The sequence below is a fragment of the Platichthys flesus genome, chromosome 14, assembly GCF_949316205.1.
Source record: "Platichthys flesus chromosome 14, fPlaFle2.1, whole genome shotgun sequence".
Lineage (NCBI taxonomy): Eukaryota > Metazoa > Chordata > Actinopteri > Pleuronectiformes > Pleuronectidae > Platichthys > Platichthys flesus.
The window spans coordinates 15,771,695-15,843,783 of NC_084958.1; the positions used below are offsets into that span (position 1 = coordinate 15,771,695).

The following is a 72,089-nucleotide window of genomic DNA, read 5'->3' on the forward strand; positions in this document are numbered from 1 at the left end:
TTAAACTGTAAAATATTAAAACACTTCTTTGACATAATGGTTTGGTAACGAAACAGACTCCTAATATGTTGGAACCATATTATCATTATTGTTATTATTATCATTGTTAAAATTATTAAAATGATTATCTTCTCTCGGACGACAGGACACATGAGAGCTGTTCCCCATCAGCAGCATGTTTAGTGATAAAACTGAATTTCCACCAACGTCCTTACAGACTTTAAACCACCCGGATGGTGCAGTGCTCGTTCAGATTAAGCCTTGTATAATGGTTCATCCTCCCTGTTTGTGTGTAATGTTATGTGCAGCTCGTCCGCCTCGACACGAGTTGCCTTGTCCTTGGATGGCACCAACAGCGATGCCCCCGAAAAGCTCAGTCCGCGGAGCGAATCCTGCTCTGCCCAATCCACCATTGTTCAGTGTTTATGTTTGATCGGTCTCTGACTGCAACGTCTCTTCCCTCAGCAGCCACACAGGAAACCGCTCGAGTGTAAACACAGGGATCAGGAGATCCTCTCGTTGCCTCCACTCTGAGCTGCAGAACCTCAATCTAAACAACCCTAAGAGAGACTGGCTTCTCATTTGGAGAATGTTTTATACTCATGATCTGATATCACGTAAAGTGAGTCAGAGCAGGCCTGAGGACCTGCAGCCGTGTTCATCACTCAGTTCGGCTGAAGTCACTGGTGCCACACAACCAGCCGGAGGAAGTACTCAGACATTTCATTAAATTAAAAGCACAAATAAATAGACAAAATATACTCAAGTTAAAGTAAAATCCACAACAAACATTTTTCTACTTTAGTACTTGCCTTTAAATGTACCTAAAGTATTACAAGTATTTGCAGATTGTAGCCTTATTACAACGGTGAACGACAACATTACCTCTGCCAAGGAGGCTGTGTCTTCATCTGCATTTGTTGATTGATGGTGTTTTAGTTAGCAACCGATTTCCATGAAATGTTGTGGAGGGGTGGGACGTGGTCCTGAGGCAGAACTGTGGTGCGGATCTGGATCAGGATCATTTCACGATCTTAATCATTGCAAGGCTCGTTTTTTAACGTTTTCATTGATTTCAGTGACATGTAACTAGATGAATTGTAAAAAAAAATACAGTGGAGTAGAAAGTACAGATATTTTATACTGTATGTCGTGGAGTAAAAGTTAAAACTACCTGAAAATAAATCATCTAAATAAATTATAGTTTCAGCTAAGTCTGTTGATTAAGGAGCACTGTCCCTATAAATAAAAACAAAGAAATATCTTTGAGCATAGCTACAAAGCTAAATGGGATGAGGATGCTCACATTAGAAACTTTCGGCTTATCTCTGAATGCACAAAGTAAAGTTTCAGACCTAAAGGAACAGGTAAAGTATTCCAGGCCTCTCACTCTCTATATGTTCAGTTCAGGATCCAAAACCAGACTGGATTCAGAATATGTGGGAAAACACAATAAGGCGGCATTAATTCTTAAGTGCACCACCGCGATTACATTCTTCAAGGTGTAAAAATGAAAAGGAGACACTGGGAACTCTACATTAATATTGACCTTCCATTAAATGAGACTTAAAGCTTTCTGTCCTGCTTAAATGTTAAGTCCCCTTCAAGCCCTCTGGGGAATGTATTTTTAACAGCAGCGTGGTTTTAACAACCTCAGTTAGAACAACACGCTACAGCAGGGAAACACCTCGGCGTCGGATTAAATGGCCTGGAGAACATCAGTGGCAACAACATCAAGGTGTATTTGCCCAGAGAATATTCATTTGCCGTGTGATAATAAAGATTAGCCACGAGCTGCTCTGTCAATAGAATATGAATGGGGCTCTTGTGTGCTAGGCCGTAGTTTGAATAGTATTTCGGTGAATCTAGTCCGAGTTGTGATTTTGTCTCATGCAACAGGTTGTCTAGACATGGGTTCTTACAGCTGAATTTGGGGGGGATTTGAAAACATGGGTGTACTCATGTTGTGACCATAGAAGGCCATAATATTGTGTTAACCAATTATGAAGTCTACTGCTAAGATTTGTTCTCTGTCTGTTTCGTTCTTTCTAAATAGAAGAGAATTGAAATTAGAGGCATTGCTACTGTGAATGCTGTTTTCATAGTTGTCTAATCATTCTATTTGGATGAAATAATGTTATTTTATGGCATTTATTCAAGGAGCGAGGACAATTGGCAAGTACTTTCAGGTGTATTTCCTCCGATCATCTCAATTAATGTGTTAACTGAGTATTTAAAACAGATTGCCTCGGCACGTTTTCATATTTAATTTCGGATATGATTTTTTAAAAGTTTAGATAAATATTTGTCTTCTCTTTGGTGACATGAAGGAAAAATCATCAAACTTTGCAGAAAGCACAAATACTTCACACTAAATATCCCGATATGGGCTCAATTGCAAGTTTAATTTCAAAAGGAAGATAAAGTGTTTAAATCATATTGCAGATTTACAGTCTGACAACTGAGTAATGTTTTAAATGTCAATTTGTGTAGCCCCCCTCACAAATTAATCTTAACACTTTCCCACTACAGCCTATTTATTTACACAGTCTCCACAATCATAGGATTATAATATTATTTCTGTTTTCATTGGCAAATCTCATTTACAGTTTAACAACAAACAATTGATTGAATATTAAATGTTACATTATCTGGTTCACAATGTCCAGGTCTGCTTATTATAAAGAGAAAAGCTTCCAACAACATAACTCTTTTAATATTAAAGATAATAAAAGCGATTTTTAACAGACATTTTGTGTGAACACATATTCATTCAAACCACAACTTTTGTTTTTTGCTGTTGTCAAGTTGTCAAGCTTTCACCAAAACCATTTTTGATTGCGGCCAGCAGGGGGCGGGTTTGAACACACCATTTAGTGAGAGAGTGTGTGTGTGCGTGTGTATGTTTGTGTGTGTGTGTGTGCGTGTGTTTGTGTGTGTGTGCGCGCGCCATGGCATTTTAGTTTATACAGCGTCAGACCATTGATCGTATCACTGTGTCCTGCTCTTGCACTCTGCACTAGCTTTTTTCTGTCTTTACAACACAGGATCATTATTCAAGTTCTCTTGTGATACTTCTTAACGTCCTGTTCACAGCTACCAAAATCAAATACTGAAATTTATGGAACACACACACACACTAATCAAGTATTTTGTCTCAGTAATTAAACAAAAGTCTGGATCATTAGAAAGAATTAGAGGAAGTCATGAGTTTTGTCAGAGAAACATAACTTGAAGTGACTGTGTGTGCGTGCGTGCGTGCGTGCGTGCGTGTGTGCGTGCGTGTGTGTGGGTGTGTGTGCGTGTGTGTGTGTGTGCGCGTGTGTGTTTGCAGCTCTGAATGTAACGGTGAAGGTCATCAACACCTCCTCATTAGCAGAAGATTTTTCAGCGGATGCTCAGTTCTGGATAATTAACGAGGTGATGAGTAAGAGAGTGTTTTCTTCTGAGACGTATTCTAAGATTAACTGGGAGATTCGCTGTTTTCCTTCACCGTGCCCATGTCTTCGCTGGTGCCTGTGTCCATCTGTCTTTTTTATCGTCTCTTCATAATGTCTGAAGGAGAAATAGGTTGGTGATGCCCTGATCCAAAACCCACAGGAGGTCACGAGAAGGAAATTATGAAATGATGTGGAACTCAAACCCAATTTGAACACCTATGAGATTTTGGACTGACAAAGTCTTTCCACTGCATCTAACCAAGGTTTTACAAATGTCTGCCAACAGGCTCCACTCACCCTATGATGATCTAACAGAAGGTCAATTTTGGCTGACACAGCATGATTCAATAAACATCCAACACAAAATCAAGCAAATGAGCAAAGAAATAGAGTTATTGATTTCAGGATACAAACAGAGATGCTGCTGTCGATGTGTACATGTATCTTTTCAGTGTTGTGGGAAGTGCAAAGTTGCATTGGTCATTTATAACCATGATTAATAAACTGTAAGTTAGACTCAACAAGGGTTCAGTGAATCTTCCCCCTTCATACTTCGTAGTTCACATTGAATTAATTCAAACTTTTTATTTGGAAAGTTAAATACCTTGAAATATGAATCTTTACAGGTCAGGCGTGCTTGCTGGCTCCGACCCGTTTCCTAATATAAAATAATATTATATAATGTAATATAACTGATATAAGTACACTGAGAGCATATTATCTGTATTATGTATATGCCTATGTAAATGTGTAAATAATCCACACCCTCAGATTAAACGGAATCACTGGTTCACAAACACAAAACTAAATCCTTGTCCTCTTTGTCTTCATAAGCAGGGAACTTGATCTAGACTATTTCAGTTTATTAGGTTTAAAGTTACTGATAACTTCATTGACAGTTTCTTGATGGTTCAATAGTTTTTCTTGTTACATTTTTTTGTAAATATCGAGTCTGAAAACTTCATAATGAAACTGTGGAGCCAGATTTGTGTCATGCTTTTCCATCAAAGATGCCAAAGACTATTCAAGCATATTTCGTTTTTTTTTGTGTCTTTGAGCTGAGAAAACAATAGAGAAAATAGTACCACAACTTTGTTTTAATGTTTTTTATGTCTAATTTGTCTGTTTTACATTTTTAATACAGTCTACACCCACTCTCTCTGCTTTCATCCTCGATCCCTGCCATTCTGTTCATTCTCTCTCTACTACTCTTCCTTACATGATAAAATAAACAACAGCTTGCTTAACAGACTGATTGATTGCTGATTATCAATCACCATTTATCAATCATGTGACTAATGTAAGGAGCCCTGAGTGAAACCAGGAAGCACGGATCATATTTATCACATTACCAAATGCACGCTGTGACACCCAGTGTCAGTTTTGCAATGAAGGCTTTGATATGATTGTAACAGGGTTAATTTAGAGTAGAAATCAAAATTACAATATAACGTGGGCCTTATTACCCACTGGGTTCTAGCAAGCCATTTAAATGGAAAGTTAAAACAGTTATTTAACTCTAATCCTTGAGATTTACATTTACACCTGAAGGATTTTTATTATCCAACTTGGTGTCACTTTTTCTAGCAGCATGTGAACCGTGAGCGGGACTCTCATATGAAGGAATGTATTTGGAACTTCAACTCTAGAGGGCCCTGCAATCAGAGGTGAGGACCACGGCTGTGCTGCTGCTATAGCGTGACTGAGCCGAACACAGCTGTCAAGAGGTGTGGACAGGCCTCTCTGCTGCTCTTCAGCTGTGAAAACAGTTGACAAGAACACACACACACACACACACACACACACATGGACACACACACGGGCACACACACACACACACACAAAGGGAAAGATTTATTGATTTACAGCCTATTCCCTGAGAATTCTATCTGCTGATGAGTAAATCCCGGTTAAGTCATACATTATTTTGTTAATAGCATCAGTTCTTTGATGTTGTGAAAGAGAAGTCATTTATTAAATTTGTGCATCTTTAGCCAAGCGTTTGTTATCAGGTATTAGATAATGTTATACAGCATATAGATCCCAATAAAGCACTATTTCTGAGAGCTCTTCCCTTTGATAACATGCAGCTTATCAAATTTGCTTATAAGGCCGGTAAACACATTTATACCATGATACAGTAAATGACTGATAAATTACTCAAAACTGGTGGCAGTACTTCAAATATGCAAAAATCGAACTATGTATAGTATATATGTGGAAATAAAAAGGATAAAATATGAACAAGAAATAAATAGAGTAGATATATCTGCAATGAATACGATAAAATAAAATTTTGGTATGATTGGATGTTGTAAAACAGTTAAAGGCACTTTGTGTGTGTGGTTTTTACCACATACTTTTCGGGTTAGGTTTGTTAATGATACAGGGTTAAACTCCAGTCTTTAAGGGAGTGGGTGACATGTCATAATAACCGGAATTCCTTGTTAAAATTCTGTTGTATGGGTTAGAGAGGCTATGTTGTTCCAAATAGTAAAATTATTCCCTAGTTACTACTCGGTATCAAATAAACAAGCTTAAAGTTTAACCAAGGCCCGGCTTATAAGTCAAGTGTTTGGAACAGATTGGTGAGGCTTCCTGACATCATCATAAAGAGAAAGGGAGCGACAGAAAAATCGCACATCATGTATCATTAACCTGCCATCTTATCTCAGGTGTTCTCAGTAAAACCCGTAGTTTAAACTTTACTTGATGGGCTTTTGTCTTGAAATCCTTATACAGCATCTTGGTCCTCTGGATGCACAATGACAATAAACATATTCTTAATTTATCTTTATATATTTTTTAAGCAGCATAAATCCGTATGAGTTTTGCATATGAGCCGTAGACATGCAGCAGACAGAAGCAACCACTATTAATTAAGGGTCAAGATTCTAAACACCTGACAAAGATATTTACTTTCCTTTTACCTCTGCTTTGGTCTCCACCAACTCCTGAGGCTATTATCTGGCCCTTTGGCAGCTGAAGGCTCACCATGATCACTCGCTGGTTGCTAACGTTTTTTCTGACTGAAGTTTGGTGCTTTCCACGAATTTAATAGCAAATAACATACTGATTAGAGTGTGAGGTCATCAGCAGGCTTTGTTGTGTACACAGAAACGCAATTTCTTTACATGTTAACTTAAAAAATGAAACAATTCTTCATTAAAATGTATAAAGACGACTTAACCTATACTTTTTTGGCTCGGTACTGACATTTATCGAAAATGTTTCCAACCGATCCAGTAAATTTTTACCGCCTTTTAACTTTAAATTTTAGTCGATAACGGTGCTGAAGACAACAACTCCCATGATGCCATGCTGCGTCATGACGTCATCAAACTAGGTGTTTTGTTATTGTTATGATTGAGAAACTCCTGGTGGTCAAAGTCACAATTTTCACAATGAAATGAGGTCTTGGCAGGAACAGTGGAGAAAATGATCCATCTCTCTTTCAGTTCCTTTTTCTTCTGTAGAAGTCAATGAAATCATGGAAACTGTGTCGGTTGATAGACACGGTTCGATCCCTATGTTTGGAAATCTGAGCTATGCGCTGGGACTGGGTCAATAGTCCATGGATTCAGGTTGGCCGTGCATTGGACCAGTCTATCTGGACCTGACGGGACAATCCTGCATCTGGAGAACTCGGCTGATGAGTGTCGAGAAAAACCAGACGCAGGTTTGTTTACATCCTTAAGCCCTCATCGCGTGCCAGACGGGAGTCACCCATGTCAGCACTAACCCTGAAGCAGAGAGTTCCCTTCCATAGAAACACTAGTCATTGCTGTTTACCATGGGCCATGTTTGTGTCTTACTCATCAGTTGGCTTATTAAATAAGCTTTAAAAAAATCCCCTGCAGAATAACACCGAGGCATTTCATGGCTGTTTGTGTTCGGGTGTCTCTCTCTTCTTCTCAGATTGTTTAGATAAGGGCCTCACCCCAACTGACAGCTCTCAAGCAATGTGTCTGTTATTGTGGAATTGCTTCACTGAAAACATGTCTGTATTCAGGTGCTTGACAGGCTTCATTTTCTTAGGTAAAACATCTATACACATAATATGTTAATAAACTATTTCACTTTTCCCTAGCTGCATGAAGATAAAACCAGTATCAATGACAAATAGAGCTATTCATTCTACAAGGGTGCCTTTAGTACCAATATCCTTTGCCAACATCATAAAAAGGAGGTGTTCATAACTTAATGTCTTTACAGTTCGTCTAAGAGTGGTTGCTTAGCATCATGTGTTTAACTCTGTATCTACACAACACAGGTTGAAAATAGTAATAAAACATCGTTCACTCCTCCTGCTCAGCAGTGATTAAAGTTTCTTAAGAGCCGTTATTACATTGACAGCGTTGCTGTACAATTATATGCATCATATTTATGGGAGGAAAAAATGACTTGCTGTATACTCTAAATGTTTTGGCGACAATTCAAAGTCTGGCGTCACCTTTGTGAAAATCTCTAACTATCATTTAATACCAGTTATTGATAGTTATTTTTACTGTAGCACTGAGCCATACCGTGTCTGTGGTATTTTAAAGAATAAACCCAATTTATTATAATTACAGACTCATTTTCATGATTGTGGCCCACATTTCAATCTATGATCACATGCAGCGCCTTTACTACAGTGAAATCCACAAGGGCATTGAACAAGATCAGATCTGAGCCACTTAATTTGGTAAAATAAAAAAAGATTGAGATGGAGCATGCCCCGGAGATCAGCACGTTCCCCTCATGCAGAAGAAAACAGTGTAAATGTCAAACTTAAGCTACTTATCTCAGAATCCATCGTTTTATTTTACCTTAATTTCTTTTATTTTCTTCTGACTAACCTAGAGGTCTCTTTAATAAATGGTTTATCGTCTAACAGCTTACCTTTCTGGCCCCGTTCTTTTTTAAGATATTTTCGACTTGTGTCACTTGACCATTCGTGCAGTCCGTTACGATTTACCCCAAACAACCAATGTACCAACTGTATAACATGATCGCTATGACTAAGACACCAACGATGTTTGTCTCACTATGCTCAGGTGTCTCTGTCCATCAGGAGCTGAGTGAGATCGACTCACCACCCACTCCTTTTTTCTTCAACTCCCATGATCCATTTGTGTCGCCTCAGGTGAATTAGCAATGGCACGATTTTACCATTTATGTTTCCATTCCATTAACTGGCTACACTATAGATTATACACTACTCTGTGTTAATGGTTAGGACATCGAACAAACTCTAAAAATCTAATAAAATAAATAAAATAGATTTCAAATGGCTCTGTTTACTTTAGCTATATAGTTTAACTGACATGTGACCTGAGCATGTTTTTCTAAGCAGCTAAATATATTCACACAGCTATAATGTAATGACAATATCAGGATTAAGCAGCATAGTGTAACTTAAGACAACTGCCACAATAAAGGGAGATGGCTACACCCTGGTATGTTCAGATGTTTGATGCTTATTTTACTAGACGTAATGACACAGTAAATGTTAAGGTGCAACAGAGGTCACAAAGCGCAGGCAGACAATATAACCTGTCGCAATGTGATCGCTAACAACAACTTCCATTCAGCTCTTATTATTTCACTCTCCTTTGTTCAGTTCCTCTCGTCCTGTATCTCAAAACAACACCCATATCTGAATGGTTTGCTTACGAAAGAGAAGCCACAGAGGATTTAGAAAAATGTTTTTCTAAAGCTGACCTTGTGCGTCACGGTGACTCATGCGTTTTTATGGTTTTTCTGAAAGGCCATTCCCTCCTGCAGTCAGGTGATGCTCACCGGGTTGTCTAATTTTAGTCTTTCATCACATATAATCTCACCTACTTTACTTTGGACTCAATTGAACTTAAAAAAATCAAAAAAAAAACACACCTGACTTGTTTATCACAGCCCTTGTATTACAGTCGACATTCTCTGGGCTTTCCCTCACTATAGCACGGGTCACACAGTCTGCACCTGTGCTGTGAGGAATTCCAACTATTCCGAAAGTCTTACACTTTCCAGCTCTCTTGTAACCTGATAGACTGTGCTAATTGTTCCCTCAAGTGTTTGAGAGATCTACATTTCTACTGTTGGGGACATATTTACGGCGGCCCTTGCACGGCAAATAGGAAATGCACTGAAAATTCTTGCAACACAAGCAAGCGTTTCTATGCAGGGGACACATATTGCTGTGGTGTCGTTGAATCGGAAAAAGAAAAGTTAGCATTACATACAGTTTAAAGCATTGGGTTAGCCTTTTTTTTCAAAAAATTGTGTGTATTTCATCAGATTTGGCAGACTGACAATAAGCACATGGCACATTTTAAGGTTACCAGCATTTATCTGCAAAAATATCTGAATCCCAAACAATATAAAATACATAAAATAACCTTTAACTTAATTTCCAAAAATTGAACGAGCGTCTTCATGAATCACAAACAAAATCAAATTGAATTCTCCATTCACATGTGTTGTCTGTGGTCGCATTCACGGGGCAACCGTACATTTGATCTTTTTTTTGCGAATCCTTTTGGGAGTTTGCAGTTCAGCAAGCTGGAAACATAAGTGGAGTGATCATATACCATCACTTCACAACCTGTAAACACAAAGGTGCATCAGACAGAGTCCCAGTCTCATTGTCTCCTAGTGCCATGTGTTGTGGCCGTTTCCTCAACCATTTCTCTGGCCTTTTAACTCACTGTTTGTTGTTTTTGTTGGTGGTGCTTGTTTGATGCTGAACGTGGATCGGATTACAAAGGCTTTGTTATGATCTCTGTCCACAACACAGCGGGCTTGGAATGACGAGAGGTCAATGGACGGGAAACGCTTTCATCGTGCCTGACTCTTTGACTTGGGCCCTCTATTGTGTTTATGGGCAACATTCACGCTGCTCATTCCCAGATCAGGTACCGAGCACTGTGTCACTTTGAGAGACATCTCTACTGTGGGCTGAGTGTAGGCCATCTCCCCCAAGGCCCAACGATCTGCTTACAATACTCCATTTAAATTCTGTTAAAAAAATTAATATCTGTTTAAGACACATGTCAGATTTTTCAAGAAAACGTTGAAGAACCCGGATAAAAAGCCCCCTGATCCTTATTTGCACCAAAATTTAGTTGATTCTTATCTGATGCATTCTGCATCCATCCACCAAGTGTCAAGGTAATCCGGTCAGAGGTTTTTGCATGATCCTGCTAAATATCAGACAAACAATACCTTTAAATGTCAATACCTTGAAAGAAGAAAAACATTCAAGCACTACTGGGCAGAGACTAAACTATTACGATGAACTTGTGCGTCACAAACTTGTGATTTCCTCTCTTCTCTGTCAGGCCTGCTGTCTCTTCTCCTCTAATGTCACGGCCTGGGTTAAAGGTAAGAGACAGACCACAGACCCCCGAAAGGATGGACGTCCTCGCCTTTCAATGAGATCGAAATAGAAGTCACATCTCACCCAAGCCCTCCGTCGACCTCATTCTAACCCACCTTCCCTCCTGAGGCCTGACAAACACTGGGGTGTTGTAAAGAAAACATCCTTTCACCAGTTGTCCTACAGCCAGTTTCCTGAGAAAGGTATATAGCTAGTCTGCTACCGAGAACCTGAACCTCCCCGTTTAGCAACAACAGCTGGTGAGTCATCGTAGCGGGCACCGAAGATTACACAGCGAGAACAGGCTCGGTCTACGGAACAGACCAAACAATATTGTTTCTCTGCTTTTTATAGCGTAAGGTTGCCTCTACAAGACAATTTGCTTTCCCTCAACGCTATTGTTTAGTCTGCCTCGAGGTGACTGTTTGTTTAAATGTGCAGTTGCATTCCAAACCTTTATTTGTGTCCTAATGTCTTCTGATGGCATGGTTACAGCAGAAAGTGGCTACACCATGTTCATCAGCATATTCTCTAAAAATGGCTGGTGATATAGCGATAACTAGAGACCCTCTAGCTAATGTGGTCCATTACAGTACACTCGGAACACACATTCTACTTAATAATAGCTCTTCAAGCTAGCGAGCTAGCTTGCTAACAGTCGGTAGGCAAAGCTGGGGCCCCTGAGAACAGCTGATTTCTTTAAGCCACAACAACGACAATTTTGTGAGAACCTTCCTTAAATTATATTCTTACCGGAGACTGCAACGACCCCATGACAGTAGATTTCTGCCAACAGACATTTGGTTAAGGACAAGATCATCCAAACGTGTGTTTATGATCAGCCTCGGATTGAGATGGGTGATTAGACTTTATTTACTTCTTTGCAAATATTCATGAGTATGCAGAGTATATGATTTGCTTATTATTTTTCATATTAAAGGAGTAGTATGAAGATCAGAATGATGTGATCTGGTTTCACATGTTTCTTTTTGGGGGGCTGTTTGGTTTGGTCCGATGTAGGGGATCCCCCCACGGAACCCTTTTATGCCCGAGGCTCCCAAATACCTTTAATACGCCCATGAACTGCAGCCTCATAACCTCCTTGGAGAAATTAATAAAAATCTTGTTACGTGCTATGGATTGTCTCTACTTTCCTTGTAAGTTTAGCATGATCAAGTTATTGTTATTGGTCACTAATTGCTGTGATTCCATTGATACCAAGTAACGCTCCAAGAACGCTCAAAAATGAACCCTGATAATTGCAGAATTTAATACGCCTGTTGATTCTAACCTTCTGCCAGCACACAGGAGATTGGACAAGGTCACAAGACAATAGACTTCTTGTTTACACTAGTTGGATTCCAGCTGCCCAGATCTTGGGCGCGAGCTCAATTATTTAGCTGTCTCGTATGAACCTCACATGAATCATTCTTTTCATACACTTGGCTGCTTTTCAATCACACATGTTCGTAAGTCAGTGTAAGGAATGTTTATATAGACAACTGATTTATCTTTCTTTATCTGACTTTACAGATTGGATAGATGAGCAATGATTCATGAAACGGGGTGGGGCGCAGTCTCTCACGCACTTTACTGGCATGGGCTGATTGGATGATTGCTTGTCCCTGCAAAAATTCTTTAAGAGTCGTACGTCCCAGACAAACTGTTCCCTGACCTGAGATCTTATTTGAGTGCAGCAGGTGGACAAATGCAGAAAACAGAAAAAGGGGCGATGATGACAGGTATTAATTGAAATGAGGGGAATGATTTATTAGAGGAGAAGGTGCTGATGACTTCCAACAAGGTGCATGCTGCCTTAATCTCCCTCTGATCTCGGAACCTGGGAAGATTACAAGAGGATCAGATTTCAAGCACAGTTTACATTCCCGTCATTGTGCACATATCACACACCGAGACACATACTTGCTCGGCTGAGGAGGGAGCGTGTGCACAGCTCGGAAATAATTTATTTTGGAAACGAATGACAGGCGTACAGCCGCTTTTTTCATTTGGCTCAAGCTATTCTCTCTCTCTCTCTCTCTCTCTCTCTCTCTCTCTCTCTCTCTCTCTCTCTCTTTCTGTCTCTCTCTTTGTGAAGGTACTGCATTAACACATTTCTAAAATATCTTGTGAGCTCATCCTGTCCATCAGATTCAATGACAAATATTCATACTCGAAATGGGGGAGAGGTCTGGATCAGTGACATTCTTTCAAATTGACGTCGGCAATGACGATGCTGTCTACAAAGACAGATTAACTGATCACTCCTCTACTTTTCCTCTTCCTGTTATATTCAGATTTAAATGAGGGCTCTCATCAAAATCATTTTAAGTGTGTGTAAGCGACTCAGGATTTAGACAAAATTGTTCTTTATTGACATTTCTGAGCATATGCATTTTTCTGGGTGTCTCAAATGTAACACAGCGACAGTTAAAGGTTTAAAAGCACCACATTGCACAAACTGTAATTGACATGACAGCTCATTGCAGAACTGACTTGCAAAATATTTAGGTCAACCAGTGCTAAGTGTGAGAATAAAAGACAGAGGAGAACAGCCATAAACTGCACTTGACGTCAACACAAGGCTAAAAGCACACACACGCCCAAGGATTATTGTTTTATATTCAATGACAGTTGAATTTTGTCTATTTATATTTTACTAGTTTATTTACACTTGGGCTTAGAAATGAAGATCATAAAAGGCTCTAAAATCATGACGATAACATGTTATTGTGCCTGTTGTGTGTCCGTCATCTCGTAAAACTCTGCTAATGACACACAGACAAACACACACACACACTTACACACATTACTAATTCAAACCCAACAGGAAATTGAGATGCTCAATCATGTTTATACAAATTATCTGACATATTCTTTATAAAATTGCAGTAGCCGAAAAACTTTGATTTGTTTTAGGAAATATGGTAAATACTCCCAAAGTTAAGGACAATTATATTCTTCTCAAATACAGCTTTGCTTTTTGTTCATATTTAATCAATCACGTTTCCAGTATTTTCACATTTAGTGCTTCATTATGGAGCGATACAAAGAGCACTGCCACGCTGTGAGCACTCATACTCAAAGACAAAGAAGTGATTTGAGCTAAATGCTACCGTCAACACTCTTAACATAAAGTTACATAATGCTCAGCACCTAATGTGTATTGCTGATGGGATAAACATTCATTTTGCCGTGGGCCGACTGACAGCATTGAAAATCCCTTGAATCGCGCTCATAGCAGTAAAATGGTGGCGGTTGCAGCTTCAGTGTGTGAGCTATAGGGCCGGTCGTGGTGCTGTCCGCGAAAAAAGCTTCAGCTAACACTAAACAGAGCTCGGCAAAAACACAGATGTGTAAACTGCAACTGTGAGAAAAGTTAATCTTCTCAGGGTGGCAGGTAGGAGCAGGTCAATTCACCTCCAGGAGAGTTTGAGTCTATCCAAACTGTCATAAAAGATCCATTACGGCTGTCAGCGTGTGTGCAATCACATCTTTATAGAGACAGCAGGAGGAATGTGCACCCGAGCTCACTTCATCCGCACACTCGTCAGAAACGCTGTAAACATTCTTCGTTAACAGACGTCGGGAGTAAACTCGCACCGGGCTTGAGGCCTTGCGCTCAGCTTGGGTCCGGCCCAGAGAGCGGATGCAGAGCAGGTCTGGAAGTGTGTGGCTTGGAAATAAATATCATCAAACTCAGCTGTCAGATTTCATTTGGCTCCGCTGAGAGCCCCGACATCCATAAGAGCTTGGCCACCGTCCACACGAGGCCGTCCTGGCCTTTTTCTCTTTCTTCCTTCATAAACACACACACACGCACACACACACACACACACACATGCATTCTAACATGCTAAAAAAACACCACTCACAGAGAAACAGACACAAACACGTGCACGCACAGATCCGCACACACTCGCAGACCACCTGGGAGATGTGTTTATGGTATCCTGCAGAGACCACGAGAAACAGACGGCGCTTTTATTTCACTTTAAGCACAAAACATCTAAATAGCCTCGTTCATTTGTATCCAGAACCGAGTTTTGACGCGAGGGAAGGGGGATTTCAAAGTTCTGCTCTGATCACAGACAAAAGCCTGCTGCTGTAAACAAGAACAAACACACATCGGGTAGTGGGGGATGGGGTGGATGGTGGTGGGGTTGGGGGGGGGGGGGGGGGGGGGGTACTGGTCTGTAGGTAAATATGTGAGAGTAAATGTTTTTTACTGCTCTTGTGCCTTGTGTTGTTTTACAGAGAAGGGGGTAATTAAATTAGGAAGAGACACCCTAGTAACAAAAGCAACAAATACATAATGTGGCAATTGAACATTAAAAACGCTGCAAGATAATAATGATTATGTTTATCCTGGATCCACGGTGCATTCAATCTTCTTGACAAGATGGTATTTGCCCTCTGATTGACTCCCATCTGAATCGGTGTTACTAAGGTGTGTGCTGGTAAACCTGTGTTGGCTTCGTGCAAAGCCGACGTTTTACAGGCACTCACCTAAAGGGAGTTCCTCCTCCCATTTGCACGCAGGTGCCCTTTGTTGTCTAAAGTGTGAGCCTTTTTTTTTTCTTTTCTTTTCTCTCATTTGAAAATAACCCAAACAGGTCCTGGAGACGCAGTAACGGTGATATTATCTAAGCGTACTTCACCTGAAGGGGATCCCATCACACACGAACACGAACGAGGCCTAGAGGCCCGGAGGCAGGCAGAACAAGTTGAGCACGGTTGGGACAGGCTAAGCCCTGCTAACAGCTTCTAGATTCTTTTTTTTTTTTTAATAGGTTGCTGTAAATAGTTGTTGTGCTCAGTTAAAACATGAAGTGTCAAGGGGCTTTTGGCCTGTGCACATCAAATGAAGAGCAGGTAAATGATATTGCAGGCTCTGTAAATCTGATATTTCTGTCGTGTAACATGATTTTAATATCAAAATCAAGCCTCGAGATGATGTTATACTTCATTCACCAAAGAAGTCAATGGGTGAAGCTTGAAAAATGTCAAATATTTCAAATAAAGCATACTTTAAATGTGATAGCATCAGATCTCGCATCAAGATCCCACATGTCGATGTCAGAAAACAGCAATAAAAGTGTAGGCACGGGGCAGCAGAGCATGGCCTCACGCAGCTGTTGAGATAAGTGCTGTAGATTACTGGGCAGCAGTCATACTGGCACACAGGCTTGTTTGTGACGAGAACAAAAACAGCATCACGCTTCCTGTAACAAGGGTTAAATCCACTGTCAGTCATGAAATACTTTTGCTTTAAATTGTTTTTATTCACGATTGAGACGTGGCAGTGTTCTGATAACTTACAGGGTTTGTGTACAAAGAAAATAATGTGTAATCTGGAGCTGAGGTTTGGTGGATTTACTCAGAAGCATCATACTTACCTCTCAGATACATTTAATCATATTTATATTGTTTTTTCTTTTTGAGTGAGTATTCTTGTTCATAATGTTCTTTCATATTTACTGGATTATTGATTGCAATCAAATATGCAAATGCATTCAAATATCATACAATATAATATTTATTTCATCCAAAGATTGCAATTATCTCCCTTCTTTTTATCTTTACTGGGAACATATTTTGTTGGAAAGTCATAAAGTGAATTTATTGCTAAATGGCTCTGACACTTCAAAGTCTGGGAGTTGGGGCAGAGGGTTAATTTTTTATTCAAGTCGATGAATGACGGTTGGTATGAAAACCATTTTTGACCTTTTAGAAGAGCAGTTAAAATGGCTACCAATGCAAAAAAGCGGAGTCGCATCCTAGCACCTGCTGCACACACTCAGATAGAGATGTTTATCTGGCTTTTCTCACTGCTGCTTTGTGATGACATTAACTGTTTTGTGGCACTGCTGCTTGCCAGGAGCAGCTTATGAGATTCTCTCCACCTCTCAACACAAACCTCGCCATAACCAGAACCACAAAGCGAGTAAATCAAGGAAGGATCAACCCCTTAATAATCAAAATGCTTTCGCTGTCATCGCTCACGCTGTTGGGATATTTAACCTCCATTCTTTGTGGAAGTTCTTGCTACTCAACCCCACCCCCGTTACTGCAGTCAATGTTTATTCCATCCCCCCCGTTTTTGTCTAAACAAGAGAGAGCAGTTCAATTTTGAACAAGCACAGAGGGTTTTTCTGGAGAGCGCACAAAACGGCTTCCATGTCCGTACCAAACGGTTATAACCGAAACAGTTTAGAATGCAAATATGAAAACCAAACGGGAACCGCATCAGTATGTTTTCAAACTTGATTTAGAAAAGTTTCTTGTATAACCTGCCTGTCTGGTCTGCCTGTGACCTCTACACCCCCCCCCCCCCCCCCCTCACACGCACACAATTGGTAGTTGATGACTTTAATTCACTAAAAGCACATCTGGTACACAAAGAAAAACAAGGTATATTTGAGAAAGGTGAAGCTGGGTTAATGGGGCAGTAAACAAACATATGTAAAATCATTGTTAATATATATAGATATAGGCTGGACTCACAATAAACACTAGAATCAGACAATTGAGAAAAGGTGAAATGTTTTAGAGAGTAGGAAATATGCTGACGCCTAAAATTACACACATAGTTTATTTTATGAATTCAAAATCATCAATGTGGCAAAGCTCTTCAATACATATATTTTCACCCCATTTGTTTAGCAGCACCGTCACTTCTCAAGGCCAAAATAGAAACTTCCCAAACCAGCTAAAGCAGCCGGCCTTTGCTTTCACTCCTTCTTTCTCTCCTTCTTTTCCTGTCAGCAGAAATGACAGAGCTCTAACTTTGTTTATCTTCCCCTTTGTATCTTCATCAGTGTGTATCTCGTAGGTTTCTCCTATTCAAAGGGTCGGGCGAAATCACTGTGCCTGGGAAAAGTCACATAAACAGAAACTCTGATGAATTACTGGGCAGTTGCAGCTGTGCACTCACAGGGTGGGGCCACACGTACATGAAGCAACAGCCTCTACTGTAAGCTGTCTGATGATGAGTAAGAACACGCACATGTTTGTGCAAAACCATAATGCTCCAGTTAAACACTGAGAAACCGGTAACATGGTTTCAAAACAGACCTGTCAAAATACTGTAATTAGTGGTTTCATGAAATACTCTGAGGTGGGATGTATTGTACAATTATGATAGACACATGGCTGCCATAAATAGCATGAAGGAATGCATGGAATCAACATGGAATTCTTTGTCTATTTTGAATCAGCGAAGACATTTGCCACTCTGAGATCTTTTTTACTGTCTCAGCAGTGAAATCCAAAAAGCAAAACATGTGAACACAAGAGGAATTAAATGAGAGTTACACAAAAACAATTCCTCCTCAGTCTGACATCTTCACAAGGGTTATTTATGGAAATCTTACAGAACAATTCATGTTGCAGAAATTAACAAGGTTTGAATATTTGTCATGTATATATATTTTTTAATGTGTCTTATGCAATGGAAATGTTGAAGCAATAAATCAGATCCCTCAGCTCAGTAGCAGAACCGATGCATGTATATGTCTAATACAGCTTTGTGCTTTACACCTGGACTTTGTTTAAACTATTTTCCTACCTGCTCTACAACAGATGACTAGGAAACTGTTTTCCTCTACAAATAACGGACAGAAAGAACTTACTATAACAAGGGGCGTTTGTCTACCCTGTGGGGTCCTGCTGGGCCAGCAGAGAACTGTTTAACTGGAGTTTATATAGACTTTAGAAAATGTTGGACTCTGAGCATCTGCAGAGCAGACGTTCTGATGCAGCCATTGTGGGTACATCGACAGACACAACTATAAAATGTATTCATATACAGCTGCATACAATGTGTTATTTTTCACATTATTTTGTGCCGGTGGAAAGGTCAGTGGTCTTAACTACAACCAGGGAGTTAGTCACCCTCAGCTCATCAACAGGTGACACTTCAAGGCCAGGATCAAAGCTACAGTGACAGTTTACTCATATTCAAATTGAGCAAATCAGATGAGTGTGACAACTAATATCAAGTTTTTCTGATAACTGTATGTGCTGCTCAAGGCTCCATTTCTATGTTTCTGTACTTTTCAAGGTTTTCCATTTGAAGAACTTGTGCTTTGAAAACTATTATCTGATCTGATTTCAGCAGAAAAGGTCCCACCCTACACTGTGCTTCTAAATCTCACAATGCTGAGGGTGACAGTGTGACAGAAACGGTGTAAATCATGAGCAGGAGCCTTGAGCTAAAAGCATTTATGGCCATGTGTCATTGACATCCGAAAGTGTGACACAATAAACTCTGAATTTTTATATTCATTGTCTTAGATTAAAATGACTGCTGAGCATTTTGACACAGCCAAGATTATATAGTGTATTTGTAATAATGTGACTACAACAAGCCGTGTTGGATAGAGATACACCAGACACAACAGGCTAGAAAATCATCCCACAACAGCATATTGTCTAAAAAAGTGCTGATAAGATGTAACTAGGGGTGTGATTAAGGATTTATAGTCATGCTGTAAAGATAAGACCTTATCAAGGATTTATTAAGAAATTGCCAGGATTTTGGGAAGTGGTGCTGGTGGTATCTTTATTATAGTGTTTCTGTAGGAATTCATAAATAGCTAATGCATTATGTTTCCAGCTTAATGTCAGCATCAATAATTGTTTAAGAACAAGGGGTCAAATGTCAAATAGGGAATTGTTTCTTATTGATTTATAAATCATTAATGAAATCTAACGTTTGTTTTAACGATAAGAGAGATGGTTTCTCGCTCACACAAGACGCAAACATATTCTTCTCTTGGCTGCGTCCTTGAAGCCGTAACAGATAAGCTGTTATTAAGTAGATTCTGATGTATACAAGCGCAAGGCGGCCTCACAGGCTGCTACATGCCGGATGAATACACGCTATTTGAGCTCTTGTCATTGTGTGGTGAGCTTAGAGGAATCCATCCTTGACATGCCACCTTTCAAAATAGTGACTTCACCGTGGATTGGGTGTCACACTCAACCCAAACCAATCATTACCTGAAAATCAAAACATTCACGCCAAGCACAAACATGTGTAACCTGCATGCAAGAAAAACAGCCTGAAAAATACAGTGTGCATAAACAAAGGCTACCTGGCCCGGGAGCAGCGTATCGGTGGACGCGGTGTGACGTCAACGCTGGTTCCCATCCGGGTATTGTGTTTCCATTCGATGATTTGGTGACAGTGTTTTCTAAGCCGCCGATTTGCTCTGACAATTTGCCGAGGAGTGCGACTGTGAGTTACGTGTTGTTGAGTTCAACGTGACTGCCAGATGAACCTGCAGGGAGTGAGTGGGTGGAGAACCAGCCTGCGCAGTAGCAATTAATGACAATTAGACATTGGTATTTGCTATTTAAAGGGCCTACTATAGTGCTTGGGAGTATCTTTAATAGGTGCATTCACCTGCTTGCCTATTTTCGTTACTGTGCTTTGGGCATCATGTCACACCCTTGTTTTAAGAGCTCACCTCTTTTGTGATTCATTTTCAGTGAGACAATAAATCATAGAAAATGATTTGCAGGGTAAACCCACAATTCAGGCCCAGCTTCACTATTTGCTTTAAATGGGGAGACAAAATAACACTGGTTTCTACGTGGGTTGTACAGTTGGCATTAACATCTAAAGATCAGCCTTTGGCACGAGTATCCTGATCACACATTTAGAGTCTTTTCCCACAGACTGTGATATAAATAGCGCTCTCAGTATATTGTGATGTTTTTAATTACAAGATGGATGTAAAGAATTTCATCCAGGTAAAGAGAGGCAGATATTTCTTTGTGATTATACTCTGCTGCATGAAACTGACAATTTATACCGAGCTACCTGCAGGCACCTCCTCACGAATATAAAGGAAAAATACGCCACCTGGTTGTCTCAGGTGAAATAGTCCAAAGGTGTTTGCAAGATCATATTTCACAGGTGACTCTCACAGGTGAGAGCTGCACTCATTTGTGTGTCCGGTGAATATATTCTCTTAATAATGGTCGATACTTTAATTTAGGGTCATGGTGAAACTTGTTATTAAGATCCGTGGTTTGATTAAAGCCTATCGTGCGCTCAATCGGAATGGGAAGATGTTGTGTGACGCTGAAGATCATCTATGGCCCCGCCTTGTTGGGGTTGGTCCTTAGGTGAGCCGGCTATAAACTGCTGCTCACGCACACTGTAGGTGAGAGGGGCTTTAGTCCACTTGCCGGTATGACAACACAGAAGGAAATCGTTGGATCCAGTTCCAAACATTCTGCGTCTTGACAAACACGAGTTACCAACTTTACGCACGGAGAGCCTATTGGACAGATCTTTACGCAGCACCATTACAAGGGATTTACAATAAAAGAATGAAGCTGGAGGTGTTGTGCGGGAGCCACTTTAACATGAAACACTTTGAGGTGTCAAGTGATGCAGAGGGGGGGAGTGCGAGCTCCTCTGTGTGCGCTGAGGAGGAGCTGGGCTCGGATGGGGACTGCGTGGCGCACAGCCCTCCACCTGTCAATCCCTGCAGCAGCAGCAGCAGCAGCAAGTCGAAGCCGTACACGCGGAGACCCAAACCCCCGTTCTCCTACATCGCCCTCATTGCCATGGCCATCCGCGACTCCTCGTGTGGCCGCCTGACTTTGGCGGAGATAAACGAGTACCTGATGAAAAAGTTCCCGTTCTTCAGGGGCAGCTACACCGGCTGGAGGAACTCGGTGCGCCACAACCTGTCCCTGAATGACTGCTTTCTCAAAGTGCTCCGGGACCCGTCGAGACCTTGGGGGAAGGACAATTACTGGATGCTCAATCCTCACAGCGAGTACACGTTCGCTGACGGGGTGTTCCGTCGCAGGAGAAAGCGCATCAACAAGAAGTTCGGCGCGCAGCAGCATCAGCCGGAGGAGGAGGCGTCCGAGCGCGCACAGGAGCCGCAGAACCCTCCACGATCTGCGGCTGCAACCAAGACTGATCCATGTCCCAAGTTCACTAGTTCATTTGCTATAGACAGCATCCTCAGCACACCGTACAAGAGAGACTCGGACACGGAACATTTCGCTCTCTACCCTGCGGCTTTCAATTGGCCGCCCTACACTGAACTGATGGCTCCTTATTCACATCCACCTGCCTCGTTCCCTTGCTTCAAGGCTCCTTCGTGTCACATGGACTCCCGAGCTGCTGCTCCGCATCTGCTGCAATATCAGAGATGAACTATCTTCTCCTTTGATGGTTAAATAATCATCGACGTGCACTGATGGAGAGGAGGCAGACCTTTTTCCCATCTTTGCTGGGATTACATTTTTGTGATTTTATTGTGGCGGCATATGGTGTTTCACTTGTTTTTGTACCTCTGGTCATTTCCCTTTTAAAGCACTATCAGATTTGTTATTTTATACATATTTGTTGTTTGTTACGAATGTTACTGAATTGTTCGTTCAATAAACGTTTTGAAAACAAGCACTTCCACTGTTTTTGTTTCACCTTCTCACAAAACACGCCCTTTACAATTAAATATAAAAAAACGTACTCATACTAAACACAAAGCTGTCATGTTGATTCCCGTGGGGCTAAAAAAGGACTGACACACCTATATGTATGAGACGTGCACTTGACTGCTGTTGCATGGAGGCGATGATGGAAGCGCACTAATAAGGGCCTCCTATCAACCTCCTCCAATCACAATATCATTATTATTATTAGCATTTGTAATGTCAATGTCAATTTTATTTGTGTCGCACATTTAAATCCACTTGGTTGACCAAAGTGCTTCACAAAGTATAATGTACAACAAGGAGACAGCAACACGCAATACACCAGAATAATGAAATAAGATAAAAAAAAGTAGTATACAAATACAAATGAAATCTTAAAATATAGAAAAAAATCTTAATAATAATAATAATAACATTAGCCACAGTTTCTGAAGGGAATCTGATTTTTCCACTCTTCAAGACCCTCTCTGCAACCGGATGGGGGCATTCAATATTTATGTTTTCTGTCTGGCTCTGTAAATAGCTGTCGCCTCAGTCAACACACATGCGCAGGAAAGAGTTTATACAAATGGTGCATCCTGAGCGAACCGAGCTGGAATCCACAATAGGAAGAAATGTCTTCCAACTATAGGCCCCATTCTTTTGAGGCTAGAAAGTAAATTTCCTTTTCGAACCGGCTACGCGTCCTGGACGCAGCAGGACTGCAGGTTTGATGTTGCTGATATTTCAGGGAATATTGTGTTTTAACTCTGCTGGTGTGTAAGGGGGTGAATTTCACTATGTCACGTCATAAATGTGGGGACTTGACTCCAAATTGACTTAATGCAATAAGCTGTTTACAGTAATTGACGTTGTTCCAGCATCTAAATCATTATTTGGGACCTTTTAACAATAATTTCATTTCCCTAGGGATGAAATCCAGGCCCCGAGAGGTAAACTGACACTCGTGCACTGTGTGTGGTATGTTGGCACGCTCTGATGGAAAAAGCATGCTCCCACTCATGTCAGAGGCATAACCCTGAACAGATCCCAAACAAATCAGGACTCCCTCTCATGTGCACCTTTGCAAAATGACATCAACTTTTTGCAAGTCCACGAGACAAAAGGATTTGTGCAAACCGAGTCCCTATATTCCACGACACGTCAGGTTATGGTGCCAAATATTCGTCTGACGAATGTGAACAGAGGTGTTTTGGAAAAGGGAGGCGTGGGAGGAGATTTGTCTTACTCCACTGCGCCGTGTCCGGCTTCCAGTCTGGATCCGGGCCAGATGGGGAGGGAGCAGTTCCTGGCGATTTCTTGGAGGGATTTCGGGGGATAGAGGGGCAGAGAGAGATTCAAAAATTGATAGGTGGTCGGGTTGTGTTTGGCCGCGGTGGATATGCGCAAGCAAAGTCTGGGAGCCTTATTGCTCCTCTCATATGGGATTACTGCCAGCGATGGACATAGGGAGGAAGGTGGCACAGCGGCTGGCGTCACACGGTCATAAACGCGCGGAGCATCGCAAAGAGACTCTGACCTCTGTTATTGTCACATCGGGAAACCTTTGAGAGTTTAGAGAAAGTCTTCCCAGGTGCAGGAACCCACAGTGGTTCGATTCCCAGATAAAAAGAGGCGCAGCCATGACGACTGAAAGCTCCCAGCAACATCTGGATCCATCTAATCCTGCACGCCCCGGACCAGCGGCTCTGAACTCAACTCTGCTGAGCGCACAGCCAGTGATGGAGAGCGCGCAGCCTGCATCCGTGAAAGGAAAGAAGGGGAACTCGGGATTGAGGCGCCCCGAGAAGCCCCCTTACTCGTACATCGCCCTCATTGTGATGGCGATCCAAAGCTCTCCCACCAAAAGGCTCACTTTGAGCGAGATCTACCAGTTCCTGCAGGCGCGCTTCCCTTTCTTCAGGGGATCATACCAGGGATGGAAAAACTCCGTCAGACACAACCTGTCTCTGAACGAGTGTTTTATAAAGTTGCCCAAAGGTCTGGGTAGACCCGGCAAGGGCCACTACTGGACCATCGACCCGGGGAGTGAGTTCATGTTCGAGGAGGGCTCCTTTCGCCGCAGACCTCGGGGATTCCGCAGGAAGTGCCAGGCTTTGAAACCAATGTACAGGATGATGAATGGCATCGGGTTCGGTGCGTCAATGCTGCCACAAAACTTTGATTTCCAGTCACCCTCAGGCTCACTAACATGTCACGGCGGCTATAACCTAGACCTGATGGGTAATCCAGTGCCAGGGGGCTTCGAGGCTCTCGGAGGGGGCCACCACGTCCCACACATGTCATCAGGCTCCGGGTCGTCGTACATGGCTGCGTGTCAGGCGGCCTCGAACACGGAATACTGCCCGGACAGCAACAGCAGTCCCATGCAGTCCTCTCCTGCGATGCTGGGCTCTCTGGACAGTCAGTCGCCCTATGTAAACGCAGCCTCTCACTGGAGTTCACCTGGTGTTCCTTCATACATGAAGCAGCAGTGTCTGGCAGCAGGCAGCCCCACTTCTTCTGGCCTGCACACAGGGATGTCCTCATCCTACTCTCTGGATCAGGGCTATCTGCACCATAACGCACGGGATTCCTCTGACATCCCAGGTGGATACACGGTGTTTGCTCATAGGCACAACACTATGTATTGAATTGTCTGATAGAGCAATTGTTGTAAAAGGTCATAATTCATATTAAACATAAGTGGTGGGTTGTCGGGCCAAACGGGAGTCGTTATCTTTACGCATCACAAACAGCTAAACGTAGCCAATGCGAATCAAATCTGTTGAAACTTTCACATTTAATGTTTTCTTATTGGCGTTGCATTAGGTGAGCGATGCATAAATAAATTCTAGTGGAAATGACCAGTTTTTGACTAAAATATTTAACAACCTAATCGAATATATACTTTTCATTATAACTCACAAAATAAGTGTCTGTCAAGAACCAACGAATATCGTCGTTCAAAATTAAATCTAGAGATCATCATAAGATTAGTTTTTCAGTTCCAATATTTCATTGTAAATCATTAAATTTGGTTAACATTTTTGAAAAGAGATTCTACCCGATAAAATCTCGTGTTTGATCTCAATTTTACGAGCTAGTTGCATTTTATCACAAGATATAGAGGAGCTCGTGCTATAGAAAGAATCTAAACTATTCAGCAACAAAACTGAAAGGTTATTCAGAATGTCACAAGTACGTTATAACGGTAGGAAAAAACATTAGTTTCAGTGCAACTTCATTCAGGCCTTTAACGTGTAAAAACACTCACTTCTTTTTGACTGTTTTACAATTATTCTAGCCTGTTATTGTTAAAGCTTTAGATCGTTTTTGTTTCGTTATATTTTTATTTTGTATCATGGATCAAATTAGTCACTTTCTAGTAAAACACCCACAACTCTATATATAAGTTGAATTAGGGCTCAATGATAAACGCACGATTTACTTTTGTTCAACTGATCCGTTATAAAATAAACAAAACATTTTGGATTTGCCACGTTGTCAAAATCTCATCGCTGTTGTTTTAACCTCCTTCACCAAAATAAACTGCGTGCTTTGTCTTCTCATGTTTTTAATTCAACGAGAAGATCAAGGCTGCAGTGCAGAAAACGGACAATGCAACAATAACACAATTTTATCGCATTAGCATTGACTTCTTTGCTAATAACACAAAAATAGACATTTCTGATAATTTGTTATTCGATTATAACTTTATTAAATACAAAAGATAAATATCAGCCAAAGGATTTTTCGGAACCTGGCAACCCACAGTATATGTTAAATTGTTATTATAAAAATGGCCTAAACCAGTTTCACCTGAAGCACAGATTACATATATGTTATCTTTGGTTATCCAGTACCAGGAATAAAAATAACAGACACGAATGATGCAGCCCGGCTAAAGAACTGAGTGACCCTGACTTGTGCTGTTTGTTTCCAGTGGGACTGTCTCGGTATTCCGGTCACTCGGCTCCTGGGTGTGACAGGAAGGACTTCGTGTTGAACCTGAACGGGATCTCGTCCCTCCATCCCAGCAACGGAGGTTCTTATTACCACCAGCTCCACCACCATCACCAGAGCGTCTGCCAGGACGTCAAGCCGTGCGTCATGTGACACACCTGTCCCCTGCCGTCCCTCTCAGTTCAACCATCAGGCCGATTATTGAGACAATAGAAATATTGATGAAGGATTTTTCTATTTTTTAATGAACTTTTGAAACCTTTTAGTGATGGTGATGATCTGAGGACTCGCACTTCATTTTTTCAGCGAACCTCTGACTTAACACTAGTGGATAACGTTTATATTTACATGTTTACTTAAAGACTTCATAAAACACGTACCCTTTCTTTCATGCACTTAATTTGGATTCCTGGTGTTACTGAAAGATGTTGCAAGTCATTAAAGAGATTTATTTTTAAAAGAGAGTTTGGAAGTGTTTCATTTAAAAAAGGTTTCTAGTGGAAAATCATTCAACGCAATTTATTTGAGTACACTTTCACATGAGTTAAATTTTTGCCAAATTATTATTAGTAATGTCATTATTATTGTTTTTATTATACTGTCTATCTATTGTTGTTGTTGTTTGAGAGCTACTGACTTTGTTTATCCCTTCTGGTCTCTTCCTACGACATTTTTACATTATGAAAGAGAACATTTAACAAATTATTCAAAAAGGTTAAGACACAGTTAACAGTACAGAGATCATACACAGTGGGGCTACTTATCATAAGTTTAACAGATACACAATTATTATTTATCAAAAAAATGAATCCCTCTTTTGGGCCCAGCTGTTCATTTCGTGGAGAATTTAATTGAAATTTAGGATTAGGGTCTTATTAGACTAGGACACCTAAAAATATTTTTTTTATGTAAAATTTGCTCTTAAATGAATAAGTAAAAAGAAATAGAGAAAAAATACCAAGCCAACATAAAATAATTAACCTAAAACTCTTATGTTAAAAAGGTTTAATTCTTCATCTCTAGGTCGTTTGTCTTAAATGGGACTGTACTGCCACCTAGTGAGGATTACAAGTACAGTGGCTTAATCTAATTTCTGTGGGCTGTCTTATTTGTTTACCCTCACTTTGCAAAGAAGTTGAGAGTAAACAAATAAATGATTAAATTATACTGAATAGCCAGTTGATCAGGTCACGTTTAACGACTGAACTGATATGAGGATGATTGATGATAGACATTATCTGATCCTATGAAATACATTAGAAGAAGGCTCATGTACTCGCTAAAATGAATATAAAGAGACAGGTGATATTGTTTAGACCTATTTACAATGCCTCAAAAGTCAATAGGCTTAGGCATTTTAAGGGTCTGTATAAATCAGAAGCCTGAGACATCATTTCTAAATGCAGAGCCAGGGGGGTTTAAATTAATTGTTGAGCTCATCACGTTAGTAACATATACATCAGCGATATATTTATTTGATCATTTCATCTGCAGCAGCTGACATCAGGTGAATATTAAATCTATAGAGTTTGTCTGTCTGTTGATAAAACCATGTCTGAGAGGTCAAGTTTAGAAAATGGCACAGTGTAATAGAAAGTGTTGATATCAAACTTATAATAGATATAGATTGATATAGATATAGAGATATATAGGCAGATCCATGGATGAGTGTTCTTTTTCTGAACAGGCATTTAAGGCGAGGGCACCCATGACAGACTTTCTACTAGCTTGTTGATGTTTCTGTCCCTAATGCTGAAGAAAACCGACAGTTTGATGTCACAGGTCTGACACCGTGGCAAGACTGAGCACAGCAACAAGACACAAGGTAGTTATACTGTATCAGCAAGGTCTCTCCCAGACAAAGATTTTGAAAGCAGACTGGGGTTTCCAGATGTGTTGTTCAAGCTCTTTTGAAGAAGCACAAAGAAACGGGTTACATTGGGGATCATAGTGGTCGGCCAAGGAAACTGAGAGGTCAAGTTTAGAAAATGGCACAGTGTAATAGAAAGTGTTGATATCAAACTTATAATAGATATAGATTGATATAGATATAGAGATATATAGGCAGATCCGTGGATGAGTGTTCTTTTTCTGAACAGGCATTTAAGGGGAGGGCACCCATGACAGACTTTCTACTAAATTTTTGATGTTTCTGTCCATAATGCTGAAGAAAACCGTAAATACATTTTGTCCTGTGATATATATCATGTTACTGTATCTGAAACTACCAACTCAAAGATGAATGAAAAGACACAGTAGTGTTTAGGACACACAACCATGATGGACTGCATTTGGTGTACAACCTTTTCAGGATATTGCACAACAGCAACATCTCCTCAATGAGTTCTCAGAAGATGATCTGGACTTTTTGACCAATAGGTGGCGCCACAGAGGTGACTGGGGTGTTAAAGTAAAGCCACAGTTTCCTGTAGAAATTTCTGGTTATTATTAGATTTTCTTATGGGTGAATACTATAATTTATATTTTGATAAATAATTTTAAAAAATGAGCTTACCTCTACTTCCTGTTACCCTGAGCGCGTTTTTTTCGGGTGACTACGCATTAGCAAGATGTGTTGTGATCAATGTGGATTCTACCTGCACGTCAATGCTTGAAGACTCAGTGAAAACCTGGAAACGAACAGGGATGGGCAAAAATACATCAAAATGTATTTTGATACAAAATACAAAATTCTCCTCAAATAAATATATAAAAATAAAATTACAAAATACTGGTGCCAGAAAATGTAACAAAATACAATAAATGTATTTTGTATTTAAAATATCGGCTATATAATGTACACAATGCTCTGGTGAACCCCACAAAAAGGAAGAACAGTCACAGAATGTCAGTGTAACAACAATTTGATTGATTATGTATATATACAGTACTGTGCAAAAGTTTTAGGCAGGTGTGAAAAAATGCCATAAACTAAAAATGCTTTGAAAAATATAAATAATTGTTTATTTTTATCAATTTATAAAATGCAAACAGAGGGAACAAAAGAAAAATCTAAATCAAATCAATATTTGGTGTTACTACCCTTTGCCTTCAAACAAGCATCAATTCTTATAGGCACACTTGCACAAAGTCAGGGATTTTGTAGGATTATAGTCAGACTGGGGTTTCCAGATGTGTTGTTCAAGCTCTTTTGAAGAAGCACAAAGAAACGGGCTACATTGGGGATCATAGTGGTCGGCCAAGGAAACTTGTAAAGTGCAGCAGATGAAAAACACATCAAGCTTATTTCCCTTCGAAATCGGAAGATGTCCAGCAGTGCCATCAGCTCAGAACTGGCAGAGACCGGTGGGGCCCATGTACACCCATCTACTGTCCAGAGAAGTCTGATCAGAAGTGGTCTTCATGGAAGAGTTGCAGCAAAATAGCCAAACCTCCGACATGGAAACAAGGCCAAGCAACTTAACTATGCACGAAAACATAGGAACTGGGTTGCAGACAAATGCATGATGTTGAAATATTTGGCTGTAGAAGAAGGCAGTTTCTTCGCCGAAGGGCTGGAGAGCGGTACAATAATGAGTGTCTGCAGGCAACAGTGAAGCATGGTGGAGGTTCCTTGCAAGTTTGGGGCTGCATTTCTGCAATGGTGTTGGAGTTTTGGTCAGGATTAATGGTATCCTCAATGCTGAGAAATACAGGCAGATACTTATCCATCATGCAATACCATCAGGGAGGCGTATGATTGGCACCAAAAACATACAACCAATGTTATTAAGAACTATCTTCAGCGTAAAGAAGAACAAGAAGTCCTGGAAGTGATGGTATGGCCCCCACAGAGCCCTGATCTCAACATCATCGAGTCTGTCTGGGATTACATGAAGAGACAGAAGGATTTGAGGAAGCCTTCATCCAAAGAACATCTGTGGTTAGTTCTCCAAGATGTTTGGAACAACCTACCAACCGAGTTCCTTCCAAAACTGTGTGCAAGTCTACCTAGACGAATTGATGCTGTTTTGAAGGCAAAGGGTGGTCACACCAAATATTGATTTGATTTAGATTTCTCTTCTGTTCATTCACTGCATTTTGTTAATTGTTGCATACTCGTGAACTGTTTTTTGATTCGCACAGAAAGTATTTTGAGTATTTTAAATACAAAATTACTCCAGTCTAAAGTATTTTGTTACAAACTACGTTTGATTTTGTATCGGCCCTATCAAATACGAATTACAAAATACTCAAAGTAATTGAAATACGTATTGCAAATACAAGTATTAGAAATACTGCCCTTTTCTGGAAACGAATAGTGGTAAAAGTGACTGATGGGAGTGGAAATGTGATGAAACTGGTGGAAATTTAATGAAACTGGCAGCAGGACCGAGACTATTGGAGGATACAAACAGATGTGCATTAACACATAAAGACACAATCTAAGACTGTGAGATACTCGAGAAGCAGCACTGGACATTAATGAACCAGCAATAGGGCCCTTTGGGATACACCAAGAGGACGAGAACAAGGGCCCAGGACAGCAGAATGGATCATTTCACTCAACAACCAATGATGACTTAAGGGTAAGTGCATTTAGTTTTTTTCCTCTTTTGATTATATAAATGCAATTTGCAATTTCTAGTTGGAGCCATATATTCTGGCTGTTTATAATCATGCCTATGCAATGATTATACAGATAGCATGAGGTCAATGAGCGGGATACTTTGGTGTTGAAATCTAGCAGCACGAGTTTGTGATCCTAGGAACTTAGTTCTGTTCAGACTTGGTATTTCCATCCGTCCTGAATCACCCGGTCACAAGTGTTTCATAAGAGCCTGAACGCACCCAAATGCTTCCTTAATGCTTCCTGAGATCTAGTCTGTCAAGCAAATGGCCACATCATATTCGCTGTGTAAACGCAGGTGCGTCCTGGGCCTCATGTGCAGCACCTCGTTCCGAAGCCGAAATGTGTGTTTTGCTTTGCTGCTATTTTACTTTCCTCTCTCATATATCTGTGCCTAACAGAGACATTGTAAGTCATTCTGATGTGGGTGGGCGTGGCGGTGGGCAAATCAATTGGAAACCTTACATTTCAGAGCACAACAACCCCACACCACCTGCTGACTCATGAACAATTCCTGGCCATTCCAGAAGATCTATAGTCAAACACCGAAAGGCTTCAGATGTACTATTTATACCAATGCTTCAAATGTTGTACATATTTATTCAGTTCAGTTCGCTTGGATCAAACAAAAACATTTTTATTACTTTATCATGCATCTTCCCATTTATGCCATGCAACACGGTGTAGGCAGCAGGCTACATGGCTGTAAAGACCCACATGACCCACATATTTAACCACGTCAATGGAACATTTTTTTGGTCCCTGGTGTTTCCTTTTCTGATGCTGCTTCATGGTTTTCCTAAAGAGTATTGTCAATCCCTGTCTGCAGTACTTCAGTAAACCACTAGGTGACAGCAGTGTTTCATAAATGTCCTGCAACTTCTTTGCTCGTTTTTAGCCGGTTTTTCTCAGCCATCTGTCATTTTGATTCTTTATTTGTTCAATTCGTTATTTATTCAAAATGTATTTATGAATGCGTTTAATCTCTGAGGTCCGATTTGAATATATTATTTAAATGGTTGGATAGACAACTCCAATTAAAAGTGACACCAATCAGTTTACTTTACGACAGCAAAGATCTAACACACTGTTTAACGCCAGAGGGAACCAAATCCAAAGTTATTACACCCTCTGTCTGTCTGACTGATACAGACAGCCTATCTCTATTGGTCTATCTACATCATTGAAAACTGAATTATGAGTTGCTAATGTCAACATCAGTTTTTGGAGATAGTACAAACAATTATTTTAATAATTTGCCTACGTTTTATTTCTTATATTTTATTGTATTTATGATATATATGCATATATTAACAAAGTAAAGGCCATGTCCATACTCCCATGGTTTGATTATTTATAATCATCTCTTATAATTTTATAATTTATATAACAATTTGAAATAATTTGAAAGATGCAGTTTGTTGTTACAAAGCACAAATAACACACACACACACACACACACACATACACACACACACACACACACACAAACTAGTAAAAATAGAATAACATTCCAATCTAATAAATCTAATAAATGAATGAATGAAGTAAAATGAGTAAAAATAAAATGTAGGTACAGGTAAATCCCCATAAAAGAAAAAAGAAAATATCTATTCTAATAAGGATAAATTGTTCGTTGTATGAAAAATAAAAAAGCAACGACCATCAAGTGCTTCCCTTGTGACACTTTCTCGTTTTCTTCACTGGGCCTCGGCCGTGGATGCCTTTAAATAATAGAGAGTTAAGGTGGACTGGGTGGGCAGGCCGTGGGATTAGGTGGAAGGCCCGTCGTGAACTGTGTAAACAGCCCAGGGCGGTGGAAAAAGTTCATGCCCGGGTCCATGTAAGGAGAAACCGGCGCAGCACCAGGCCACTGCACGGACATTTAATTAAGACGACCTGCAGAGGATTACTGCGACACTGGGACTGTAACGTTGCCTCACAATGACCATTAACAATTTCATGCACGGTCGCCTCTGACAACGCAGATACAGATACAGCTTTATTGAACTTTTTATTTTTCTATGTTTGGTCAGCGTTTTTATACTTTTGTCCCTAAAAACTGAGCCTTATAAAATAATTAACATGGAATTGGGAAATCATAGAGGGGTATAAAACTGAGTAAACTTTCCTGATATTTTATACTTTAGCATTTAACTGAATATTTACGTCGGTGTGAAGAATACAATCGAATAAAATAATCCAATAATCAGTTTGGTTTCTGGGCTGTCAATTGGGTAATAAATCCCCAGTAGGCCTCAGACATCACAACACATTAGGCAGCCAGTAAACAAGGTTGAGCCATTTGGCCCCTTGTCTCTAAATCGTTTTCTTGAATTAACCCTCACCCCCTCTGGTCCCTCTCAGCACAAACCTGTCTTTTAATTCTGGTTTTAATGAGATCGCACTTAAACGCACCACGGCCACCGATGGCCCTGCTTTGATCTCACGGTGATCTGCTGCTGGTGTGGAGGCTTTGCACTAATAAAACGTGCTTTAAAAGACGCGGAGCGGCGCGTAAACGACGACATTTGGTTAACTATACAACTACTTTAGTTTCCAATAAAAAAGAAAATAGTGGAAAACACAGTGTTATTGATTAACTTATTAAAAGGGACAGCTGCAGGAGAGCGTGCCTAATAAAGTCAATGGATCCTTGTGCGTAAAATCAGTTTTTACGCACAGAGAAAACATAATTTAACTCTTTAATATCCACACTAATTGGCCTCTATAAATGTGTGTAAAACATTTGAGAGATGACACATCTGTTTGGGTTGTCTCGGGACAGCCACAGGTCTGATGGAGGATGCTGTTTTGAAACACTATGCAGGGATATGTGCTCCCTGATCTGATTGTGTACATGTGAGTTGCTCTGGCACGTCTGAGGTCTTGGCTGCAGCGGGGCTGGGAGTTACCAACACCTTCTCTCGTTTTACTTAAAGCTCTGAGTGTGGCCGGGAGCTCTCTCTCCAGCTCCCTCATTGGACGAGCCGCGCACTTCTCGGGGAGGAGCTCCACTGGCAGCAAAAGGGAGGAAAGAATTTAACTGCGCAAAAAGTCCTGTGTGGTGACCGATGTCCAAAGTCCAGAACTTTTTCAATGTGCGTCTGTTTCGCAGAGGAACGGGGATGGGGACGGCTTGAGCTCCTGATAGAACCAACACGCCGCACTGTTGTGAACTTTTCTCCTGTTTCTTTTTGCAGTTTTTTTTTAACTGAGCAGTGAGGGACTGAGATTTGTGCGCCCTCGGTCGTCAGAGGAGGGAGAAAAGGAGCTCTCCGTCTGCCTACTTTTGGGGTTATATTGTCGCCCGATCAACGAAGACATGCAGGCTCGCTACTCCGTCTCGAGTCCCAACTCACTGGGCGTCGTGCCGTACATCAGCAGCGACCCGAGCTACTACCGGGCCGCTGCGGGTGGAGGATACACGGGGATGCCTGCTCCTATGAACATGTACTCCCATGCGGCACATGACCAATACCCTGCCAGCATGGCCCGTGCGTATGGACCGTACACACCTCAACCTCAGCCCAAGGATATGGTCAAACCCCCCTATAGCTACATTGCGCTCATCACCATGGCTATCCAAAACTCGCCTGACAAGAAGGTTACCCTGAACGGGATTTACCAGTTTATCATGGAGAGGTTTCCATTTTACCGAGACAACAAGCAGGGCTGGCAGAATAGCATCAGACATAATCTGTCGCTGAATGAGTGTTTTGTCAAAGTGCCCCGTGATGATAAGAAACCCGGTAAAGGCAGCTACTGGACCCTGGACCCGGACTCTTACAATATGTTTGAAAACGGGAGCTTCCTGCGGAGGAGGCGGCGGTTCAAGAAGAAGGACGCGGTGAAGGAGAAAGAAGAGCGGCAGCAGAAGGACGTGCCGCCCAGGCAGCAAGGCCAGGAGCAGGCGGTGCAGGGCTCCCAGCCGGTGAGGATCCAGGATATTAAGACCGAGAACGGCAGCGCCACGCCGCCGCAGGCCGACTCGCCCTCACTCAGCACCGTGCCCAAAATCGAGAGCCCGGACAGCAGCAGCATGTCCAGCGGGAGCCCCCACAGCATCCCGTCCAGCAGGTCTATAGGCATGGACGGCTCCGAGCACCACCAGCACCACGGCCAGGCCTCGACGCAGGGCTTCAGCGTAGACAACATCATGACCTCCCTCCGGGGGTCTCCGCAAGGGGCCACAGAGCTCACCCCCAGCCTCGGCGCCTCCACCAGGACAGGTATAACACCGTCTTTGTCCTTAAACTATTCTCCGAGCCAGACCTCCGTCTATAGTTCACCCTGTAACCAAAACTCCATCTCCACTACCTCCAACGCCACCTATCATTGCAACATGCAAGCCATGAGCTTGTACGCCGGGGACAGATCTAGCCACTTGGCACCGAGCACCACCGTAGACGACACGTTGCCCGATTACTCCATCACGACCACCGCATCCTCCCTGAACCACGGTAATCTGAATTCGGGGCAGGAGGGCCACCATCCCCACCAAGGGAGGCTGACTTCGTGGTACCTGAACCAGGCCGGGGACCTGGGCCACCTGGGCGCAACGTACCCGGCGCAGCAGCAGAACTTCCATTCGGTCCGAGAGATGTTTGAATCCCAACGAATTGGCTTGAATAACTCGCCGGTGAATGGGAATAACAGCTGTCAGATGTCATTCCCCCCGAGCCAATCCATCTATCGCACTTCGGGAGCTTTTGTGTATGACTGCAGCAAGTTCTGACCAAAAGAAAGAAAGAAAGAAAGACAGGCTCGATCTTTTCCTCACGGTGTTTGAACTTTTTCAGTACCCCCCCCCCCCCCTTCTCTCCTCCACCCTCACCTCGTGGACTGACAGAAAACAAAAACAGAAAAGACTTGATCTCGGTTTTTTCTAAAGAACAGTGTTACTGCAGAAAAAATAACACGTAAGTCTCTCTTTGCTTTGGTGGCTTTATGTGATGATGTGCTAAAGATATGCCAGTTTTCATGGACGTGTAAAGTGCATATACTAATTTATTTCTAAGCTGTAGCCGGATATTATGGACCAAACACCAAAAAAAAGTGTTTCTAAATTGAACTGCCTTAAATAATTGTCCAAAAAATATAATGTTCCATTATAAAAGTTAAGAAAGGAACGTGTATACCGCCGTACTATTTCAAAAATTCTTCATTTGTTGAAAAGTAATTTTTTTTGAAGGATTTTTTGTTTGTTTGTTTAATAATAAATTTGTCATTTTATGTGAATTAAGTTGGCCCTCGTTTCTTACAGACTTGGATGCAGGCTGTTGTGATATTTTAACACTCGGTCTGACCCGGGTAACATTTTGTGTGGAGGGTAAACAGGCCTTAATCTGACCTGACCCTGTGAGGTTTAATTTATTTAAGGCTGCGAGTTATTAGAAATATATTTCTACCTAAAATGAAAGGTGTTCAGAGACTCTTCTGCTGCAAAAACCCTAAAAGAAATAGTGAGATAATATTTATTTACATGCTCTGGAAATATCCATTGTATTTCATATCTTATTGGAAAACTAAGGGAAAACAGTTTTGCGTGCGCACGTCCAAAGAGAAAATAGTATTTTCATCCCCAGACATTTTTTAAATGTATTATTCATACTTTATCTTTATTTAATATTTCCATTTTCGTACTCGACACGTTAATACTAGATGGTGAGGTTTCACGTTGACCTCCAGGCATGTAGACCTGGGAAATAACCTGCGCGCATCCCAACTTTGTTTTGGATCGCGTTGTGTGTTTACTGGCACATACCAGCGCTTACTGAATGTCATCATGCCACACATGCCAAAGATATGGTGCCGTTGTCACTTCAGGTTTGACGTTTGAATCCCCACCAGGCTGACACGTCGCTGACGTGCACGGCTCCACCGCCGGCAGGTTGCACATGACGTGAACTCATCCCACTGCTTCCCAGTGTTTGGGGATTTTTTTAATTGAAGAGATCGAGTGCCTATTAAGCTGGTTTTATTTTGTCGAAATGTCAAATTGATGTTTTATTGTATCCCCAGTCTGCGCTAGTTTTAAATCCTCAGAGTGGAAAAAGGGCTCAAACATTTGGTTTACGTCACCAATCAGTCTCTTTTAATCACAATAAATGACAAATCATACATTTAACCGAGTACCTCCAAATACACATTTATCAAATATAATGCTGTTTATCAATAGCCCTAATTTAAATGCAGTATATATATATATATATATATATATATATATATATATATCAAACTAGCTTTTTATTTCATTAAATTCAGTTTTATTTTATTTGGTGGGTTAGATATTTAATAATAGCTGACATGATGTTTACAGGATCAAAACAATATAATGCTTTTTCCTTGGATAGACTTCGTATGGCTACAGTATGAAAACATTGGTGATAACAACAACAACAATAATAACAACAACATTCATTATTATTATTATTATTATTAATAGGAAATATCCTACTCAATACTATGGTCGTGATTGCCACACCACTACCTTAAAGAGACAACGGTGGTTTGAATTAAATATTATAACAGGTAAATAATAATAACAGAAATTGTTACAAAATAGTTTTATGCAATTATAACAGTAAAACTATTCACTAGTATTAATTACACCAACAAACCACACATATCAATCCATAGTAAGCCCGTTTTAAATCCTTTACCTCGAATGTTAATCCTTTGAACAATTTCGATTATTGATTTGCTGTGTGGCATCATGTTCCTCAGCCTTTAACAGACACTGAGACTCAACATATTCATTATCAAATCACCAGTTCAACAACATTTATCCTGTGTGTCTCAAACCCTTGTTTTCAAAAAGGGAGGGCAGATTATCGGAGTGTATTCTTTATTCCCTTTCCGGCTTCCTCAGGCCTCCAAAACAACAAGGACGAGAACGACAATAAAACGACGAATCCAAACACAGATGAAGGATGTGAATATTTACTGACAGCTAAACACGGATCGTCACATGCAGCCACGGTGAATCCCTGCGTGGGGCTCAGGCGTCTTTTCCCCCCGTGCGCTCCCGGTTTGCGCCATGCGCGCAGCGACAAGCCGGCTCATAGAAGCCATTAGATACTCTCCCCAAAGTAAAAGGCCCCAATAAACAAACGTCGTGTTAGTCCAAAGATTGATGGCGCCCTCGCAGAATAGCCCGGGTCAGGAAGGAATAAAATTCAATCAGAGCGCTGGAATCGTTTTTCATGAGACGGAAAAGGCAGAGAGGGAGGTCAATGAGGAGGATGTCGGCCGCCAGAGCAGAGAGCACCATCAACAATATAACAGGACGTAGCAGAGAGAGAGAGAGGGGTAGAGAGAGGTAGACACGGAGGGAGAGAGAGAAGGACCAGATCTAAATTCCTTTAATGTAAATGATAGAAACACAGGTTAGCCCCAAAAGAAGCACACTCTGCAGAGGGATGGGAAATGGCTGCATACTCCACTGTAAATGAAGGTGGTAGCCACTGCCATTAGAGACTATGGGGTTTCTATGTGTTGCCCGGGGCCCTACATCCGTCCCGAGGGGCCCCACTGCAAAATAAGTACAAATTAAATTTTACTTTAATTTCCCTTCTCTGGATAGGGAGTATGGTTGCTGTTTTTTGATTTTTTTTGATTGTACAGTTATGCCCCCACCTAAAGTGCTCTGCAGATGGTTATTTCAACAAGATTCAAGCTTTTTTTATTGTCAACAACCACAAGTCTAATCAGATGTCCCCAACAGGGGCCCTTGTCCTCAACACAGGGACATGTTTGGGGGGGCCCTTGAGCCTTTGCACAGATTTTTATACTCTGCCCCTTTCCCCCTGAAACTTTCCGCAACATTCCTGAAAAAGCACAACTTCCCTCAGTGCTTTGGGTCAAATAGCAAAGACAAAAGCGCCTGTGGCAGAAATGCTTTTAATATTCAACAAATCAGAACCTCCGCTCAGGTTTTGATTGGTTACCTTATGTGGTTTCTGAAGCCTGCATTTGAAATACATTTCATATAACAGTATTTAATGTTAATAAGTGGCTGATTGTCCTGCCAGAAAACTTAATTTTAAATTCAGATTTTTGCTTAAACAAGTAGCTACAGGTTTTTATTCTGGAAATGAATAGTGATTTGGACCATGTTAAGTATTGCACATGTGTAACCTATACTGTATATGTCAGATACAGTCTGCTGAAGTCAGGCTCAATTTAAAAGAAATGCACTTAAAAATAAACAGCTTCCCAATAACTTAATATTATTTTCATGTATCTACTAAATGCTAATTATCGAATGAAATCAATTATAAATATGCATTGATGAATTTATTATACAATTATGTGCAATTAAATCACATCCAAAAATCGAAAGGTAAAACTTGACCTTAAAACTTTAAGCTTTGATGTGACTTTTTACAAATGGTGTTTTCAGTAAATTATTGATAATGTATCTGTACTTCTAGAGCAGCAGAGATACTGAAGCCTATTTATTCGATAGGAAGTAAGTAAACTGGATTTTCCCTTTTTTTTCACATCAGTGCAGATTGAAGATGACAGGATAAAATAATGTCTCTGGTGCGTTCAATGTCACAGGGGATAGTTGTAGACCACCGTGTCAATAGATTATAATGCTCGCAATTATTTTGGGGTAATCTAGGAACCGATTATTATTCCATCCTGGCTGCGGGTAAAAGGGCGGTAGCTTTATGCGTAAAATGCAACGCGACTGCGCCAAACACTTTTTCCCCATAAGAAATCCCCTGTAATGCGCGCTTAGTGACCCGTCCCTTCAGTTTCGATGTGGGGGGGGGGAGGGGGTTGAGAGAGAATGCAGGGACCGAGATGCACTGCAGACTGTGTGTGTGTTGCTTGCACCTGTATCGCTGCAGTGACCTGCTCACTATGGAAAATGCTCGGAGTATTTTTTTTCTTTCTTCTATTTGCTCTGTGTTATAATGTTCAAGACCCGTGCGCCATCTGCTTCTAATTAAAGAGTCCCGGAGACGCAAACCCTGTCTGCGCTGCGGCCAAACGAGCGAGAGGTTGGAGGTCCAGCACTTGTCTCTCAGAGGAGAAAAATAACCGCTGCGTGCGGCCTCTAAATGCTGCGCGTCTCATTTCTTTAAAGACGAATGGTGATTGTCAAAAGAAACGATTCACACCGAACAGGCGATGCGTAAACAAGGCTCCTGGATTAATGCTGCGGGAAACCCTAAAGTCAGAGAGGGAGAGACGAACTGGTGCAGGTTCTGGGGTGGAGGGATAATGGGGTACTGTGAAGTCAGACCGGGTGTGGGAGGGGGGGGGGGGGGGGGGGGGGGGGGACGGTCGACCTGCGAATAACCCGACAGCCTTGGCGAGTCCACCTCAAAAAACGAACAGAGCTGCCTTTAGGTTACACAGAACGTGCTTCTCTGCAGCCCCGGGCCTGCGGTTTCTAATTATAGCACCTTTTTTACGCAGCGAGCACTTGAATGTCCCAATTATACACCGGCATGACATACAGTAATTTACTGTCAAGTAGTTTAATTTTATGATTATAGGCTATTCATTTTGAAGGTCTCGTTCCCGTCGACTTTACAACATTCTTTTTAATCTGAATGAAATAAAACTGAACTAGTGTTGCAGGTGTGGTTGATAAAAAGTTCCTTCTTGTATTCATATATTTTCTTATTTCATTTGCACGTTTTTACACTTTACACTTTTTACACTATTTTCTCAGTATGGGACATTTTATGTATGTTTAAGGAGATGATGTATTTATTTTAAACGTAGGTGCTTTAGACATGCAAAAAAAATGAATGATTTGCCAGCTCTTAACATTTTTGAGTTAGGATTGGGTCTTGAGGTCATGGTAGAAAATGGCAAACATTAAAATAAGTATATTAAATAGAATAAAACAGCTCAATAGAACAATAAAAAAGTATTTTAAATTGCCTAGAATTTTTTATTTGCCTGAGTTTTGCAAATAGCAACTGACATGCACATCTATGAAACATGAGGCTAAACAATCATTTTAAATAAGGAACAAATCCAGCTTTGGCTGAGACAGACAGGCGGACCTAACAAACTTGAACTCTGTAGCTTGTGACATGAGAAGGCCACTTCAGAGCAGTGAAGCTCCTGCCATCTGAGCCACAGTAGCAGTTGTCTTTGTCTTTCGGGGGTCTCATGTCATTTTATGGTGCAGGGCGGCCGCTGGGCTATGAAAACATCAACAGCACACCACTAGTACTGACGTGGAAATTTTTTTTTTTTTTATCTGTATCAAGAGGAAAAAAACAACAATGCACAATAAGACAGTAAAGTATAGGTGACATGTACAGACTGGATTCTATCCCTTGATTTACGTCAATGTTAACAATTTCAAAATATAGAAAGCAAATATAGTAAATGTAAAATATTCTCAAACAATAGAACCTGTAACAAAACCATAAAACAATTGTTCAGGACAATGAATTCACAAGCGCGCAATTTATTAGGCGTTGAAAGACACAATACTACACAACTGCATATTTAGGTTCAAAGAATGCGTAGGGCATATGTGAGGAAATGCATACACCCACGCCAGCATCATCAGTTTTCACCACACTGTCCTGATCCCCACATCTTTTAAAGCTCAGGAAGGCGGGCGGGTGTCATGTGCACCTACAAAGATGTGTAGGAGACCGGGCTGGAAGTGACCCATCTCAGCTTTGAGTTCTATAATCCCTCCAAGGAGGAGTAAAGAGTGACACACTATCCAGAGGGAGAGACAGTGATGAATTGTGTTGCAGTAGATGTCTCCTATCCTCCTTTTTCAAAATAGAAGGGAAAAGTGGCTCCTCACAAGGGGGTGGATCACTGAGGAAAACACTTGAAATTAGATTTTCATGTCCATGTGTATGAGTGTGTGAGTGTGTGTGTGTGTGTGTGTGTGTGTGTGTGTAAAGTGAGAGAGATCTAAAATCTTCACGAAACCCATTAGTTCCCGGCAGAGTCGGTGTAGTCCTCCACTGTGCAGCATTGAGAGATTATGAAATCATGTATTAGACGTGTTTTTTTAACGTGTGTGACCACGAATACTGTCTGTTACCGACTTCCTCTGGAATCATTTCCCGCTAATCGCCTCGTCACATCTCTCCTCTCCGGCCTCCTCTTTTATTGTGAAGTTCAGATGGCAGCAGCTAATCAAAAAGGAGGCCAATGTTGAACATGTCTCTGTGCTCTCTGGGACTCCACTAATCCAATGTCCTGCAGCTGATTTATTAAAAACAGACTCCTCTGCTATTTCTCCTTAGACCCATCCGAGATGAAAACATCTGATCATGTGTTTGCTCTGTCAATCACTCCAGCGGGTCAGCGTGTTGTAAAATTATCTGATGGAGAAGTGATGAGAAAATTCAGAGCTACTATACAGAAAATCCCGACTGTCAACAGGAACACGTCCAGTGCAGGAAGCAGACTCGTCGGTCTCTCCTCCTCTTTCCTGCCTTTTCATAATGTTAACAGATTTGATAAGTGATGTTTGAGTAAATGAGATTTAGATTATTTAGGCGATGACACTTGCCATCGATATTAAACTTTATTTGAAGCTTGAAACGTGAGCAAACATTAAACCTGTCTTGATGCTTCTACTCGGCGGTTACTCATCAGTTTTCCTGCAGGTCAATTACAGCATGACTGATTGACTTCGCCATGGCTGCTGTTTAACTCACAACACTGTGCTTCCGAAATACCGACACTGTGTGTGTGCATATATGTGTGTGTGTGTGAGAGAGAGAGAGAGAGAGAGAGAGAACGCGAGAGGGAGGAGCTGTGTCAGTCTGCTCCATGTCTCACCTATCTGATCAGTCCCCCTCCCACAACACACACACACACACAACCAGGAACACACACACACAAACAACCACACACACACACACACACAAACAACCACACACACACACACACACGGCCACAGGAAGGAAAAACAAACTTTTAAATTACTAGATTAGTAACTTTCGAGTGCAGATGGGGCAACACTTCACCAAAAAGGAAAAAATAAAGTTTTTTTAGATGGGTGCTGATTTTAACAGAGACGATTAGACACTTAAAAGCTCCCGTTAAAGGATTTGATTTGCTTTAATGATGTTTCAATCACTTCACTCTTCATAATCACCACATGGATCCGGTTTATCACCGTTAACCTTGAACGGAGATGTTTCCTGTGACCTCAAACAGCATAAACATACAGTATAAGACTGTTGAGGTAATAAAATATACAACATGGAACAAAAGCAAAATGTAAACCAAAAGGCATTCTTTCAAACATATGGAGTATAATATACACATGTGTAAACAAATCCAACAATCTTGGATTTGAAGAAAAAAAAAAAACAGCCCGTCTCTTTGGAGCGATTCAAAGTGTGTCTCAAATGTCAGCTGTCTGAGCCGGTGTCAGTGGACAAACTGACCTCTGACCTCTGAGAGGAAAAGCTTTCCTCCTGACGGTCTTTCCTCACTGGCCCATTGTTTACTCGTCAGCCAGTTTACCCATTTTCCGTAAGTCGACCACTCTCTATTGTCGTGCCTGGGTGCTTTGTAAAGAACATTCAGAAAGCGAGGATGAGCGTCTGTGGAGTTCGCAAAACAGAGAAAGATATGATCTGCAGACGCCAAAGAATTAGGAGAAGCAAAGGTCACTGTGTTATTCGTGTGTGTGCTTTTTTTCACCTCGACTTTAGGAGCGTGTCAGAACTTCACTTTTCATGTAATATCAGTGGCCCTTTGTGTGTGCGTGTGTGTGTGTGTTTCTGCGGAGGTGTGCAGGTGTGAGGTCTTCTCCGTCTGGGCGAGAGGCATCCAGATGGTGTTTGTGTGTGATGGCGAGCAGCAGCGATACAGCGGTGGTTCCTTTCACAGATCAGCACTCGTATCTCTGTTCCATCTCCAGGCTCTCGGCTCATATAAACATCCCCAGTGCAGGGGCCTCTGATGTTTCTGCCATTGTGTTTACAGTGAGAATTCAGGCAAATACATGAACTTTAGGGACAAAGAGAACATGGAGGAACAATGGGCAGCGTTTGAATTAGTTGCGGTGAAAAATTATACTTATTAAATACGTATACGTATTAAAATTCCAAAAGATTATTTATCTGATGTGGGATTCTTATTTATGTTTTCTTTTACCAATCATTTAAAGACATGAGTCACACATACATTTTATATTATGCATTGTCATTGGTAATCAGATTTTATGATGAGATTAATATAATTACGTTTTATCCTGTTGAGGTTTTCACACAAACACACACACACACACACACACACACACACACACACACACACACAGACACACACACACTGCACAATTAGCTCTTTACACACAGTAGGAAAAAAGTTCATTGACACTGATTCAGCATAGACGAGGGCAGAACCAGAATAAAACAGTCACGTTTCAGCGCTCAGGGCCCGTGGCAACCGAGTGGTAGAGTTCACGGCAAATGGAATGTAACACGCATGTGCACACACACACACACACACACACACACACACACAAACTATCTCGCATTCGTTCTAACTCATTCTGCCAAGAATTGACTTTGCAATGAAGCGAACGGGATCTCGCGTTTGCTTTTGAAAATGGAGCTCTGTCTGTAAAACCTCACAAAAAAACAACCATGCACGTTTCCAATCAAAACCCAAAGCCTGTGTAACTCTCCTTCGACTTCCCAACATCAAAGCGCGGTCAGAGCCATTGCCCCCCCCCCCCCCCCCCCCGCTCCGTTTAAACAGCCTGTTTTTCAAATGTAGAAAGGAGAAAAATCCCCCGAACATCAAAGGGGGAGACAGAGAAAGTAATTTTGTCTTATCTTAATTGAGCTGCAATTTTAATAATGATCTTACACATTGGGACCGAGGAGGAGAGAAGTAGCTGCAGGCTTCACGGCGATAGGCCCCCCCCCCCGCTCTGTGCTCCGCTGCTCCACTCCGGTTGTCTAATCTCAGCTCCAGACATGTCATTGGCCGGTGATTTATGATGACCTAATGTTTTGTTTACTTCATGCTCATAACAGGCGGGCGGATTGCATAGGGCACGGCGTATGGGGAAACATGAAAGCGCTCGCAGGGCTGCAGTCCCCGGCAGTTCACTGAAATAAATAGCTCTGTGCTCCACTCACCTCGCACAGCCACTCCTTCAAATTGAGGACCAGGGCTACACGGCCGATCCAAAGTTTACAAATATCCCAGGCTGTGTGTTGCCTTGGCTGTCGTGAGGCAACCATCAATCTTCCATGCGGAGGTCGCACACTTGATTTAACCTCTGGGAAAAAACACATTGACCCCTCTGTTCATGCATTTTCTCAATAATTGACTCGCCTATGCCACGAGAAGACAAACACAAAGGGTCTGACAAGTGGTTGACGGTGAGGTCAGGAGTCTAGTTAGTCCACTTAAAAATTTCTCGGATCCAGCTCCTGTTGGCGCAGGGAAGCAGTCGAGAAGAATAGTCCTGCTTATGTACAGAAAATGGACAAAAGTATCTTTGTGTGAGTGGTTTGGTGATCCTGGAAAAGCAAAAGCAGGCTACACTATAATATTCTAGCGACACATCCCTACCCCTTCATTGGCCCTCTCGTCAAAGTTACGGCCATATGAATGAGCACTGCAAACGTGTCTACTGCTAGAAGACGACAGGTACGCTATAATGTTATAGTGGTTTCTTTTATTTGAAAAATTGCAACCTTGAGGCTTAGACCTTGTGTTTCCTGCACAAACCTGCATAGATCTGCTGCAGACACAGTGACTCAAATGTCTTCTCTCTGAAAGAAATTGGAAATGTTTGGGGCCTGATGCATGTTAGTGGAGAGTGCGAGCAGGGAGACCGAAGGATTCACAGGCCACCTGGGCCTGTATCTCCACCAGCTGGGGGATTATAGACAGGTTTTACCTTTTATGATGCGGAAAGCAAAACGGCTTCTCGTGTTTTCATTAGGTGACTAGTTGATGGCTTAACATTAAAAGCTTTGAGTAGCAGCTTCGAATACAAATTTAAATGAAAGATTCACTTTTTTAAATCAATAATGTAAGTAATGATTCTTTGTTTTGTGTGCGTTTGAGTCTTTTAATCTCTTGAGTCCAATATCTTCCATAGGAACTTGCAAGATTTATCCAATCCTGCTCTGTCCACGTAAACTGAGTCATTTGTTTTCATGCTGACTAATATCACTGCCATGCTGGAGCTGACCTGAAGCGGGTCTGAGGCCAGCTGTCGTGTCATGACAAACATTCTTTATAAGTGAATGACACAATGAATTTGGAAATAGCTTATATTTCATTTGGATAGTCGCAGACATACTCAAAAGTGAAGTATGCAGACAGAGACTGGCTAGGGTTAAATAAAGGGATAGTGTTATGGTCAGATTTATAAAGATATGTGGAACTGTTAATATTACTGTTATTGATCCGTTAACCCTCAGGGTTGTAGCGTTTACCAATCCACTCCATCCTTTTCTATCCCGAGACAGGTGAGGTGTATGGATTATGGTCACATAGTATGTCAGACAGATATCCAAACTAATGATGATAGTAAGATTACATTAAATTCGCCACCTTAACATAAAAATAATGTTTCAAGATCAATTTCAAAACATTTTATGATTCGAAGGAGTTAAATAAATCCAGAGAGAAGTGAAAGATGCCACAAAGTCAAATAGATCAGCAAATCGCCTTTGGCCAAATCTCACTTCGACTGTTTAATTGAATGCGTTCCCGTTGTTTATAACTCTGCCCAGAGGCCATGCCGTCAACTCCCAGAGATGGAGATGTCAATAGTGTAAATATTTTTCTCCTTCCCTGTCTGGCCATTCAAAATCCAATTTGAAAACCCCATCAGATAGGCATTTCCTCCTTCTGCACCAGCAACCAGAGCAGGCGACTGCTACATTCTTATCTTATCAGCAGCAGTAATCTTGCATCTCGTCGTGCCCAAACAGGGAGAAACAGAATCGTCATGAAAAGGGTGTTTTAGCTTCCACAAATAATGCACTTGAGTCCAAGTTAATACGCAGCGTCTTCAGTCATCCACTCGTATTGGACATTGGCTCTTTGTCAAGCAAGAGCACATAAAGGAAAAACCCTCTTCTTGCTCTTAATGCTCCCCCAGCTTCCCCTTGGTTTTCTTCCCTCCTGGCACAGTGACATGCATGATAAGAGCGCTGAGGCAAACCGCTCTGTCTGGGTCTGTACAGGAAGCGCGAGGGAATCAGTGGTGTCGTCCATCAACGACAGCTCGGCTGCCCTCACAGCCCAGAACAATGGCAGCAGACTCCGCTGGCACTGGAGAGACTTAGTCAGCCCGCAATCTCACTCGCACTGTGAGAGGAGATAAAGTTAAGAGGAAAACGAGGGAAGGAATCCAAAAATTACACTTACTCACATGCACGTTGGACTTAAACACAAGCTCCGGGGCTTCTGAGTTTTTATTAATGGATGTCTCAGTCACGATAAGCAGCAGCTGAGACAGGAGTCAGTCAAGTGGGTTGGAAAGTACACTCATTGGGCTAAGTTACAATGAACCCTTTTAATATTTTGGTGCCTTTGCATTAACCATAAAGATGGACGACAAAAATAAGGCCGAAGTGTCTCAATCTCCACATGGCGGCTGGCTCCAGTATAGCTAGTAAATCTCTCTTCCTCCATGTTAATGGACGGGACAATACATTTTTCTGCCACTTCTTATTACTTTGTGTTACAACATCATGATTGACACCTGAGACTGACTCCTGATTGGTCGAGCATTTGTGTCGAAGTGACTTCGCTACTTTGGCTGCACCCCCGGTCGGTATTTTGCAGATTCTGGTTCTTAATGCACATGATGGTGGCACTTGTATTTATTTTCATTTCTGGATAGTGAGAAGGAGTGGAGACACGTCATCCATCTTCAGGTTCAGTCAATGGGATAAAAACATTTAAGTATATACATTGAAAGTATCATATGATTCCCATCAGTATCTTCTTGATATCGTTTTATAGGGGGGGGGCCCATTGGGTCATCCTTGCTGTTAAGTCAGTCTGCCAGACATGCTAAGACTTGTTGTTGCAGGTAAACAAATTTTCTTTATTTTTCCTCTTGCTGTTTTGGAACATCACGTTTATTAGAACTCCGTGCTCTTCATTCCAATGCTTGTGGAGAAACCCAAGGTTGGTCAGGCCCGCTGTGTTTGGCAGCGGTTGCTAAGCAATGACGAATCTGCAGTCAATCATTGTGGAGGGGGAAAGGTGAATTCCCACATCGGGGAGATATTACATTGGGAAAAATGTTTTAAGTGTCGAATTTAGAAAGCGCTGATACTCCTGCCGCCGTGGCTTTCTTTGCGCAGCAGGACTCCTCACACAATCCCTCAGTTGTAAAGTAAAGCCTCGATATACCATGACACCGAACAACGCGTAGAGACTTAATAAATTTATACCGTGGCATGCATTATTGTAGGGGAAACGTTTTTTTACTGCCAACATAAATACATTTCACCCTCACGTTGCACACATGGGGATGAAATATAATCAATAATGCAGCAACTAGTGTAAATGCTGTCCGTCTGCGCCTACTGTAGATGATGGATCTAATTGCTTCTGTCTACAAGCTTCTGAAATTCGAAAAAAGGGGGAAACGTTTGGGTTACAGACGGCTGAAATCCCCCCAGAAGATTTTTTACAGTGATGGAAAGTATGAGAAACACAAAGACATCTATATACCTTTCTGACACACACACACACACACACACACACACACACACACACACACAGAGTCCATGTGCCCTGGACAGGACGGAGCGAGTGCATCCTTCGGTGCACACTTACTGGAGAGGAAGTCGGGCCTTGAGGCTGTTATATGACATCAGCGCTGCACAAGCGACACCATTTATCACCCAGCGCTGAACACCGAGACATTCATAACATCCTGACAGGAAAATCTTGTGGAAAATAATCACTTGGGCTTTGATAACGACTTGGCTCCTTCTTTTGCTCTTCACTCGGACACTGTCCTGCTCCGATTTCCTTTTTTCTTTGTGTGCGACCTTTCTTCATTTATCACGCAACCAGCCCACCGTCACGTTAATCAATGTTTTTTCTTTTTGGTGATTTTGATTTTGAAAAGTAAGATCTGCGTCTAGAATCCATATTTTGTCTCCGATTACTTCTTTAATTATCCAATTCTTGATCTTTAATTAACGATGCTTCCGAGTTGCTGAAAACGCCATTTGTCAAATTGACGTGATCAGAACAAAATGTCCTTACCCGCCTTATTTAAAGACGATCATATATCAGTGTCCATGGAAAGACAGTTGTCAGTGTGATATTCATATCGTGGCAAACTCACAAACGAAGAAAGCGGAGATGACCAAATCTTTCCAGAACACATTCATTTGGGTCCAAAGGTCATTCAGCCCTTTCCCGTTGAAGCACAGAGCGGAGTCTTTGTAAGCGACCTGCTCTCACTTCTGCTCTCCCTTTTGTGCCGAGGTGAGAGTGGATCTTTTGTCATGTGTCAGAGGAGCATGGACAGCAGCCAAGCCTGTCCCTGGGTCTTCCTATTTTGACACCCTAAAGCACCTGCCCTCACTGAAGCATGGCAGGGAACGTCACAGCGAGAACAATGGGGAAAGGGCCCCTTTCCAGCCACTCCTCGCCGGCTGATCCAGCACCGACTGGCCGTCACTCACATCCATTAGAGGTCATTGTAGCTCGCTGCCCCTCAACCCTCAGGAGAACACGCCCTAATGGACTGTCTGCCAGTTTTACATTCACTTTTTCCTCTGCACCATCTCTCCTTTTCCCCTCAGAGCTCGTAAAAGGGGGATATCCCAGAAGGAAATGCCTGAGCTCTGAAGGAGGTGCCTGTGCTCTCTCTATCTTTATATCCCTTCCTCGTTTTCCTTTACCATAGTCCTGGGTGTTTTCACACTTATGTAATGGAGTGTGGGGCGCTGATAACAAGAAGTCAGAGAAAAATACATGGACATACCTCCTGAACTACATTACTCCTCTTTCTGGGTTTTTCTTTTCTTGGCAAAAACACATTTATGTAAATGGGGAAGTACAGCGTGTAAAAGAACTGAATATGTTACGGTGGTCTTTTTTTTTACTTCTGAAAATGGAGAGACTCTGACACATTTCCAACTTGCTATTTGTGTTTTTATTGAAATTCATAAATACCAAACTAGTCTTTGGCCATGCAATTAATTTAACAGACGTTATAATCAGTTCTAATTATTACCCATTTTGATGTGGTTGTTTGTTTAAACCTAGTCAACTTCATTCGTATCTTTCCACTTGTTGTTCTGTTATCTACAAAGCCTCTAAGGCGTCTTTGTTTTAAATCTGTTTATAGGAAGGATGTCGGAAAATAATTCATAATATTATCCATTTAAGTTGATGATGCGTTAATTTGGTGTTGGAAAATAACAGTTTACAATAACCCTCTGCCCAAGCAATAATTAACCTGCTGCTGGAGTAACTAATTAGAGTACAAAGCTTGAGATTTACACATCGTGTTAGGACCCATTTAATCCTAAATCAAAGTGCCATTAAAAACAATAAATAGGAGGGCCTGAAATAACCCTGCATATATTAATTGTGAATTCGTTTTTTGGGGATTGTGAATGGTTGCTTTTCTTGTCTTAGTCACCTGGATTCATCTCTGAGGAGAAAACTTGAACAGCAACAAGAAACATGTACCTGAGCGGAGGCATGCACACAATGTAAGCATGCACACTCAAGCAAAAGTGTGTTCAGCCATATCAGCCCCGGCATTCCAACCCCTAGCCTGGCTGTGAGAAGTGATTTAGGTCTACTCCTCTTGATAAATGCATACCTTCACTGTAGTAAAATGAGGGGGTGCAGGCAGGGAGGGAGGGAGGGAAGTATGAGGCACCTGAAGCAAAGTGAGGAGGCGCTCCGTCCTGGCGATACTTCATGCGGCACCTCGTTCATCTCGGGGGTCGTGAAGACAGACAAATCTCTTCTTTTATGGCAACTCCGTCATCAGGCGCAGGAGATAAAGTCCCCGCTGCCATGGTGATGAAGACTTCACCCCTATCGCAGCGCCACACAGGCCTGAAGTATAGGGAGTTATGTGTGACTGCCTGCCCCCCCCCCCCCCCCCCCCACGTATCCATCACAGGCAGATATGAAAGGACTGGGATCGAGAACATCGTCCATTTGGCATAAATGGGGTGTTACACTGTTTGCTAGTGATGACACATGTAAAACACTTCCAACAAAAATTTCCTATGTTGTGGTGCGATTATTTCCTCGGATAACGTTGTTACATGTTTTCACCTGCGTCTGCTAGAAAGCAGGGTTTCACTAATGAAACAGCATGACCCAAGGTGGACCGCTTACATTTGTTTAACCTTGTTTAATGTTGCGTTTTTCAAATTTTCTTGTTTCAGAATAGAATTATCTATGGATCATATACTTTTTGGCCATGGTGCAGGAATGCATGCTACTGTATAACATTCGAGTCTAGAAGGATGAAAAATCTGTAATAATGATGAGCATTTCAGGAAAGTGAGGGTAAGATTCCTAAATATGACAAACATGGGGAAAGCTGCTGTGGAAACTAATATTTTATTAACTTATGAAAAGCAAACTGAACAATATGTATAGACTTACCTTTAAAAATATGAACTGCAGCCACATAACAACCGTCCTGTCATCGACAGGACTGCACACCTCATGGAGGTATAATAAATGGCTAACCTCAGCTGCTGTCTTACTTTGCCCGTTTAACAGCTGAATCACATCAATATCCTTTTTTTCCCACCTCCAAGGACAGTAGAGGACGTGAAGGGAGAAGTTAAACCTCCAATGATCAACTAATAGCCCCCAGGCAAGCTTCAACCACAGGGCTGTCCATCATCGAGCTACAGATCCCGCCTCTGGGTTAATAGTGAACGTGTAGATAATGTCAGTCAGTTTTCCTTTCTGCAGTGACGGCTTCACTAGCTTCTAGATTCTCCAGTTAGACTTTTGGGGTTTTACAATATGGCTTTAGAAATAAAATAAAATACTAAATCAAGTCAAGGAAAAGAGTCATTTAAAGAATCGTGATTTGTTATTTTTAGTAATTTTTAGAATAAGCAAAGTAGAAATGTTAGCTAAAAAGTACTTATTTTATTACTAAATCCCACCAAGAAAAAATTCCAACTCAGCAAAAATATTTGCATTATTTGTTTCCTCTAAAATGCTTGGATGCTTTTATAATAACTTTATTTTTACAGCATTTATCTGAACGAGGTTGCAAAGTGCTAACTAGTGTCCAGAGGTTGCGGAAAAGTGAGTCTTTCAATAAAGTAAAATGTGCAATGTGAATGTAATATGAAGCAGTTTGCTCAAGATACCAAGATAATGTCAAGATGATGGTAAAATCAATCACTGTGCTCATAACAAAACCTGTTCAGTAAGATACAATCATCATCTGCGGGCCTTCACAACTTTGTGATAACAAAACAGCTGAAACCTGAAAAAAAGGAATACAACAATTGATAAATAAATCTTAGATTATGGGGGGAAACAAAAGCTTTGGTCATCCGAAACCTTTTGGAGCCGAGTCGTAAACCATGTGAGCGCAGGAGATGATAGCAGGTCGCCTGCCTCGGCCATGGCAGCTGTCAGCCTCGGCTCGTGGTTCCCTCCTCTGGGTCAGGGGTCATCCAGCTGTGCCCCCCCCCCCCGCCCTCCCAATCCACCCTCCACCTCACCCCACCTCCCCCCACTCTCCCCCTGACGCTGCAGATGTGGTCGGACCACCATGGCGAGGGCCTGACCACATCTGGCTCTGATTACGGCCAGACAATCCAGCTTTATCAGCTCCATCCACTTTACTGAGCTCTGCTATACGCTCGCTCTCCCAGAGGTGATGTGTGACACATTCTCAACTCACCAATACCGACTTTACGACCTGATTTATTCCGTATTTAAGTCGCCAAGGAGCGAGTTATATGCTGTTAAAGGTCCACATTTTGTTTTAAAATCACACGCGCACATAATATATGACGTATAAACAACGTTGCATCTGACCGCACAATTCTTATCTACCTGCATTTAAATGCTTATCTCTTCCCCCACTTTACTTTCTCTAACCTTCCTCTTCAGGAAAAGTGATAATTCTTTACTTGTCAAACAAAACTAATGACTAATGACTTAATGATATACTGCTGTCTCTGAAGGCTGCTGAAGCTCCATCAGGATTTTGACTCTGAGTGAGCCTGTGTTTAAGTATTTGCCTGCCCTTGAACATGTCAGTTAAATCAACAAATCAAGGAGATAGTGCTCCCACGATGCACAAATCATTTAGCCCCTAATTTCTCTGCATGCTGCCCACCACCTTCGCCCCCTGACGATCAGTCACGTGACGCTGCTGATGGGAAATATGTCACACTTGCAAATAGAAATCCCAACATCCATAAACAGGGGAGTTTGGGAAAGGATTGTGTTGCATGCAGGGATCACTGGCTGCAGTTTATTTTCCCATGGTGCCTTTCCCATTATTCCCCACCCCATTTTTTGGCCAGTGGAATCTCCATAGCCCTCAGTTCCTGTGGTTACATTGGGATATCTCGAATCACTTCAAACAAACAGTTGACAGATGAGATGGAATTCCACAAATATGAAAATATTAAAGCTGAAATTGACTCTGCCATGAAGAATTCATGAATACTAAGTCAGGAAGAAGAGGCTTAGTGGTCGTTTTAACCATTACCGTTCCTTCGCAGCAGCAGTGTTTGTCAGCTCTTATCGTGAAGCTGCTCGATTTTTAACACATGCATCTACACTTCATGCCGTGTCACATTCATACCATCTCGTCCGTGGCCTGCTGTCCTCGTCCCGGCCGGGGGTTAACGGGAGAAGCTGTCGGTGAGGGGTACCACGATGCTTTAAACCCTCTTCTATCCTTCTATTGCTCCAACCATCATCACCCACTTTAACCCCACTCAACCCCAACGGTAGCCCAGAGCCAGGGCCACTGTCTGCTGGCTTCCACATGTCAGGGGTCCCCATGCGGTCCACTCACAGGGGCACAGGCGCACAGGCATGTGCACTAAAGCTGTCACCGCCTGCCACTGCTGCCAGTGCTGGAGGTTATCTTCCACACAGGAGTCCCAACCGGCCCGACGGAGCAGTTTGATCTTTACTACTGAAGGACCTTTGTTTCACCGACTTCTGTCGTCAAATCTGCAAAGCTGTTTCCAGACATGAACTTCGGAAAATATGCGGAAAATTGGATCTTGACATTTTCAGGGAAATTAGCTTTTCACATAAGTCGAGTCAGACACGTTCACAACAGAAACATGTCCAGAACATTCAGGTAAGCGGTGGCACCTGGGTAGATGCACGAGGCGGGATTGTGCCATGGAAATTACGTATTTTGGTTTACAGCACATTGCCATCAGCGCTGGCTCATACAACTCAAATCTCAATTCTTGTTTTTATGACTTGACATCTTTCAGGTATCTTTAATTATGGCACTTAATAAAAGATACCACTGAGATATTTGCATTATTCAGGAATATGTACGTAGTTCCATGCATTTGTGAAGACACCACAAGGCCTTGCATCTGGATTCATGTCATGAAAACACCCATCATTTTAAAAGTTAAAGTTTACGCTTGGCTAAAATGTGGCGCCTCCCACCACCAACTATCCTTGATGAGAGCTCAGCTGTGGTGTAGATACAGTTCTGCCTCTGCTGGTTGACCTGACTGCTGCTCTGGGTTTGTGGATCCTATCAGCAAGAGGAAATGGTCGAAGTTTGTTGCTCTTGAACTGTGAGAACAAATAAACACAATGCTAATGAGAACAGCTCAATTGTAAATGCCCCCCCACTGACAGTGAAAACTTCCAATCAAGGAGGAGGCGGTTTCACCTCTTTATTACCGGGGAGGTGATAATAGCCCCAAAAGGTCCTTGGAATCTGCTGCACTAATGCAATGCAAATTTCCTTCTCAACACTTTAAATGACCCCTCAAGTAGAAACATGCATCCACACCCACTAGCACCTCTAAAACTCACCAATCAACACTTTTGATTTATTTATTTATTATAAACAAAACCAACATTAGTGTAGTGACCATTATTTGCTGTTTTACCGATGTTATGTGCCGGGCTAATTCCCGGCTGGGAGTTTATTTTGGCTGGTCTGCCAGTATCCCAGCTCTTTAAAAAATAACCCAACATGTTGTTTTCTACACTATGGTTTTTTATGCTATCCGTTTCCGTGTTTCCACACATTATACCTAGTTAAGGTGACAAAATTGGCTCACAGCTTCATATTAAGAATACAGGTATAAGAGTTGTGTTCTAAGGTATCTCTGCACCAGAAAACTAATACATGCATTCCACAAGAAGCTTTGCAGACGAAACGTTTAATATTAATCGCTTTATTTGGAGTTTTCACACGTCAACACCAATCCTCTTAGCTGAGGGAAACCCCTGCTGTTTGCGTCAGGTAATGCAAATGCTTGACTCAATTGGGTCGTCTACGGTTTGAAAGCCAACTTGCACCATATTGTTAATCAGGGTTTACTAACACTAAGCTTTTCTCTCTCTTTTAAAGTGGAAAATCATTCAAATGAGACATGCCGCCAACTGGGCGAGGACGAAGTTTGCTACTTTTTTAGGTGTCATCAAAGTCACCCAGTTGGTTAAATCTCCCAACATGTGCGAGAGTGTTTTCTTTTGGGGGGGGGGGGGGGGGGGGAGTGAAGGTCTAGGAGACTGCAGGGAGCTAATTAGAAGCTATTCTCTAACTCAGGGCCAAATGGAGCAATTATCTGGCCGAGTGAGTAGATAATTCCCTCCCATTCATCTCCCACTGTCAGGGTCTCTCTGCCCAACCAACCTGAGAGGAGGAGTGGATGCACGGGACCTGTTGATGCCTAACTGCTGCGTCCCTCCCTCTCACAACTGTCTCTTACCAATGGCAAACGCGGTGGATCCCAGAGCTTGATGATTTCTCCCATGGTTGTCACATACCATTGTCAGCCCCCCACCCCCAGGCCCCGTCCCCCAACAGGATTTATGACTACCACAGCTCAGGTTCAGCTAATGAGTGTGTTGTACACTGGTGGGAGAGCCCGCTAAAGGGGATGATTAATGCAGCAGTCTGATAGGCCCCATGCTTGAAGCAGGGAAAAAGTGCAATATATGGAGTCGCTGATTGAATTAGAATCGAACGTGGGGTTGGCAAGAGGACAGAAACAAAACCTGATTACGCTGGAAAACAAAGGTTTAGAGCTGCAGCGCTATATTCCGCTACACTTTCGCTCCGTGCATGACTTCCAACGGGTGATAAGTGTGTTTTCACACAAGCCCAGTATTTTGGAACACTAGGTGAGAATTGTAAGCTAATATTGTTGGCACACGGGGAGTTCCATAACCTCTGACCAAAGTATAACATTTCACTGCACATCCAAGGCTGGCAAGAGGGTTCACGCTGTTGACAGGAGTGGCCATTTATTACCGTGAGTATCTCACTTATAAGCAATACAGAGAAGGCATCCTTTCAACACGCGCCCTGCACTGAAAAGAAGTGTTGAGGAAACGGGGCTAAAAGACGTCACTCAGGCAGAACTGAAGTACGTGAGTCGGAGGCGGCATGGGAACAAATACAGTTGCTAGAGTGGGTCCCAGAAATGAAAGAGAAAGCGAGGGGGGAAATAAGTAAGAGGTGCATGTAGGTGCATGTAAACCTACAGTGTTCAAACAGAAAACTAAGTGAAGTGCAAAGTCCTTAAAAAAGGCAACAGGTAGAAAGAGAAACTTGAGGAAAACAACATTAAGAAAATTGAAATTAGTCTGGGTCGTTTACATTACCAGCTATAGAGCGAGCAAAATCTGCAAAAGCTTGTAACACTGGTAAAAGTCAAATAGAACTTTGCCTCACATCATTCACCTGACTGGAAAATGTAATTTTCTCAATGAATATTCAGTATAAACGTTAATCGTATCTTCCTCTATCTAATAATTCCTGATATCTTTGTCCGTCTGTCTGTATGTGGACTGGTTCTCCTGAGTTGGGCTTCACTGAACTTTGCATAAACAGGCAAACAGCTCTTTATATAGTTTCAGGGTTCTGTGACCTTATCAGTCTTTACCTGCAGCAGCTCAATTCCTGCAGGTCACTTTTACAGTTTCACAAAGAAAGCTGCTACCAGCACAAACACAGGTCAGGCAAACAGGCAGCTTTAAAACGGGCAATGCACTCATTTTCCAAGTGTGAAGCTCAATTTAGTTGCTTTATTCACAGAAACAAGACAAAATTAATCGCAAGGTTTGTTCCAAATACATTTTAATTAAGCTAATTTATTATCATCACAGAACCGCACGTCTCTGCAGCAAAGTGTATGTTTGTCTTCACTGGAATCAGATTGATAGAGGCCAGATATCTCACTCTCTACCGTCTCAGACACTGAGGAGGATGGAGATGTAGACCTGTGCGGTATCGCTGTGGCCAAGCTTTTTGGAAAACCTCAGGTCCTCTGCCCTCCTCTTCGCTCTTCTGTCCTACACTTCCTCTCCTTCCCTTGCAGCTGAGGTAAGCAGACGGGGCGAGAGGAAAGGGACCGAGGCAGCCGCATGACCTTGGTATTAGTAGAGCTCCTGGGACCGAGCTTGCTGGGTGGGACGTCATTGGCAGCTGCTGGAGTTGTTTCCCCTCCCGGGTGTACAAGATTAATGCATGCATTGGGGGCTTGGCCGTGCCGAGGCAGTGGGGGAGCAGGGGTGATCTGGGACAGGTCTGCACACTGTGAGGGACTCATGCGTGACATCCTGCAGTGGGACAAGAACTATGTTGTTGGTTTTAAGGTGTATAATGGATCATAATTGAAAGACTGAAGCAGTTTTGTCCAGATATTATCTTGTAAACGGGGTCGGCAGCACATTTCGGACTGTCTGACCCCTGCGTCGCACTGCTACACAGGATCCGTGTACTGCTTCCTGTGAGGCCACACACACACACACACACACACACACACACACACACACACACACACACACACACACACACACACACACACAACAAACACTCTGGAGAAAATTCCCTCTTTTTCCTCTTGTGCATTACCTTCCTCGAGGAAGAACAGTGATCCATTCACATGCTTTGCATGGTTTCAAAGTCATAACCGTGATTGTGCAAGTTTTACCAATTGAACCACAAATTCAACAAGTCAAATCAAGAATTTAGTGGAGCGCCGGCTAATCCTTGCTGCAACGTTTCTCTCTGTTTCATAAATTTCCATATGTAAACCAGATGTGCTAGAAACCTGGTGTTATCATGCAGGTCAAATTAAGAAAGGCTTGTGAAAGTTTCACAAATCTACAGCATGCTTTTGAAAGTTATGTATAAACTAATATGTTATGATATTTGACTGAATGATTTTGTACTTTTGTAAACAATGGTATGGTCCCTTTAAAAAAAGACAGAGAATCCAAAACAGAATATTGTTTATTTAACTTAACGAAAGCAAATGCAGTACTTAATAATGTTGGTTGAAAAATTGCACCAACAAAATTGCTACGTCGGATGGTCGCGTGTTAGCTGATGCCCCCAGTAGCAAATCTTGAGTGGCCATTTTCCCAGAGCTCAGCCCCCCGGGAGGCACTTTTACCTTCAAGTCCTGCAAAGCAGCAGTTTCAATGGAGCTTCCAGACGTCAGTGGAGTTCAGCTGCTCAGGCAATCAGTCCTCTTCAAAAAAAAAAGAAAGAAATGGGGTGAACGTGCATGGCAGCGCTCACACACGTGTGTTTGTTTGTACACTGTGACTCTGCGTAGCATGTGGTGTGTGAACGTGTTGTAGCGTGATGCATATATCATAGTGGTGTGACATAAATCCCATGGCCTCGGGTCCTAAGTGTCACCAACCCGGGCAAATAAATAGTGGATATAAAGGTGCAGACTGACTGACGTGTCATCCGCTGTTTGACTTCTGTATGTGTACTCACGCCACATTACCCAAATATCCAACTGAATTTTGATCTGGTGAACAAATGTAGAAAGATAAATGCTGCAGCGCTTTGGGCCCGTCGCGTAGGATGTATATTTATCCTGGCGCCACAAAGCACTTTATAACACTAATCCTGGGCAGTTTTCACGTGTAAACACTATTTGAGATTATGTAAAAACATTTAAAGATTATGTAAAGGAGCAATTAGTCAGGAAAAGCTGCCGGCTCCGTGGCCTGTGCACACGTGGCTCCTCGTGGCTGTTCTCAACAAGCCTTTTCATCTGGTATTAATTGAGACGTTTCATTAAAGTTTCTCTCCTGTCACATGTAAGTTTGCCTATCTTTCTGACAGGTGTTGAGAGAGGAGAGCTACCGCACGTGCTAACAAAGGGATCGTGTTTGCCGCGTTCCCTCCCGCGAGCCGCTCCGTTTATTCCCCAATTTCTCTCTTTATTTGAATTCCCAGTGACCTGATGACGCAGCGTGGAATCAGGGGAATTAATCGGGACTTAGGCCCAGCCTCGTCCCGGCCTCTCATCTTGGGAGTGCCTACAAAGGTGCCCGAGCGGACCAAATCCTGGCTTCATTTCTCCATATGAACTCATTTCCTTGTGGTGGTTCTCGAGTTCATGGCAATGTAACCTGAGGAGAGCATGGGGCGAGGGCCTCCAGGGGATGAAAGCATCCAAAAGCCTGAGAATTAACCCCTCGGGTCAACTGCATTATCCACCTCTATTTATAGTTAAACTTTAATTTTTACCGGGTGAAAAAAGGCAAAAAAACAGGATTACAAGGGTCATAGCAAGAGATTTGCAGTTAATTAAATCAATCGCAGCGATTGACAAAATCTCTGGCTTTTCCCCCTCAATATTCTATCAACTTAGTGACATCTTAATGAGATTACATGATTCAATTCCACCATCAGGTTCTACAAAGTGCCAAGGATCTTTGTCTCTATTCGTTCCTGGATCTGATTAAAAAAGCCCATGTTTTAAGTATCTATACTATTCACCTCTATGACATTATAATTAGTTAATTAATTTCATACACTGACTATATGATTTTATATTTGGTTTATGATTTAATGATCATATCGACTCTCTTTTTAATTTGTCTTTATTTGACTTTAATCAAGGTCAATTACAAAATTACGTAAATTTTGAATTTTAGTGGGTTTGTTGTTTGATTTCTTCTCCTCCTAAGTGTCTAGATAATAGACTTTATATTGAGATGGGCGACACGTCCCTACTTTCTCCCACTATCCAGAAATTCATCCAAAACATGCAGGAAACCAACTCTGGCGTCTTGCACATTTCCTGCACAGTAGCATTTGGGGGATGTAGCCGAGCTTTTGACGTCCCGTTGATATATCCTTAAACCACTTGTAAGATAGTCTCAGCTGTCAATCATGTCATCACGTTTTTCATATCATCAAAGAACTAATCAAAAACAAACTTGCATTAAAAAAAAAGAGCACTTGAACCAACATCAGTGTGATAAGATGTATACCCAAAAAGGATATAAACCATCTTTGAGAAAGTATTTCACGTGTACTTTCTAGTTTGGTCCATGTCCCATCAAACAATATGGAGGAGGCAGCCAACCACCAGGGGGCGATTGAGACGCTTTGGCTTTATCTTTGGGGAGTCGTCATGTCGTCCATCTTTATACAGTCTATAGTCTAAACACATTAAAAGCAGATGTTGTCTCGTTTACTACTGGAGCAGCTTATATGATTATATCCTATAAATCCATGAAATGGTTTCAATGATCCCAAAACGACTGCTACTGGCAGCTTCGCTGGAGAGGAACGTTAACATGTGAACTCCAACAGTGTAAATTATAAACGGCTACGTCAAAGGAAACTCACCGAAATATCTTGACAGCTATTCCAGAATAATAAACATATCTTAAAATATTCAGTTCTAAACTTTTCCTCTAAATCTATTTGAACTCCCACTCCGCTCCCATTGGGAGGAAGCAGACAAGTCTGGACAGATCTATTTACTCCGATCTCAGAATACAGTGAGTGATAGTGAGAGTAATATTGGAATTTTTGTTAAATTTGGGTGTAGTGCTATTCTTCATTTAAGGAAACAATAACATGAGAGAGTGAGAGGCTGGATGAGTGGTTGTTAAAGGTTTCTTTTGTGGGACAACAGGCCTGGAACAGAGCCCCCCAACCACTTCAGAGGTATTTCCTCACATACAGTCTCACTTCCCCTCTCCAAGTGCACCAGATACAGGAGGAAAGAAAGGCTCTGCACCTTTAACATCACTTACAGCCGACAAGTATGTTCGTCAACGCGCAAGACCTTTAACAAGAAACCAACAAATTTTGCATTTGCATTTATGTTTCTATCGAGCTACGGACGTGAAACTGTAAGAAAACAAATACCTCAGCATGTAAACGAGATGTTTTGACATTAAAACTGACATGACCTCTCCAGATTTTGAGAAATAATATTCGCTACATCATATTCGGTTCATTATATGACTCATTCATACGCAAATGCACAGAGAACATTGTGGAATCTACATGCTGTGTTGCATAATAGATGAACGAGGATATATTGGCCGGTCTAACCGTGAAAGCACAGGTGAAATTAACCACATGGGTCGTGGTTTCTGTTCCATTAACATGTGCCAGTAAGCTTTGCCAGCAGGTAAACCACTGGGTCTCTTTACTCGCTGGCACTGCTCCATGAAACTTAGTCGTTATTATTAATGGTATAAGTTACACCTGCGTTGGAGAGGTCACTGGTTCTCCAGGAGAGAAACGACTGGCTCCCATTTGCGACGTCACACAATTATCAAATGGCCGCTGAGCAGAAAATGAAGACCAGGTGACACCTTAACTGAGAAGACAGATGATCATGTGTTGGAGCATGTTAATGACTAAGTGGTAATTGCTCCGACAATATGGTCTTCTCCTTGTGTTGCTCCGCCGTAGCCCGCCCATCTCCTTTACTGCAGTCTGCAGCTGCCCCGCGAACCCCATAGTAATGCAAACCGCTGCACGGAGCACAAAGGGAGCCTGTGTGAGGTGTTCACCTACCCCCACCGCCCACCTCTCTCCGCTGCCACCCCAGCCAGTGTGGCTGATGTGCTCCATTTGCTGGATGATGGACTGAGCGGGACAAGGCAAAAGTTCACACACCTTTCCTGTTCCCATGGCAGAGGGAGGCCGGCTTGACCCCGCTGGGCCGCTCAGGAGCTGCACCTCCCTCCCATGTGCCACCGCTGGCTGCCGGCCCTCCTCCCTGCAGCACAATTTGTCCCCTCATTTGAGCCCAGCCACGCCCCTATTGTCCTCACGCCATAACTGCTCTCAACTGTGCTCGGACTGCCATTTCCTTGCGAGGGATGGAGAGAGGAGGGGATGCAGGGGGACGTAAGGAGAGAGTAGTTTCTTTGTATGAGGTCAGTAGGTACTCCAAATGAGCGCCCGGTAAATGTATGATGGTTTAGGTAAAACACGAAAAAAAAAGTGGCGGGATTTCCCTAAATAATTCACGAGTTTGTTATTTTTCCTTTCCTACCTGCACCACAACATCCTGTTTAAAACTAGAAAGTAGTGGACTGCAGCTCTCAAGGACCACAGTTTTCAGAAAACCCCTCTTCATCGCGTTGCTTTAATCAGTATGTATTCAGCAGGTCTGGGTGAGGGGGCTGAGGCAAGCAAAACAAATGGCAGAGCCACCATGCTTCCTCTTTTCCCACAATTCAGCTGTCTCCGTGAAAATGATCCGCCAGTGACTGAGCACAATTTGGCATACCCTACCCCCCCCCCCAACACCACCACCTTCCCTCAGCTCACACAGACAACCCCCCCCCCCCCGACTTCGCCACATGCGCGGCCCTCGCCTGCCACCCCCCCCCCCCCCCCCCCCCGCTGCCGTGAACACACTCCAGCCCAGAGGAATTCATTTTCTAATTTTCCCTGACTGAGAAAACAATACACATGCCTTAACAATGTTGACATCTCTAATGCCTTAAAACGAAGCAGTAATGGAGCTTTGATTGGTAGTAAGTGGAGAGGCGATTACAGACGCACAGAGGGAGCCCCCTCACTGTACGGCCATCTCTGCGACCTCCAACGAATAAGTGCTGAAATAAAGTGAAATAAGTCAAGTTGATCCGTCGACCTTTAACTTAATCCATGGGCTGAATTATAAACTGCATATTCTGCTGCTTTCTTTTCACATGTTATTGCTGCTGTGCAGTTGGAACCACCCACCACCATGATTAAAGTAACCTACAAGTATTTTTTGTATTATAGTTGTAGCATTGTTTAACTTTTTTATTCAGTTTTTTTGTGTCCCTGTCCCTTTCTCTGGTACTACACTGAGAGCAACGTAAAACCAGAGTGAAACTACTATAAAGCTGATTGTAAATTAAGTAGAGGTTATTTTATAATTAGTGGTATTATTAAAAAAGGGTTATTATAGTAATGATTGAGATATTTAGTGCCTGAAGGACCAAAGAAGTGTTGCATTCTTTGTTGGATTTCCAGATTCTCACTCCTGCTGCATTTCGTTCTAGTTTGTGGTTATTCACTAACTATGCAGTGACACATTTAGACTTTATACGTGATTTATTCCTATTGCAATAAAGGTCAACCGGCCAAATGCACATGACCGAGGACACATCTCAGGACACGCACAACCTAAGCCAACCAATCTGAGCTGGTGGAATTTCTTCATCACTGCATCATGTGATGAGGTTATTTGTCAACAAAGCAAAGTTTAGGCATTAAACTCTTCGGTTAATATCATCACACTCGCAGCTCATAGTGTAACATGAAGAGCCGGACATAACTTTTCACATCTCCAGTCCAGTTGTAGATTTAACCGTCCTATTGTGTGTTACATCTGCAAATACGTTGTGCGTCTGGGTCGCAGTATGTGATGCTAATTGTGTGTGTCTCTCCGCCATCTGTTATTTCTTTGCAGTTCATTGACGCGATGGTTTTCAGCGCCTCCGTCACCGCCGCAGCAACATAATCCAAGAAGAAATCAAGGGCCTCATTCACAGTTTGTCGCTCGCTCATTGCGGCGTTACCACAGAATGACAAGTGAGGAAAATAGAAAAACCCCTAATTGCCGGGCCAAAGTTATGAAAGCCAATCATAACTGATGTGTCAGTCGGATACAAATGTTTGCAAGAATCAAACTTCCTCGTGCAGATTTGACCTGCCTGCTTTCAAATAAGTGGAACGACCCAGTTCAGGTGCAGTGGGAACGACCTTTATCTTCATGCAAACAACAGCCAGACTGATTCCCATCACTGTCCACTGAATACAAGAGGACAAAGCCGCTGCACGTGCATGTGACGAGAGATTACGGCAAAACAAATGAGGCACGTGCACGACGCAAATGTTTTCAGAACCTTAACTGTTTGTTTAGAAACTTCGTGGCATTAGTTTTCTTGTGGCTGAACTGAGGCGCGGCGTTGCAGCAGATTATTTTCTTGGCCACACGTTTCCCATGACAGCACTCATTAACCAGTTTGTCTCCCATGAACACCTCCGTCTGTTATAGAGGCTAATTGTTAGCCAGGTTAACAGCGGCACAAACTTCTCCTCAGTGATTTATAGCGCTTCACATATTAGCTTGAGACAATTCACACCGGGGCCCCGATCATTTGACACATAATATGCTGTAGAAGAGGTGGAGGAAATTCTTTATGAGGACTTTGACACTTTCATTGCTACACCATGCAATATACGTCAGCCGTGCAAATTAATATAAATTAAGTTAAGTCAGTATTCTGGAGGTTATGTTTTCACTCCTGTCTTTTGGTCTTTTGGTTTGTTTGTTTATAAGCAATGTTGTGGGAAAAAAATGATGACAGATTAAATCCAAACTTGGTGGGAGGATAATGGATCAGGAAAGAAACGTTAAATCTTATTCTTTCACTTTCTTGTGAGAAAGGGTGTTACTTGACTTTTTTTTCCATCCCCCCCCAGATAATAATTAATGAATCTTGATGAAAAAAACCACATGCTCAGGGGAGTGATATTTATGAGTGTGTGCAATTTGGTCCAGATCCATAAATAAATCCAGATCTAGTGAATTTACATGCGGTCAAAGTTTAGCTCCATTGTGGTGACTGCGACTGGTTTTGCATTTCAGTTTTACATGTAATAATATCAAAGACACACCACACCTATCATTTGGACAGTATAGATGGAGCAACATGTCCTCCTCTGTGCCAACGGAGAAAAAAAGACTTCTTTCCCGAAGTCACTGAATGATTTCTGCAAAACTGTCAATGTTCAACCCAGTCTTGGGAGAATAGTGTTAGGTTTTTGGGAAATAGTAGTTATTCACTTTCTTGCTCTGCGCTACACTGAAAAAGACAAACGTTTCCCTACTTAACAAATACTTGGTACAGTTTGTTCAACTTAAGGTCAACAAGATACATTAACACAATTGTTACACTTAATTTTCAAAAACTAATCTTTTACCAATTCAACCAATTCAAATGTTAAAAATGTAAGTAATTTTTTGAAGTTGGTCCAACGACTTTCTTTTTTAAGTATAGATGATGGTAAATATGAAACAGCAGCTACTTAACTTAGCTAAGGAGATGGAAACAGGGAGAAATCTAGCCTGCCTTGCTGAAGCTAAGTGGAGTGTCTTTACTTTTAAAAAGACAAATACGAGAAAGGTGTTGATCCTTCGTCCAGCCCTCGGCAGCACAGCAAACAGGCGTATGTCCAAAAGTGTCAGGGTCAAGCGATCCTCAGGTTTAGAAAAACATGCTTGGAAAAATAGGCCAAAAGTCAAGCAGTCATTTAATAGTGTAGTAATTTAAATTTATTTGCATAGGCATGTCACAAACCACTCACACACATTCACAGTTAGCGATGTGAGACTTCACTCTGACCCTCGGGAGATGACATCTCTCCCATGTCCACGATTCCCTGACCTCATCGTGTCTCCCTCCATTTATGTGTTACCATAAAATCATCTGTTTCTGGCAAACAAGGCGCTGAGTGAATTATGCCTGGCTAGGCAGCCGAGAGGCTGCGAGGAAGGCAAGTCCAGTCCTGGAGACAGGCTAGTTGTAGTTCAGCGGCCCACACACAAAAAAAAGACCCCTTCAATCATTCCCATGGTTCTTATTCTGGGCAGCAAGCGTGGTGTCTACAGTTTCCCAGGCCCCTCCTAAAAAATGACACATTCTCAGACCAGATGCTTGAGACAGCCAGTACAGAGCTGTGATTATTAGCAGGGCCCACTTCTTTTTTTTTTTTTTGTCTGAGAGACGAGGCAGGTTATTTTTAACCAACGATGAAAGTTTGAGTATCCGTGAGCGCCTCAACCACCGCTGCCAGAAGTTTCAGCGTTTCGGTCCAGATGGGGTGTTTGGAGGCCATGGCTCCCATTCAGACCAGCAGGACAGCACTGGACCATGAGGGACAATGCTACATTTACTCCCTCCCTGCTGCACATAACCTGCAGCTTGATCAAAAATAGGGCAATCGATCAAGAAAGTTGAAAGCTTGGCCGTGGAGCTTTGCCCTCTTGTTCCTTTGTGTAGGCTGGCAGTGATTGCCGCTGGCATTCCAAGGAGCTATAGTTCCCATACATTCCTTCATGTTTGGAGGGGCTGTCAGGACGGACATGAGGATGACAGGCTGGGATTGACGGCAGTATGAGGGCTGTCAAAGCCCCGTAGCATCAGATCCGATGGGGAAAGACAAACACATGCAGAGGGGACAAAATAACGTCCGCTCCATACAAGGGGGCAGGAATCGTTGTTATTGGTGCTTGCTCTCGCTTTGAACTGGGCAATGAATTAAAAACCAAAACAAGCGCTTTATTGCGTGTGATCGGTAGCATAAGGAACATCATGTGTGGTCGCGGCCTTAGTTTATCCACTTTATTTTCTGATTCAACATCATGTGTTTTACAACACTGACCCGACACGGTGGTTGTGCAGATTTACTGTCCTGGGATCCTTTGTGTGCGCTCTGTACAGTAGGGCGAGTGATGGGGATTTGGTTGTGAGGTCAGACAAAGTGCCATTACAGTGAATCAGTTACATTGTTGTCAGATCGAAACATGATGCTGCACTACCAGGGACATACACACGGCAGTTTACACAGCCCGTGTGTATGAAGCACTTCACATAGGCTACTGAAGATGGCATATTGTAAATGAAGAGCCCTGCTTCTTCCCCCAACCCTCTGATAAATACATGATCTGGGGAAAAGACATATGAGAGTATGAGAGTTGAGTATTGATGAGACATCTCAGGGATTGTTTTCAGTAAAGCAGTGTTTGTTAAGGGCAGAGCGGATTTGTCAGAATGGTCTTTAAAGGACAAGTTGCTGGTTTAGAAGATGAGATAATTGTAAGTTGGCTGAGAGACGCTTTGTAGATATACGACGGGATTTTCTGAGATTTATTTTCGAGATGATGAATTTCGTCTCAAATTATTACATTCATTACTTAAGAAATTAATAATTACATCATTGCCTCGAAGAGTCCGAGGAATACTTGGCTCAATAGAGCTTTGACTCTGTGTCAGCTTGGCTACAACATCGCACACCGAAGATAAAGGCTGCATGATAATGTGATTATCTCTCTTGCTGCTCTCATCATATTTCCCAGAATCATATCCAGCACCACATCTGCCAAATTCTGTCAGATCACCTAAGTGAGCGTTTGCATTTCCTTTAAACTGTGCCTCATAAACAAATACAGGTATAGATTATGCACATCGTTTTTGCACACACTTGCAAGACAAAAACCTGACGCACTACATTGTTGTAACAGTGGCTCTCCGCCAAACAACTAGTAAGAATTCCTCTTGCTCCTCAGACATCTGCAGGCGCCAGCCACCACCGCTCTGGAAATGTCTTCACCAAGGGGAGGAGAGCAAGACTATTTTAGGAGTTTGCCTAAAAATATTTCATAAATAATGACAGGAGCGAGTGCGCGCAGGTCAGCGTGAGTTTATGAGGGTCTAATAATGCCTGAGATTGCAGAAGTGCTGAAAAATGCTTGGGGAGGTGTGTGTGTGTTTGTGTTTTGTGCGTCTGTGCATTCGTTGTTCTGTAAAGAGGGCAAATGGAAAGAACATGCAACGCTCTCTGACTCTGTTCCTCTCTTCGTCTCTCCATGTCTCCTCCTTCCATCGCTCTTTCCCTCATCTCTCCATCTCTCTAGGGGAGGAAGGTCTCAGAGTTTCTCAGGAATGTTGACTTCCCTGTGCCTTGGTCCCTTGGGGGACGTTGGTTGGGGTCTTGACCCTTCTCCTCCTGTATCCCTGGAGCCTATCAGCTAACTAAGTTAGCTTGAGATAACTCTCTGCTCCTTGCCCCCCCCCCCCCCCCCCCCCCCCCCCCCTTCGCAGCCTCTCTTCCTTCCCTCCCTTTCTGTTTCCCTCACCCTGGGCTAATATGAGACAGGAGCTTCATTAGATGTGGGAGAACATTCATCACGCTACTGTCTAATCTTGGCCTGTGGTTAAAATTTGTCTTGCAGCCCTTGTCCCCCCTCAATCACACTCCGTGCCCAGACACTGATGAAATCTCTTCTGCTAATCTGTTACTGGGCAGCGGTGCCATCCAGACATCTGCTGGTGTATGTTACAAAGACGGCTCAAGTTTCTCTTTCTCACCGGCAGTTTCCATTTCAAATATCTGCAATATGCTTGTTTCATGAACGTGTGAGATGAAAGACATTTAATCATAACTAATGCCAAACTCACCAAAAAACATACAGTTGTGTATAATACCACAGAAAACACCACAACAGAGATGTTCTTGTTTTCCAGTTGATCTCTCAAATGTTCCCATCTTTACTTTCAGCTCAGAGGCTCAGGCTGTGTATGACAATGTCTGTGTTGGCACAACTATAAGGACGCATCAACACAGTCCCTTAACTCTAATATTTAAATTGATAGTAGGACTAAACATGTTATTCTTTGAAAATAATATGGTTTGACAAGCATTATTTTTCTTTTCACTTGCTGGTAGTGAAAGGCCTTTAATGGCATAGCTCAGCAATCCTGATCTTACTGGGGAAATTCAAATTTTGTACATCATGTTAGTTTGAGCCGACCATTCCTACATAGACGATCAGAGAAACTAATCTCTATGGTAGAAACTAAACGTGTTAAAATATGCAGGGTTTTCAAAGATTAACATGTTAAAGACACTAAGGAAAATAACAAAAGCATAATGAATCTACAAACTTCCTCAAATGTTTGTTTTTGTTTGACAGTAGGCCATCCTGTGCCTGAACATTAAAATGGTCCTCCGACAATTTGTAGTTACACAAGCATTAAATTAAATTTCTTCAAAGGGTGAGTGGAAAGAAAATCTTGCATATATATACCGATCACCTCATGGACTTCACACATGGTACATGTATTCCTCGTGGTCTGGGGAAGTGCAGTGACACATTTTGTGCAATAACAAATTATTTTTATTTCCCAATTTCTGACTCTATGTGAGTCATGGGGGGATGATCTGCGTCACGGCTACAACATTCTCAGAATCACTTAATAGTGAAAGCATAATGTTTGTTTTGTTGCTGCCCACTGATGAACAGTGTTACTGGTGCTTACAACCTTTTTATGAACCACTCTATATTAGGCAACAGAGCAGGAACATAGCCACTGGACCTCAGATCCGATCGGCTGGCCTCTGCTTTGACCTTTTCATGTCTTGCAGACAAAAGTCATCAGGACCCTGAGTTGAAGATGACTGTGATCTGCCTCCTGTTTTGTTGTGTATTTTCTCAAGCCTTTCTTATTTCCCTGTAAGGTCAGTGACCCAACAATCTTCTCCCACTCACTGCAGAGTATTGCCTGGCTCTAACACTGGTCCACTTCTTGTTCTCCTCATCCCTCGCATCGCCCCGGGTGCTGCTTGAACTTAGGGACACACTTGGTCCCTCAGTGGGAGAACTTGGAACCAGGAGGAAATGGGCTTTTTTTCCCCCAAAGTTGGGACAGGCAGTGCTAGAGAAAACATGAGGATTGGCTTAGAGGAGGAAGCATGGAGATTACGGGGGCTAAAAGAGAAAAAGGACAAATGCTGTTTAAATAGTATGTCACTGTGGAGAAGATGTTAAAGAATGTGTTTGGTACCGTCATGGTGGATAGCTTCAGGGCAGAGTCGTCTGATTAGAAGGTCAAAGTTTGCGAGGGTTTAAATAAGAGAGGCATCGATGAACTAATAACCTAAAATCTGGATTTGGTTATTCTGCCACAGGCCATCATTTTTCTCAGGGCACACTTGTTGTGCAACGCTAAATATGAAACCACAAAACACCGGCTATTATTACTTATTTACGATTTCCACTCTGGAGCTTAAAAACAAAGGAAAGGAACAAGTCCGTACCTTGTTTAAAATCAACGACACGATTTTCCTCCCCCCTCACTTGAGCCATTTATTGCTCGTCTCTTAAATGAACTAGCTGCCTGCAGACGGATATTACTCATAACTGCAACCGGTGCCAAGTCCTGGTCTGAGGGCCATTAAGGTGTTTAAAGTCAGCCATTCATATTGGTGCTGGATGGCCTCTCTCCATTTTAAATATTCCCCTGAAATGTTTACGTGAAGTATTGCCACGGTGATTGTCTGAGAGTGCACTGACTGCATCATGCCGTTCCTTCCTGCATTGCTATATATCATTCAACACCTTGCATAGTATACATTCAAAGTACACCTTCACATTTTCCTGCAGGTATAGCCTGCTGTATTTTACTTTCGAACAAGCTGATTTGGAAATGTATACAAAGAGGAAGATGGCCAAGCGGTGGCATTAAATCTAGGTAATTTTGCTTTAACCAAATCCTAGAAGGTTAGTCATTTTTCTTGGTTTACTGTCTCCAGTCACTGGCTGCTAACGGGCGGCTCTACAGGAAGTGGACTCCACGAACCAGTCGAGTGAGTGTGTTTCAAAATGTCCATTTCACATTTTGGAAGAGGTTTCTAGCTTAAACCTCTGTTTCCTACCACAGCACTTCTGGGTTTTAAAGGTGGATTTTATTCAGTAAATGCAGTCTCATGCATAAAGCAGTAGCACATATGCAAATTTCTTAAATATTTGCAATGTAAGGTCTCAGTTAATTAAATGCCCCCCCCCCCGTTCTGCAGCTGCTTTCAGACATGCACTCAAGTTTGGATGACACGCACTCTCCCCTGAATTTGCTGTATGTTAGAAATCAAATACGCGTTTCCCTGTTATTGTGACAACATCTGACCTGGAAAATCTCTCAGATCTTAGTAAGATCCTGAAATTTAAATTGAACTGTAACCTAAAGCGTTACTGGCTGACAAGTTGAGGAAATCGTAACTCCTCTTGCGTTTTTACTCCAATTTGCAACTTGGAATTACTAAACCTTGACACACTACAGCGGAAAATAAAGAATTGAGGAAAACTGCCTTTTGTGTGTGCCTGTGCAGAAAGGCCCCTGGGGGGTGCTTTCCCCTGGAAGACTCCACATACGAGAGCCCCGGGTGTCGTCCACACGGCTTGTGTTACACCGGGCCCCAGTGACGTCCAAGTCACAAGGCCAAATGCAAAAGTGACAATGTGCTTAATTGCCTGCTAAAGATAATGGACCACTGATTGAGATCAATGTGGTTTTTCCCAAACACATAAATGGCCGTGAAGTAGTGCTGCATTAATTCAAGGCTACTTTGTGCCGGAGCACTGAACAATAGGTGGCCCGAGATGCTCGGTCCAGCCAAGATGTAGGAGAGAGTTAGCTCTGTAAACACAAGTGTCAATCACAGCCTTCTCACATTCGCACACTCACGCCTGAGCGCTCACAAAGAGGGAGACAGGCATGCACACACATGGATATACACAAATACTACACACGTGAGGGACATAGCGTTACTGCACATGCAAGGTTAATTAAAATACTACCAGAAGTATGCATACACAGGAATATACACATACTTGTACCCTAACAATTTACATACCCATGCATAAATAAATGTTTTTTGCTGACTTGGGTCTGGATCCCACTCGGAGGCTGGGTTCCAGATTGCAGATGCAGACAAAGTGGAAAGAGCTAATTTGCTCTGCAGTGTAATCACGAACAACGCAGCCAGATGTTTAAAGCTCAGTTCTCTTCATGCGGCGAAACTGAAGCGGATTTCAGACACGAACTCTGGAAAATGTCCGGAAAAATGGGATTCGGAAATTGGCCGTAGTTTGACTTTCACGTATTCAGATCATGCAGGAGGCAGAACTAGACTTGTATATTCTGCTGGGTTTTTGTTAACATTACATTGACAATGACATTGGTCCTTGGCTTTCAATCATGTTGTCTTTCCAAGTTGACGTCTTCGTCAGTTTTTTTCTACATGTGTGAA

General features: G+C 42.2%; 3 protein-coding genes across 3 annotated transcripts; all 3 read left to right on the plus strand.

Moving 5' to 3' along the window:
* Window positions 1-20,991: 20,991 nt before the first annotated feature.
* On the plus strand, window positions 20,992-22,234 carry foxq1a (forkhead box Q1a). Its single transcript, XM_062404763.1, has one exon. The coding sequence runs from the start codon at window positions 21,145-21,147 to the stop codon at window positions 21,985-21,987; it is 843 nt and encodes a 280-aa protein (XP_062260747.1). The 5' UTR covers window positions 20,992-21,144; the 3' UTR covers window positions 21,988-22,234.
* Window positions 22,235-23,643: 1,409 nt separating this feature from the next.
* foxf2a (forkhead box F2a) lies at window positions 23,644-26,652 on the plus strand. The gene is made up of 2 exons (XM_062404813.1): window positions 23,644-24,858; window positions 26,195-26,652. The coding sequence occupies exons 1-2, from the start codon at window positions 23,892-23,894 to the stop codon at window positions 26,365-26,367; spliced, it is 1,140 nt and encodes a 379-aa protein (XP_062260797.1). The 5' UTR covers window positions 23,644-23,891; the 3' UTR covers window positions 26,368-26,652.
* A 7,205-nt stretch (window positions 26,653-33,857) lies between these two features.
* foxc1a (forkhead box C1a) lies at window positions 33,858-35,985 on the plus strand. The gene has a single exon (XM_062403623.1). The coding sequence runs from the start codon at window positions 34,110-34,112 to the stop codon at window positions 35,520-35,522; it is 1,413 nt and encodes a 470-aa protein (XP_062259607.1). The 5' UTR covers window positions 33,858-34,109; the 3' UTR covers window positions 35,523-35,985.
* The last annotated feature ends 36,104 nt before the right edge of the window (window positions 35,986-72,089 follow it).

Coding starts and splice junctions, on each gene's coding strand:
- foxq1a (XM_062404763.1), top strand. CDS start 21,145: ATGAAGCTGGAGGTGTTGTGCGGGAGCCACTTTAACATGAAACACTTT.
- foxf2a (XM_062404813.1), top strand. CDS start 23,892: ATGACGACTGAAAGCTCCCAGCAACATCTGGATCCATCTAATCCTGCA. Junction 24,859..26,194: donor GGATTCCTCTGACATCCCAG/GTGGATACACGG, acceptor GTTTGTTTCCAG/TGGGACTGTCTCGGTATTCC.
- foxc1a (XM_062403623.1), top strand. CDS start 34,110: ATGCAGGCTCGCTACTCCGTCTCGAGTCCCAACTCACTGGGCGTCGTG.